The 72089-nt window shown below is 37.5% G+C and overlaps 2 protein-coding genes across 2 annotated transcripts in view; both read right to left on the reverse strand.

Annotated features, from left to right (window-relative positions):
- Positions 1 to 36132: 36132 nt before the first annotated feature.
- On the reverse strand, positions 36133 to 37726 carry LOC111905400 (uncharacterized). The gene is made up of 2 exons (XM_023901103.3): positions 36967 to 37726; positions 36133 to 36470 (listed from the first exon to the last, which is right to left on the reverse strand). The coding sequence occupies exons 1-2, from the start codon at positions 37135 to 37137 to the stop codon at positions 36300 to 36302; spliced, it is 342 nt and encodes a 113-aa protein (XP_023756871.1). The 5' UTR covers positions 37138 to 37726; the 3' UTR covers positions 36133 to 36299.
- Positions 37727 to 70208: 32482 nt separating this feature from the next.
- Positions 70209 to 72089, reverse strand: part of LOC111905430 (uncharacterized) — a 2277-nt gene continuing 396 nt past the window's right edge. Inside the window, exon 1 of the mRNA XM_023901126.3 lies at positions 70209 to 72089. This exon is cut by the window's right edge and continues 396 nt beyond it. Within this exon, the coding sequence (XP_023756894.1) occupies positions 70209 to 72089 (1881 nt within the window).

A 72089-nucleotide genomic window follows, 5' to 3' on the forward strand; every position in this document is an offset into this window, starting at 1 on the left:
TTGGGTTGTTACATGTTGGTATCAGAGTCTTGGTTTGAGGGATTCGGGTACACTCTCGAGTGTATCAGAACTCAAACCGAGGAAATCATAATATTTTCAGAAGAAAAGGAAATTGAATTTTTGAAAAAGATTCTTTTGAAGTAAAAAGGGGAGTGCAATGTGTGCAATCAGTCGAGCTTAAGTAAGTGTTTCGCAAGTTACCTATACTTATGTATTGTGATTAGTATGCTTGATATGTGAACTGCATGCTAGATTAGGGTTAACGATACCTTTAGGAACCATGTGATAGAATTGCCTGATTTGTATGATGCCTTATAGCTCAATAGAATTTAATGTCATGTATTACTTGGAATTGATATCGTCTCATTTATTTTCAAGTGTATGCTTTCATAGTTGTATATGAATAGGATTTTATAGCCCTAGAATGATCGACTTAGCCTCAATTTCTGTTCCTTGTTTGGTTGTGGACTTAGGGTAGAATCTTCATTCAACAATCTATGTGATACTTTTTGTGATAGTTGCGAGTTCCTGGAAGAGTCTAGGATATGTATGTTGTGTAACATAGGCTTTGTTTATGGTTGTAGTATGGTAACATAGATGAATCAGGTTTGACTGTGAGGAAGTTATGGGTTGGTGTGGAAGGTAGTATTGGGTCTATACTACTGGAAGCACAAGACCTGTATCTAAGACAAGACATACTTAGGGACTCTATGGGTACCTTTGTGTTGTGAGTTTCCCTCGAGTGTTTTCTGATTGTTTATATCTTTGTGTTTTAGTTTAAGGATGGTAGTCCCTCGTTTGGGATTGGGTGGTACTAGTTCTGACACTGGTTTGGGTTTAGGTTTTGGCTTTGGCTCAGAACCAATCGATGAGAGGCTGCTTGAGCTTATTAAAGCCAAGGTTACTTGCAACATTCTTGATGCTACCCCCCATGATTTTCGGTACCGTCAAGGAGGGGATTTAGGAGCTCATAGAGGAGCGGCTCACGTCTTTTCGATCTGAGATTGTTGTGGGTCAGATTGGGGCGTGAACTCCCTCATTTTGAGAGTTCAAGGTTTGTGGAACACCTAATTTCTTTGGGGTTAAGTACCCCATCGCTAGCCATCACTAGATCGCTGACACGGAGAATGCTCAGATGATGATTGTTTGCCCTGAGGGGGAAAATGTGGGATCTACATCCTGCCTATTGAGGGACATATATCGGGACTGGTGGGAAGAAGTTACTCGAGCTGTAGGGATGGAAGTTGTGGTTGTGATGACATGGGATGAATTTTTTCAAAGGTTTTAGAGGGATTTTACACCAGCTATCGAGGTGCAGCAGCTGGCGAGGGAGTTCTAGAACCTTCACCAAACTATAGAGACTGTGGTGAAGATTATCGTGAAATTTAGGGAGAGAGCATTGGTGGTACCGCAGTATGCGGTGGATGAGGAAATGAGGAAGAACAAGTTATCATGATATGTTGAGGGATGATACCAGAGAGTTCGTGAGCTTCTTGGGGTGCAAATCCCAGAATCATATGATCGATAAGGCCCGCGTGCGGGAGATTGAGTTGGAGCTCAGGACAAAGCGGAAGCCAGAGTAGGTTCATATAGTTGTGGGTCAGAGTAAGAGACTCAAGATCTCCGATACCCACTCCAGAGGCAAACAAGGTCGGGGCTGTTGAGCCAAATGTGGCAAGCCCATGGTGGAGCTTTCCGATCAGCAGGTTCAAGATGTTTTAGTAGTCGCCAGTCGGGTCATGTGGGCAGGGATTGCCCCAAGAGGGCTATAATTTGCTTTCATTGCAATCAGACCATGCATAAAAGGCCGATTTATCAAGATTGTGTGGGGGAGCAGTGGTGGCGCCTGTGCCAACCACCTTAAGGATTACCGACGGATGCAGGGCAAGGCGGAGGCTCTTGTGGTGAAGAGCAGGGCTTTTCAGCTGACCACAAATACTGGTATGTGTCTTAACCCAATCCTTTATTGCTTTATTATGTATGGTTATGTTTATTATGATCTTGCATATCGACTTTTTTGGTTAATGGTAGGTCTGCTCGTGTTCTGTTCAATTCTGGAGCTACCCGATCCTTCGTTTCTCTTGCGCTCAACAAGAAGTTTTGAGATGCTCCGAGGACCTTGGATTCCCCTCTAGAGGTTGAGATATTGGGTAACCGTACCGTGAGTGCTTCGACAGGTTTCCATGGTTACGCCCTGTACATGTTTAGCGAGAGGTTCTCTAATTATTTGGTACCAATTCCCTTGAGAGGATCAAAGGTTATCATCAGATGGATTGGCTGGGTCCCAATAGGGATGTGATTGATTGCGAGCAGCAACTGGTAAGAGTTCAAACCCCAAGTGGGGGAGAACTGGTTATTACCAGTGAGAGAGCTTCACATGGGCCAACTCTTTGTTCAGTTGTAAAGGCCAAGCGATATCTGCAGTAGGGTTGTTCTTGGTTTTTAGCTTACATTTCTAACACGTGGGTTAAGGGCATGACGGAGTTGAGCAGGGTACTCATTGTGCGTGATTTTCTTGATCTTTTCCATGAGGATTTTCCTGTAGTGCCTTCTGAGAGGCAGGTTGAGTTTTGGATTGATTTGGTATCTGGTGCAACTCTGATAGCCAAGGTGTCATATCGCTTGGAACCACATGAGATGCAGGAGTTGTCTACATAGTTGCAGCAGCTGCTAGACAAGGGTTTTATTCATCTGAGCAGTTCTCCGTGGAGAGTATCGATTCTATGTCTGAAGAAGGAAGATGATTTGTACAGAATGTGCATTGACTATCGGGAGTTGAATTAGGTAACGATGAAGAACCGTTACCCATTTCCTCGGATTGACGATTTAATTGACTAGCTTTAGGGTGCATCCTAGTTTTCCAAGATTGATTTGCGGTCAGGATACTACCAAATGAGCGTTAGGGATGAGGATGTGTAGAATACAGCCTTCAGGACTCGTGATGGTTATTACGAGTTTGTGGTGATGCCTTTTGGGCTCACTAATGCACTAGCAGCGTTCATGGATCTCCTGAATTGGGTCTGCATGTCGATGCTGGATCGGTTTGTGATTGTTTTCATCGATGACATTCTGGTATACTCCAAGACCAAGGAGTAGCACGAGTAACATTTGCGAGAGGTGCTGGAGAACCTGGGGAGGGAAAAGCTTTAGGTAAAATTCTCCAAATATAAGTTTTTTTTGCGCGAGGTAGAGTTTTTGGGGCACATTGTCAACCAGAAAGGAATCTTGGTTGACCCGGCCAAGATTGAGGTTGTGATTCATTTGGAGGTCCCGAGGACCACATCAGAGATTAGAGTTTCATAGGCCTTGCGACGTATTATTGAAGATTTATCCAGGATTTCTCCAAGATTGTTGTGCCTTTGACCCTTTTGACAAAGAAGAATGTGACATTTTGATCGGGGCTTGATCAACAGTTGGCTTTTGAGACTCTGAGGAAGAAATTATGTGAGATCCCAATTCTTGCGCTCCCTAGGGGTTTGGATGATTTTGTGGTTGACTGTGACGCCTCTACTTCGGGTTTGGGAGATGTTCTTAAGCATAGGGGTCACGTGATTGCTTATGCTTCGAAGCAGTTGAAGCCTCATGAACCGAGCTACCCAGCACATGATTTGGAGTTAATGGCCATGGTTTTTTCCCTCAAAATCAGGAGGCACTCTCTATATGGGGTCTGGTGTACTATCTACACCGACCACAAGAATATGAGGTATTTTATGGACTAGCCGAATTTAAATATGCGGCATTGCAGATGGCTGGATGTGGTAAAGGATTACAATTGCAAGATCCTATATCACCTTGGGAAGGCCAATATGGTGGCCGGTGCTTTGAGTTGCAAGGCAGCATGTAATCCTATTAGAGATGTTTGCTTGAGGATGGTTGCCACCTCTCATCTGTTAGATTTGATCAAGGAAGCTCAGGTGGAAGGTTTGAAAAAGGAGAATTGGAAAGTTGAGCAGATCAGGGGATAGATTCCATTGTTTGTCAGGGACAGCCGGGGATTTTTGACTCAATATGGTGGAGTTTAGGTTCCGACATCTAGAGGGTTGAGACAGACAATACTAGAGGAGGCACATAAGTCAAAGTTTTCTATCCATCCCGGGGCCACAAAGATGTAAAAGGTGTTGAGGTTGAGTTATTGGTGGCCTTATCTGAAGAGGGAGATAACTTGGTTTTTAGAGCAATGCCTGACTTGCAGGAAATTCAATGCCGAACATCAGAGTCCCCATGGCAAGATGTAGCCTTTACCCATTCCCATGTGGAAGTGGGATGAGATCACTATGGATTTTATCACAAAGTTGCCATGGATGAAACGTGGTGTTGATTGTATCTAGGTTAGTGTGGATAGATTGACCAAGAGTGCGCATTTCAATTTGATTGCTGAGAGCATATTCGCAGTGAAGCTAGCTGATATTTATGTTCGAGAAGTGGTAGTTCAGCACGAGGTGCCAGTTTTGGTGGTCTCGGACGGGGATGTTCATTTCACCTCCTGGTTTGGAGGAAGTTTCATGATGAGTTTGGTACTCAGTTCCATTTTATTACATCATAGCAGCCTCATACCGATAGCCAGAGTGAGCGAACGATCCAGAAGCTCAAGGATATGCTTCAGACTTGTGTGACGAATTTTGCAGGGAGTTGGGATACTAACCTTCCACCGAACGAGTTCTCCTACAGCAACATTTATCATTCTAGTATTGATCGACCACAATTTGAGATGTAGTATGGGAGGAGGTGCAAGACCCCGGTTTGTTGGGGCGAAGTGTGTTATCGGGTCATGGGAAGCACCGAGGTGGTTCTTAAGACCATAGAGTTGATTCAGCAGGTGCGTGACACATTGTGGGTCACGCAGAGTTGGCAGGAGAGTTATGTTGATTGACGACATTCTGACTTTGAGTTTTAGCTGGCGGACTTAGTGTTGTTGAAGGTGTCAGCTTGGAAATGTGTCATCTAGTTCTGGAAGCGGGGCAAGTTGGTCCCCGATTTATTCGTCCTTTCAGGATTATGGCCCGAGTGGGAAGGGTTGCATACCAGATGGATTTGCCTGATAAGCTCAGTCAGATCCATAACACCTTCCATGTGTCTCAGTCGCGGAAGTGTGTAGGCAAGATTCAACAATGATTTTGTTGGATAATATTCAAGTAAATAAGGGCCTGAATTACATGGAGAGGACAATTATGAATTTTAACAGGAAAAAGAAGACTCTGCACAATAAGGTAGTGAATCTGGTGAAGGTGCAATGACAACACCGAAAGGGCTCTGAGTGGATGTGGGAGTCGGAGGACAAAAATGACGAAGCATCACCCAGACTTGTTTGCACCAGCAGACTTCAAGGACAAAGTCTAATTCAAGTGGGGGAGATTTGTAACATTTGATTCCAAGTACTTCTTCTTTGGTCCGTTAAGTTTTATGAAGTTTGCAAGCATACGTTTGGTACGCTTAGCGTACATGCACGTTCTAGGGTCAGGGCATTTAACCACATATGTTGGGTGTACATGGTGTACGTAGGGCGTATGTCTACTTGGGTCAAACCCTAATTTTTAGGGTCTATTTAAACATCATTATGGCCTTTAGACCTCTACCCTCATCAGCCTCCACTGTTCATTACGTCCCATTGAAACCCTAGTTCATCCTTTGATTGATTTTAAGCATTGGAAGTAGTTTTGTGGCATTTTTATGTGTATTCAAGAAGAAGGAACTTGAGGAAAAGCATTTGTTGAGGTTGAGATTTTAGATCCAGAGCCGTCATCAATTTTGTGAGCTAGAGAAGGTATAAAGTTCTTACCTTGATGATTCATTATGGTAGTTTGAGTTTAGGGTTGTTTATGAGCTTTATTTGGTCCCATGGGTTCTCCTCGTGAGTTTGAGCAACTCCAGGAGTTATATATGTTAGATCCCAGTCTATTTGTTTCTCTTAATGCATAAAAATGTCATCTTAATTGTTGATTTGAGTCCATGCATGAATTTGATTCCTTAATATGAGCTTTGATGGATAAAAATGGATGTTGGGTTCCATTAAGAGATGTTAAGGGTTAAAGTTGCTAGCTTTATGTATTAGAACCCTAAAATGGACTAGATCTGGAAGTTGGACCTTATGGTTGAATGGATTAAGCACCAAATGGATTAAGGTGGCAAGCAACCTAGTGCGTTGAGCGTACCAGGGGTACAAAAACATATTGGCAAGTGGTCATGTATGCCGAGCGTACGTCTCGCTGTGGCTCTTCATGGGCTTTTGGAATTCGGTTGGGCGTTAGACTTTTAGACCTTGGCCTACTTAGAGTAGGTGGGTCTCAGGATTCTATTAGTGGGCCTTGAGTCGTATGAGTTGGGCCTTAATAGGCCTATGGGGGTCATTATGGGGTTATTGGGCCAAGTTTGGTTAGGCCCATTATGGGAAGGGTAAAATGGCCTTTTATCCTAGGAGCGTGTTTTGGGATTTTAGACCCACGGTTATGGTTTATGACCTAATTTTGATTAGGTTTATTTGTTTGTGTTAGTGTGGGATCTTCCAGTTCTACAGCCGAACATCTAGTTGTTTATCAGCGGGCTGAGGTAAGTTTTCTCACTATAGTAATGGGTCGAAGGAACCAAGGCCGACCCATTATTTGTGATATAGGATGCTACCTATATTTGTGATATGAGTATGAAAGACCAGGATTTGGCCCCGATAATTGTATGAAATACCAGGATGTGGTCCCTACATCTATCTGAAAGAACATGATTTGGCCTCCGGCACCTGTATGGAAGACCACGATTTGGCCCTTGGCAGGATATTACTTATAAGACTATGATTTGGCCCATAGCACTAACTTATTTATGTTTGGTATGTGGTACTTAGGGGAAAATCACTAGGATTTTGCTTACAGTTTGTATTTATGGTTTCAAGTACTTCCGGTACCAAAGGAAAGGGTCCGATGTTATGGGACAACATTCTCCCCTCACTATTTTCCGCACTTATTAATACTGCTACTCTGATGATTTGACATTATTACTATGTAATGGTTTTTGGAACAATTTAATGACTATAACTCTTGTTTTAAAATGAAAAATTTTATCATGGTTTTTGGGCTGTTACATTTGGCGCATTCTGTTATGGGTTAATGATCTTAATAAAACTGAAAAACTTGATCTTGGACTGCTCGGGTTCGCTATTATGTATAATATTCAAACATTTAGGTTTTTCCTAAAATACTTTCAAGATAAAGCCCAGGGAAAGTCACTTAGTTTTAAATACATCTTGTCATAATGTTGGGTGGAGAAAAAAAATTTCAATAGAAAATCTCTTTAGGACGACGAATTTTTGCCCCTGAATGAATTATTAAAGGCAGGTATCATTTGATTTCCAATATTCGTAATCCTTCTTCATATGTACTGATTTTAATACGTTAAATAGTCACTGATTTTGAAGATTTTTTCTACTAATATTAAACATAGCGGGAATTTTTTTCAAGTGTGTAGAGTTGATAATCCTCACCTAAAATATATGTATGGTTCTATTTTAACATTCTCAATTATATGCTTAATGGTTGGTTTTTTTATTATAGGCTAGCAAGCTTATATTGAAGAGTACGATGACATCAAATGGGACATTAAAGCTTTGAAGAAACAAATGGAGTTGAGATTGATGGAGAAGGAGCAAGATTTAAAGAAAAAAGATGAAGAATTGTTAATGAAGGTTTGAGAGCTTTCTGCCAATAATGATAAGTAGAAGAAGGCGGTAAATAAGTGTGGGGAGATGGAAGATATAACTAAAGATATTACCACTACATCCAAGAGTTTTACTACTAATACTGTGTTGGAAGAAAGGTTTGAGATGTTTAAAGATGTCAAGGAGAGAAATGTAGCTACTTTGGATCAGGATGCATGAAAGAGGTCACTGAATAAGCTTATTGGAGATGGAAATATGAGTGAAGTTAGTTCGAAGGTTGAGAAGGTATGAGAGAATAAGAATATTGATGAGAAGAATGTTTAGTTTCTCTTAACTTGAAATCTAATGATGCCATGTGGGTTTTGTAATGGTTCTTTTTCAATATGAATGATTTTTCTTTATGTTTATTTATTATTAATTTATTATCTTTGAAGGTATTAAAAATAGGATTTGAAAAAAAAACCTTTGATTTGTGGTTAAAGTTTAAGAAATCTTGAAAAAGTTTTTATATAAGGCTTAAGGCTTCAAATCTTTTTAAGTAATGATTAAATATTACACTTGAAAGATTTAACCGAGAAAAAGCATCTGATGGTATGTCTAAGGATAAAAAAATATAGAGAAAGATTATTTTAAAGTATATTTAGAAGTAATTTTTATTAAGACTTAAATAAGAGTAAAACATGGAAGGTTGTCTATCTTAAAAGAAATCTTATACATCTTAAGTATAATCTTTAAATCTCTATAGTTTATATAGAATCATCGATTCACATGATATCTATGGATCTAGTTAAAATTTCTGTAAGATTATTGTGTTGAGAATTTCTTGGCCTTGATGGATATAGTTTTGTTGGGTGTCCAAGACATTGGATACTTGTGTATTTGTGAACATGATTATGTTCACCGTTTGATTAATATGTATGTATCTTGACCTTGAGATATTCTACGAATTTGGAACTCATAACTTTTTGAATATGATGATGTTCAATCATAGGTCAACATGTGAAGAATTCTTAGGTTATTCCATTGTATCTTAGCTAATATGTTAATGTTATATGTATGGGTGTAATTTCCAGTGTATGGAATGTCCATACCACTTCATTGATTTTAACTTATGATCTTAAATTTAGCTAGTAATGATAGGTCTCCATTTATTCAAGTATAAAATGATCCCTTATCCTTTTACTATAGCTATAAATTGTGTGTTCAAGTGAGGTGTTTAAACCTAATCTTGTAGAAATATGTTAGTTTTTAAACATTAGAAGATATCATGGTACCTTAGAACTTAGGAGGGATGATCAAACCTTAATATCTTGGTCGAGATCTCCCCTTTCTAAAAAACAAAGATCTTTGGTGAAAAGTGGGTGTTAGACTAGCTAACACACCTCCGATGCTTAAGTTAGTATTAGGATTGAAGATATAAACTGGAAAATAAAACCTATATTTTTGTATATTGTCTCAAGATCTTGGGCCTAGATAAAGTAAGTTTTAAGATATGTGGCATTCCACGATTGTGGGAATAGTTCACCATCCAAATTTGATAGACAATATTCCTTTTACCAGCTTTTGAGACTATAAGGTAAGTAGCATCCCGTTTTGGAGCAAGTTTACATACACTATGTTCTGTGGTTTTGTGGAACCCTTTTCTATTAACAAGATGTCCTATCGAGAATCTCCTTATTTTGATATTCTTGTTGTATGATTTTTCAATCCTTTATTGATATTCTAGCATCCTTATCTTGTAAATATCCCTTAGTTCATACTTTATGTCAAGATCTTGGCTCATGATCTTGTCATTCACTTCAAGGTTGTAGAATCTTGTCTTGGATGTGAGGATCATAACTTTCAGAGGAATCACAACTTTTGTTCCAAATACCAAAAAATATGGGTTCCAACATGTGGAAACTTTTGATGTGGTGCTATCTACTAAAAGAACTAAGGATAATTCTTCAATCCATCCTCATATTCTTTCTATGAGTCTTTTCTTTAATTTTTTTAATGATGATCTTCTTATTGACTCAACTTGGCCATCAACTTAAGGATAGACTGATGTGGAAGTGATCCTCTTGATTCCCCACCTTGTTTAAAAGTTTTTAGTCCTCTTGCCTATGAATAAAGATGTGGTCACAAAAAATATTTGATGGGATGTCAAATTTTGTCTTGATATTGCGCTTGATGAAGGAAAGTATGTCCTTCTCTCTAACTTGAACAAAAGCTTTGGCTTCTATCAACCATTACTAACATGAAGACTCTTCCTACTGGTGTTGTTGGAAGTTTAGCAACAATATACATGTCCCATTTCATGAATTTGTATGGATATATGATTGGGTGTGGAGGCTCATCTTTTTAGGCAATATGTTGTTGTATCTTTGGCATGTATCATATTTTTGGTCATGTTTATCAACACCTTTCTTCATTGTTGGCTAATAGTAACAAGTTCTTAGGATCTTGGAGAAGGTGCCCTGCCCCTGTTACCCTGTATGGTTGCCGAATTCTCCTTCTTGGATTTCTTCGAGCACTATCTTTTATTTCATTATCTTCAAGACACCTAAAGGAACAAGATTCCGTCAATTATGTTGAATCTTGAGGCTTTTATTCTCAAAGTTCATGGGTATTTTTCAGTTTTAGGAATGGATCCATCTTTGAGATATTGAAAGATGTGTAAGGTCCAAGATTTGGTTGAAGATTTTGATCCTTTGAGTTCAAGATCTTTATATATAATATCATCGGATTAGAGATCTTCAGGTCTAAGATCTTCAACGGCACCACTTCATCCTTGATTTCTTCTATCACATGCTTGATGATGTAAGAAATTGGTATCCCCGTGTCTTGGTGAATCTTGAAAGCAGAACCACAATTGGCTAATGTATATGCTTCTGTATTGTTTTCTCGAGGTACCTATTTTATGTCAAAATCTTGGGATTTGGAGGCTAAGACCCTTACTATATAAAATTATGAAGCAAGGCTTTCACGTTTAATAGTGTAGGATCCATTGAATTGGTTGGTGATTAACAAGGAATTGAAACGTACCAAAAGATTTGCAACTCCATGATATTGGGCAATCTGTAAGCCCAAGATTAATAGTTCATATTCTACTTCGTTATTAGTTTTTTTAAATTCACAACTTGCTACTTGGGGTATAATATTTCCTTGTGGTGATTTTAGTACAACTCCAACACCTGTTCCTTTGGAATTAGAAGCCGTATTTTTAAAAGGGACCATTTCTAAGGCTATTATGTATCTTGGAGCCATTGTACTTCTTTTTCTACTTCACGTTGAAGATCCATAATGAAATCAGTTAATGCTTTTGATTTGATTATAGATCTTGGCTCATATCTTAGGATGTATGTACTTAATTGTATAGACCACTTGGCTATTCTTCCCGACATCTCTGGCTTTCTCATCATATTCTTAATTAGATAGTCAGTTCTTACACAAATAGGGTTAGTTTAAAAATAATGTCGTCATTTAGTTGAAGTGCAAAGAAGGGACACAATTAAGTTTTTCCAAATCCAATTACTTGGTCTCAACATCCAAGGAAGTTTACTTACATAGTAGACACGATGTTTAGCACCATTTGGTTTCAATATCCAGGATGCATTGCACCTATTACAAGGAGTAGGGAATACAAGATCATGCTTAATAATGGTGTTTCTTGTAGTTTTCAGAATGTTTGTTACTTGCCTCATATAACTCAAAACATGATTTCATTTTACACATAATGTAAGGATAGATTCCGTTTTTCAATTGATGATGATAATGGTTCTTTTAGTTTCAAAGCTGGTCCTTATGATGGTACATAAGAAAAGTGTTGCTTGTGTGGGTAGCTCTAACAATCTAGTGTTAAAGGTTGTTTCTTCTAATGCTATATTGGATAAATCCTTTGACCTATTTTTGAATGATGTATGGTAATCTTGTTTACTTGGCAAGATGACAAATTCGTCTTTCATAAGAAACTATGAAAGTGACAAGGATCTATTAGACATAATCTGAACTGATGTATGTGGACCGTTAAGTTCCGACACAAGTCAAGGTGAATGATAATTCATGAGTTTTACTGATGATTTAGTAGATATTTGTATATTTATTTAATGAAGCATAAGTCAAAAACCTTTGAAGCTTTCAAATAATTTCAAATAGAAGTTGAAACCCAACTAGGAAAAAAGTTCAAAATTCCCCGATCTGATAGGGTGGAGAATGCTCAAGCCTTGAATTTATTGATCATCTAAAAGATTATGGGATTGTCTCACAAGTTTCTCCTCCCAGAAGACCACAACTTAATGGTGTTGAAAAATAAATCAAACTCTGTGGGATATGGTTCGATCTCTGATGAATTAACTATGCTTCCAATATGTTTTGAAGGTTATGCCTTAAAAAATCAACCAATATATTAAACCTCCTACCAACTGATCAGGTCAGTAATAGACCATACAAAATATGGAATGGGAAACCTCCCAGTCTTTCTCATTTGAAAGTATGGGGTTACAAAGTTTTCGTTCATCATGAGGTGAACGATAAACTAGCACCTCAAATGGAAAAATGCTATGTTGTGGGCTATCCTCAAAATTACTTTATATATATATATATATATATATATATATATATATATATATATATATATATATATATATATATATATATATATTGTATAATGATTCTAAGAACAAAGTGTTTGTGTCTCGAAGGGTCTTCTTCTTTGAGAGGGAGCTTGTAACTCCCATATTCAAGTATGAGCTCTAATTATTATTTTGAGATTTATGGGTGGCCACGACATGGTGAAGGGATCACCACAACGCGATAGTATCTTCTGGTGCATGCTGATCATTAAAGTCACCACGGCCTGGTCAAGAATTAGCCATGACGTGGTGACATCTTTTTTAGAAACTCAAATTTCCGGCACTTGGAACCTATTTAAGGGAATTGATTGTTGAGATTTTGTCTTTCCTCAGCCTCCATCACTCTCCAAACTCGTAAACCTAAAAGGTAGCCTACCATTGAAGTTCATGACTCATTTTGGTGTTTTTACGGTCTTAGAATTGAGAAGAAGGAACTCTTATACGTAGATCATGCAAGCTACTCATCTTTACTCCTTATATGCATCTACTAGACCATTTGTGAGTTCTTAAGTTGTCATTTTGGTGATGTCTTCCTTACAAATCTAGGTAATTTGGTATGTTTTGGTATATAGTTAAGTTTTGAATGGTTGAAAGGGATAAAGTTTGCAACTTTATGGCTCTCCTTGGTCCCGTGGCCATTATGTCTTCTGCATCCAGGAGTTGGTATAGTTTTGGTAGCCATGCTTGAGTTTTAGGTTAGTTTTTTCATATTTTGACCTAGTTTTGGGAAGGACATGCATAGGTCATGCATATCCATACAGTTTGGATTTTTATGCACCTTTGGGGTCCTAAGAAGCTCACTTCTAATTTTGATCAAGGAGCTTTTCAGATTAAGGAATTAACTCCTTGAACTATCCAAATGCGGTAGCCACGATGTGGCTGGATAGATGCCAAAACGGTGCGAAGGAAAATCTCACGACCATTTTGTCAGGATAATGACATGGGATGGTGGCATGTCTGCAACAATGTGGTGGTTGTTTTTTTTATCATGACTAAGTTGTATGGCCATGGCGTGGCCATGGGTTGGCTACGACATGGTGGTCACCTGAGTGGACTTTGATCGTTAACTTTTGACCTGATTTACTTTTGGTCATAACATTAGCTTTAGAAAGTAGACTAAGATTTTACCTTGGATCTTTCTATAGTTGCGTTGTAGCACCAATTTCTCATCTCTACGAGCTATGGTATTCAATATCGTGTGTGAGGTGAGTCTTCTCACTATACTATGTAGGTTGCTAGATTGTCTTTGTGGCTCTTGTATGAAAGACGGTAGTTAGATTAGAACACTTGTATGAAAGACTGTGGTTGGATCACAACACTTATATGAGATACTGTGGTTGCATTACATCACTTGTTTGTCTTTGTAACTTACATGGAAGACCATGGTTGGATCATGGTTGGAAAGACTACAGTTGGGCTATAGCAACGAAAGTGATCGTAAGACAATGGTTGGACCATAACATTTACATGGGTTGAAATATACCCCTAGGACTAGGCCCAATAATATGCGTGGTATATGGTACTTTGGGGAAATCACTAAGCTTTGTGCTTATGGTTTTATGTTTAAATGTTTTAGGTACGTCTAGTTCCAAAGGGAAGGGCCCAACATGATTGCATTGCATCCAGTAGCGTCCCCACACTTATGATTTTGTTAATACTCATATTCTATAGTAAAACACATTTGACACTCTGATTTTCCCTTGAAAGTAATGAATGAATGTTTTGGTTGATCCAAAATTTTAAATTTTACTTGATATTTTTGGGAGGCTATAAGTTGGTACTAGAGCCTTGACTTGAAGGATTCGGGCACACTTTCAGGTGTATCTAAACACAAACTGAGGAATTAATAAAAAAATTTAAAAAAAGATGACGATTATTCTAAAAATGGATTAAAAAAGAATGGGGTGCGATGCATGCAATCAGCCGAGCTCAAGCAAGTAATTCCTAAAAAACCCATACATGCATGTTATGCTTTAGTAGGTTATCGTGTGAATTGCATGTTAGAATAGGATTAAGAATTTGCTAAGAATTGCATGATGGAATGCTTCTTTGAAGAGGTGCCTTTGTATGCCTTATCTTTATGATTCCCTATTGTCAGTCGTTTTTGCTCCTCGAATGATGCTTGATTTGTGCTATGTGAGGCCTATATTGATTTTGATTAACTATTAAGCAAATATGTTAGGTTGCATGCCATAAGGACTAAATAGTTCTAGAATGTAGGATTTGGCTTTATTGCGCAACTCTTGTTTGAGTCCAATCATTGTTGTGCAGGATCTACCAGTCGAAATTTATTTAATTCTTGTTGCATGTGATTGTACTCATAAGATAGTTGGTGGAAATTGGTATAATTTTCCTTGCGGCTGAGATCAGGGTGAGTTAGGGTTCCTCGAGGAGTAGGAACAGCGGTAGAAGGTGTTTATGGGAAGTTGAATCCTAGGAGACCCTAGGAAGTATCTTAGTATGTTTAGTACATAGTTTAGAATAAGGACCTATAAGAGGCTATGGTTCTGGTTCAGGCTCAGGTGATTAGCTGATTGAGAAGAGGCTATGCAAGTTTATCGCTTCCGAGATTATGCAAGGTATCCTTCCGGCAACCCCTATCATCTTCGATTCGACCAAGGAGGGGATCCTTAAGCTAATAAAGGAGAGATTAGGGGTCTTTCATCCGGAGCTTATGGCCAGCTAGTTCGGGAGTTGTACTCCAATTTTTCAATATTTTCGTACTTATAGGGTTCGTGAGTTGCTCAAAATGAAAGACTTTATTGCGATCGAACAATGGATTGTGGTTATCGAGATTGCTCAGTTGACCAGCTCCTTCCCTAATGGAGCATAGGTGAAGTTTGCAACATGTCTCTTGATGAATTGAGCTTGCGATTAGTGGGAGGAGGTTAGCCATTCACTGGGAGCACCCGCCAGCAAGGCTATGAATTAGCTTGATTTTTCTTCTAGATTCAGATGGGAGTTTACACCTGCTATTGTGCTGAAATAGATAGCGAGGGAGTTTCAGGACCTACATCAGATGACAAAGACCGTGGTAGAGATTACCACCAAATTCATAGAGAGGGTGTTGTCGGTTGTGTAGTATGTGGCGAACGATGAGATGTAGAAGACGAGGTAACATGATATGCTGAAGGATGACCTCATAGAGCTTTTTTATCCTCATGGGATGTAGGAAATTGGAGGATATGATAGATAAAGCTTGGGAGCGGGAGATTGAGTTGGAGCTTCGGACGAAGCGGAAGCTAGCTCTAGTGCAAATAATAGAGCACTCATTGATGAGGTGCAAGACTTTTGATTTGCAATCTAGAGGCCAGGAGTACCTGGGCCGTTATGGCTAGAGTGTGAAACCATACGATGGAGCATGTCGAGCTAGCGGTTCAGGCTACTTTAAGTTTATACAAGACAATTTGGTAGGGACCGCTCTCGTGAGGCACTGATTTGTGTTTATTTTAATTAGATGTGCCAAAAGACTGACGATTATCCAAGATTGACAAGGGGAACGGTGGGGGCAACCACTCCAACTACCTTGACGATCACAGATGGAAACCAGTGCTAGGTGGAGGATCCTATGGTAAGGACATGAGCATCTCATTTGATGAACAAGGAGGCCCGAGTAGCACCAGATGTGGTGGCTAGGATGTTTTTAGTGAATGGTCTACATGCTCTTCTTCTTTTCGATTCGGGTGCTACTCGATCATTTATGTCTGTTTCATTTAGCGAGGGTACTTAGCATAGGCCGGTTATTTTTTCAGTTGTGAGGGCTAGGAGGTATCTTCACCAGGGGTGTTTTGCACTTCTAGATTATGTGGCAGATACTCATGTTAGGGAGAAGAAGATCATGGATGATGTTCCCATTGTTTTTTAGTTCCCCGTTGTGTTTCCCAAGGATTTCTAGGAGTTCCTCTCAAGAGACATGTTGAATTTCAAAATTGATCTGGTTCCAGGTGGGGCTCCGATAGCCGCGGCACCATGTCGTTTAGCGCCTCCAGAGATGCATGAGTTGTCTACATAACTATAGAAGCTATTAGACAAAGGTTAATCAGGCCGAATGCTAATCGAGGAGAGCATCGATCTTATTTGTGAAGAAGAGGGACGGTTCTTATATGATGTGTATTGATTATAGAGTTGAACAAGTTGATAGTGAAGAACTGTTATCCACTTCCTAGGATTGAAAATTTATTTGATCGGCTTTAGGATGCACCTTGGTTTTCCAAGATTGATTTAAGATCGGGTTATCATCAGATGAGGGTATGTCACACCCCCAAATCGGAACGTCGGAAATACTCGAGGGTGGGTGATGTCATGTATAGTATCACAACAATTGCACAATAGTAATCAAAGCAACACAACCATTATATGGAAAATATATAAGTTACATTATGTTCAAAACATTGATTGTTTAACATCAAAACTATAGAAAAAGATAAGACGTGACGCTACAAATGCTCCGTCTTCTGAAAACCTGTGTGTGTACCTATCTTACTGATGTCCTGAGAATACAAATAGTTTTGAAAAAGTGTCAACATTAAAGTTGGTCAGTTCATAAGCATTTTTGTTATAGAAAGTATATTCTTTGTTCTTTGAAAATGTTCGTGTATTCCTCTAGAAAATCCTATATTTTCTTAGTAAGAAATGTGACCATACTAATTCCTTCTATAATCACTTAGTTTATACTAGCTATATATATAAACTAATATCGAACGGAAAGTTGAATGTGTGGTTTTGCCCTAAGCCCACAACCAAACAAGGAACACGAAGTAAGGTGGAAATCACACATTCCACTGCCTATCGGACATTATTTATATATAACTCTTATGTATAAGCTAATTAACCATAGAATTAACAATTAAGGGTCCTTTATATTACACTAGTTTGTAAATATGTGTTCAACCTTTTACAAATATGTTTCTAGTTCCACCCGCTTTATTGTAAAGTATTGTTTTCAGTAAGTAGTCGTATTTGTTTCCAAAAAGTTGAATTGTAAAATGTTTGTTTGTAAAAAATTATGTTTATCCTAGAAAATCATATATTTTCCATAAAACCAAATTGTAGTATTAAACGTTCCAAGACCTAAAAGTACAAGTATAATTGTCATACGTAGTTTGATGATACCTAGTTTTATTTATAAGTAAAACTAGTTGAAGATGTGTTTCTTCTATAAACTAGATGTGATGTTAATACCCACCTATGATCACTTAGTACATACGAGTTGTATCTAATCGAGATCGAACAGACAGTTGAATTGGTGAATCTGCCCTGAGCCCACAACCAAACAAGGAACAGGAAGTAAGGCGGAAATCACACATTCCACTGTCTACCAGACATTAATTTTATATAACCCTGATGTATATGCTAAGTAATCACATATTTAATACCTTTTAAGACTATTTAAAAATTATATTACTATGTAAATGTGTCGTTGTTTTCTCCATGTGAGTTCTTATAACCATATTGTAACCTAAGATGGCCTGATTGCGACGTTCTTCATGTGTCGGAATGTTAAAAAAAATTATCACCCCAGGCTTGTTGGCCTAACTATAGCTAACAGTCAAGGTGTGGGATTGTTAGTCCTAAATAGATCTATACATAAATATCTTACTCTCCCTACAAGAGACTCTGGTTATAAGTCAGGACTTGGTTGGTACTTAGATAAGTACGCGAAGACGTCTCACAAATTGCTTCAACGAATTCACTAGTAATAAAGTGAAAAACCTTTTAGTAAATAACATGTAACTTTGTAAAAATAGCCCGTTTGCTCTATAAACTATACCTATTATAGTTTATAAGTTTGTTTCCGTTGATGTAAAAACCTTTGTGTCTTAACATGTTTTGTAATTGTTTGTAAATTTAATAGTAACGATGTTGGGCGTATTTAATAAATTTCACGTTTAAATACATATTAATGGTAAGAAAACATTATAAGTAAATTATATTTTTAAACACAAGATTTCTTGTGTTTTACTTGTATCCTCCCCTAAAAATATTGAAAAAGCTTGGAATAATATGGGGGTATGAACTCACCTCGAGCGTGATTGTGGTTTAGATAACGGGATAGAAACGGTGACTTTGAGCTAGAATACAGGAAGGATGTCATATCCTAATAGATTTAAACACATTACGATATGTGTGAAGTTTGATAAAACTAGAACTTATGTGCTGTATAAACACTAAAGAAATGAATAATACTTACAAAAGCTTATAACTTATTTGGAAGAAGAATGGTCTCCTGGAGCTTCAATTAAAAGAATGAAGGAAATGGGTTTGATATTTCAGAGAGAAATGAGAATGTTTTCGTTTACTGGATGTGTAAATGGAATGTGATATTAATGTTATATCTTAAATAGGAAGAGAAGATAGGAGGTGATGTGAAGTTTACATTGGTAACTGTATCATATCACATTGGGAAACTGAATAAGGATAAGATAAGAAGATATTTAAGGGGTTTACTATCAATTTGCAAGTCTTTTTGGCCAAAAGAAAGAGTTTATTGCCAACCATGACCGAAATCTAACATATATACTCACAAAAGAGAGATTTCGGTCTTAATAGACCTTAAGGATGGGATTTCGGTCCAATAAGTTTAGGTTTTTGGCCATGATGGGCTTTGACAAATAGATTTCGGTCTTCACTTCCTTAAGGAAGTGATTTTGGTCATCCAAAATCGAAAACAACTTTGCTCTTTACTTCCCAAACTGAAAACTACATGGTATTAAACTCCTAGGCCAAAAACTCAAATATGGTGAGTTATTTTATGATTTAAACTTTAACCTTTTGACTTATAGTGACATATATTAGCTTAAATCAACTTAGGTTTCAAACTACACTTAGTTATTAGCTCTCTAACCAAGTCCTCAAGGCTATAGGTGATACAGTGAAACAAGGTTGCAATGTGGTTTCACTTGTACTTGGTTAGGGTTTAGACCTTGCTTGATCTAAAATTTTCTAGTTGTGACAGAGTAAGGGATAAGGATGCATAGAATACGACCTTTAAGACTCGTTATGGCCATCACGATTTCGTGTGATGCCTTTTGCGCTCACTGATGTACCGAAAATGCTTATGGATCTCAAGAACCGACTGTGCAGGATGATGATGGATCGGTCAGTGATTGTGTTTTTTTGATGATATCTTGGTCTACTTCAAGACCAAGGAACAGCATGAGAAGCACTTGTAAGAGATTCTATATATTTTGAGGAGGCAGAGGCTTTATGCCAAGTTCTCCAAGTGCAAATTGTGGTTGTATATGGTACATTTTCTTGGGAAAATGGTCAACCATAAGAGTATATTGGTCGAACTGACCAAGATTGGGGTTGTGATGTAGTAGGAGGTTCTGAGGTCTCCGTCTGAGATTTGGAGTATCCTTGGATTATCAGGATATTATCACAGGTTCATTCAAGATTTCTCCAGGATTGTTGTTCCTTTGACCCGCTTGACGAAGAGAATATCACTTTCCGTTGGGGGCCTGAGCAGCAGGTGATGTTTGAGACTTTGAGACAGAGGTTATGCGAGGCTCCAATAGTAACTCTATGTCACACCCCCAAACCAGACGGCGGAAACGTCCGGGGTCTTAGGTGACTTCATTCTTGTAGTATCATCACATCATATATAATTGAAACAAAACATCATCATCATCCCACATACAATATTACAACTATCATTGTTTACATCAAGTTTTGTAATTCAAATTACATGCCAAAATATTCATAGTATGGTGATAACAAAACACAACAAAGTTTCCAGGTATTCTTGCTGACCAACCTGCTCAATAATTTCCTGAGAATACAAATTAATTTGAAAACGTCAACACATATAATGTTGGTGAGTTCATAAGCATGTTCGAGTAAAATGTTTTGTATTACATTGTAAACACCAAAAAATCCGATATTTTCTGAAAAACGGTTTGAAATGTTTGTGCCTGATCTCGTATTAATGAATGTGTGGTAATGTTTGAAATTGTATAAAATGAATGATCCCTGACAATCTGATATTGTCTGTTTATAAAACGTTGTGGTCTTAACACCCTAAGACTGAGTACCAGTGCATGTATGTTACCGTGTTACCAAACTGTAAATGTATTCCGTACATTTTATAATGGATTTAATTCCTCTAAGCGAGTCATTATAATCATACTTGATAATGACTAATCTGCCTTTCATGACGTTTTTCAGATGCCGACTTGTTTAAGGTAAGGTTTGTCACCCTAGACTGGCCTAGTCTAACTGTAGCGAACAGCTCGGGTGTGGGGTGTCACCCCCATATAGATCTATACACAAACTCCTACTCTCCCTCCAGGAGACTCTGGTTATAACTACAGGCTACCGTTGTACACTCGATAGGTGTCAAACGAAGTGTCTCACAAGATCCTTAACTGAATTTATGCGAATATGAAAATACATCTTTCACTTCGAGGTTCAAGCTTGTCGCCAGTCTCTCATCTTACGAATGCCTTGTAACCCCAAACCTTGATCTGTGCCAACGAGGGAACCTTCCCTGTCCACATATCGTTAGGTGTTTTGGCAACCTTCTTAGTTGGGACTAGATTAAGGATATGAGTGGTAGTCTCTAAGGCATACCTGAAAAATGAGATAGGTAACGAAGCTCAACTCATCATGGAATGAACCATGTCCAACATGGTTCCATTGTGCCTCTCAGCCAAACCATTCAACTACGGCGTCCTAGGCGGCGTCAATTGCGAAACAATTCCACATATCTTAAGATAGTCGTGGAACTCGATACTAAGATACTCACTACCTTGATTGGATCAGAGCATCTTTATCTTCCTGCCCAACTGATTCTCCACTTCTTGCTTAAACTCTTTGAACTTTTCAAAGGTTTCTGACTTATGCTTGATTAAATAGATATACCCATATCTACTATAATCATCGGTAAAAGTCACATAGAAGCGGTTCACATCCCTTGTGGTGGATCTAAAGGGCCCACATACATCCGTATGTATGAGATCCAATAAACCCTCACCCCCTTTCACAAGTACCAGTGAATGGTGACTTGGTCATCTTTCTAAGCAAACAAGATTCGCACGTGTCATCGGACCTTAGGTCAAATGACTCCAAGACTCCATCCTTTTGGAGTTGGGCTATGGGTTTCTTGTTGACATGTCCAAGACGACAATGCCACAAACATGCTTTATCCAAACCATTGGATGAATCGATTTGCAACACATTATTTCCTAAGTTGTCTACAACCATCACACTTTGATATATACCATTACAAGGAAATGCTTCAAATAGAAAGTACCATTCAAGAAAGCATTAATAGAACCAATTTCATTATTAAATGAAAATCTAAAACCTTATTTATAGAAACCATGAAAAGAAATAACATTTCTCGTCATATCAAACGAGTAGCAAAAATTATTCAAGTCTAAACCTAACCCACTACTAAGCACTAAAGAATAAACTTCAATCTTAGTGACAGACGACGCTTTCTTATTCCTCATGATCAGGTTCATCGTCCCATGTGCACATCCATACTCCTTCTTAGACCCTGCAAATAAGAACAAATGTGAAAACCACATCCTGTATCAAGGACCCAAGAAATAAAATGTGATTTAAAGCTATAACGTTTGAACAGTTTGGAAAAATACTTAAATTGTTAATTTAAATATAAAATTCTAGTGTCAATTTATATGTAAATTTCAGTTCCACTTAAAAAACCCAATAAATATTTTGTGAATAGTTAAAAGTGATAAATTGTAGTGCCAAATGCAAAAACTAAATTATAATCTTAATTTAACTAAAATATTTCCTAAATATATTTGTATAATCGTTAAAAGTTTTCAAATAAGTAGCTTCAAATAACTTACAATAACAATAGTTAAAAATAACTTTATATAAATGATTATATTATTACCTTTAAAATAAAAAAAAAAACAATGTTTGATGTTTTAAATAATTATAATGATAGAAATTAAAACGTTAAGCAAATAAATTTTAAAAAATTAATTAACAATAACAATAACTATTAATAACATTAAACCATATATTATATTTAATTTTTTTCATAAGTAACTCGCGGGTAGAAGTCATTCAAATGGTTAAGATTTTGTAGTTATAATAGATGTATATATTACAAAGTTCTAAAAAGCTCGTCATGGCGTCGCCATGGCTCCAAGGCTTGTAGTTGCCGCCGAGTTTTGACAAATTGCCGCCTTAGGTCATATATGTATATAAAAATGAATAATAATAGAAAATAAGTATAAAATTATTAATTATATACAAAATTGCCGCTTTAATCTACGCCTTACAAACGACGTGGCTCATCACGGCTTGAAAAAGCTTGAGGCTTGGCATTGCCTCCAAGTCATGCCTTACGTTATTTATAACATTGCTATATTATCATATAATTTAAAATAATCAATATATTATATCAATTTAGTATACGAATTATTATATCAAATTTAACAACGTTATTGTTATATTTAAAAAAACATATACTTGTAAAGATTTCAATTATATAGGTGTTTATGCGCAACGTGTGGGCATTGACCTAGTATAGTTATAAAACATGTATTTTTTAGTTGCACCACATGCATTTGAAACCTCCATAACTTTTCAATTTCTTTGTAATAATTATTATAAATTGGTTAATAATGTTAAATTATTGCAAAAACTAAATTATAATCATAAATTAACTGAACTACAATATTAAAATATCATAATTTATTTCTGTTTATAAATTATGACTTTATCTTTTATAGTTAACTTCTTAGTTTAGATATATTGTCGTATGTGAGCAAGTGTCATTTTAAAGTTACAATGTTTATATCATTTGTGATTCTATGCAAAATAGTTAAATTATTAATTTAAATATAATGTTAAACGGTTAACTTAAATCAAAATTTCAGTTAAACTTGAAAACTATCGAGTGACTATTTTATAAATAGTTAAAAGTTATAAACTATAGTGTTAAACCTAAATTGTAATTCTAAATTAACAAAACGAACCGTAAAACTATTTTTTATAATCATTAAAAATTTTCAAATAAGCAGCTTAAAAATAACTTACAATAAGAATAGTTAAAATTAATATTATATAAAAAAAATTATAATGTTATCTTAAAAAATAAAAACAATGTTTGTTGTTTTAAATAATTATAATAAAGAAACTTATCAAATAAATTTTAAATAACTTAAAATTCTGAAACCAAATTAAAGTAATTAAGAGTTTCTAAATAAGTTATTTTAAATAATTTACAACAACAATAACTAAAAGTAACATTATATACAAAAATTATATTGTTGCTTTTAAAAAAATGTTTGATGTTTTAAATAATTAAATGATATAAATTACAATCTTTAAAAAAATAAATGTTTTATAATTAATTAATCATAATAACAACTATAAATATCATTAAGCCATACATTATATTTAATTTATTCATGAGTAATCCACAGATAGACAGGCATTGAAAAAATTAAGTTTATAGAATTTTAAAAGATGTCTACATTATCATATAATTTAAAATAGATAATGTTTATACCAACTTATTATAAGATTTACTACATAAGAGCTAACAACATTGATATATATATATATATATATATATATATATATATATATATATATATATATATATATATATATATATATATATATATAAAGATTTCAAATATACTGTTATATTCTGCGCAACACACATGTATTTGCCTAGTAATTTATATTAGTTGTTACATTAGGAATAATTTAGCACTAATTATTTAATAAGTAAAAAGACACTGTAGCCCTACGATGTTTCACATTTGCTCATTCAGTCCTAAATATTTTCCGTGTCTTTTAAAGGGACAAAGTTATTATTGACCTATCTTTTTAAGCCATATACCTTTATTAGCTAGTTGCATGTTACAGTTGACTTTTAGTTGATTAAAAAAAATCAAATCCACCTCTCTCTCTCTCTCTCTCTCTCTCTCACTCTTTCTAAAAAAATACACACACTCAAACACACTTCAAATCTAAACACATAACACACCAACTAAACCTATAACTGAAGGACAATCACCTCACACACACATTGGAAGCATCATCGACTACGAATGCTATATAGAGCTGAAATTTGACACGTACAACTTGTAATGTTTCTCTCTAAGAAGTGAAACAGGAGGTGATGATGAAGATGATTTCTTTTTTTCTTTTGCAAACTCGAACTGAATAATCCCAACTATTAATTCCTAAATATATGAAATGTCATAATATAATTGATTATTGAGATAATTTTTGCTAGAAATTAAGTGGAAATGCATACCCTCTGTTTTTCGTATCTTTTTTCCTCGTTATTATTTTTTTTTTTTTGAAACGACAAATCTAATCTACTCATAAACTACTCCTAAATCTATCAATGTCCCTAACAAAACTTGAACCCTCGACCTCAAAGAATGAAGGCAAGATCGGATACTGTTGGCCTAGAAGCCCCTTTGTTCCTCATTATTATCAGTCACCATATAAACAATTAAGATTTCTATGAAACCTTAAAATTTCTTACTTTTAGCTTCAAATTTTGCAACTTTCATAAACAAACCATATTTGATAATAAAAAGAGTGGTGAACTAATACATAAATGAACCTTGACATTTTCTACAGTCCCACATTCACTAAAAAGTTTCTTGAGGTTATCAATAACGAAAAACCATGAGAGATTAAGAACAAAAAGCCTTTTTTATACGATTTCTTTCTAGTGTTCCTTCGATTTCTTGTTTTCTACGACTGACACCTCTTGAATTGTTGTTGATGATGATTTGAATACTTGAAAGTTTTTTGAAATGGTAAGAAGATATATATGAGAAAGGGTTGTGTCGCCGCCATGAAACACTCAGGAGCTCGTGTGATAGTGACAAAAATCGGCCCAATATGTGCCCTTCAAGCTCTAATGGAAAGTCTCCAAGTCCTAACTCTCGAAGAAGTCCTCACAAAAGCCGACATCTTCGTCGCCACCACAGTCAACAACTACATCATCATGGTTGACCACATGAAGAAGATGAAGAACATCACCATCGCCTGTAATATAGGATGTCGAAGAACATAGGAGTACACCAAATTAGTTCCACAATGTTAAGGGAAAATATCAGTCAATGTCTATGTGGCAAAAGGGTAATTGAGTTACCCCTTCATTTTGTCAAAAGTGACCAAATTGACCCGATAAAAACAACTTTAATGATCTACAAAGCATGAAAAATGGTTTAGAGAGTGAATAGACAAATATGAAATACTTTGTTGGGCTCTAATATCATTTTCTTTAATTAATATGTATGGCAATTTCATATAGACATTTGATTTATACTAAAAAAATAAATAAGTTATACCCTTATAAAAAGATATATTTCGGTTACCCACAGTTTTATCATAAATAGTCAACTTTTACATTAAAAACAAATATAATAATAACAATCAATTAAATATGCAATTAGATAACAGATTATAATTATGGATGAATTATTTAAAAACATATGTATAGAATAATAGAAAGATGTTTGGAGATACATTGTACTTTCTCCTAGAGTCGCTGTCCCTTTTCGTCGGCGTTAAAGGAGCTGCACGGTCCCGCTTGCCTTTTGTTTTTCTTAACAATCCCCGTGTCACGTAAACAGTGGGTTACGCCGTTCCGGTTTGCGTTAGTAGTATTTTTCTCGAATCAAACTTGTGTGCTGTTTGGTTGTCTAATATACAATCAGATTCATTAAGTTAAAACCTGATTCAAAACCAAATGATCTAAATTTGATTTCATACATAATTTTTTGACCATACCCACTAAAAATATATGAAACAGCCCACGAAATGTCATACAAAAAGCGATATATAAAAAATTATCATATATACTCATTTTACTCTTTTACTATACAAAACATTTTATTTTAGTTTGTTTAATAAAACATCTAAGTTTTCTTTTCTATATCTTTTATTTTGATCTTCAATAACACGTTAAAATGCTTAAAATATAAAAATTGAATTACTTTTGTGAAATATTTTGTTCTAAACTTTAACACCGAATAAATTTTTTATTAAAGCTTCTAAAGTTTGATAATATCTAATATGACAACTTTAACATTCTATAGAAAGTCAAAATGCTTGATATAATTTTTTATTCAAACTTCGATATCATTCATAAAGTATTTTGATTCAAATAACGAGCTTCTAATGCTTGTAGAAGTGTTAACGTTTAGTTTTATAACAATCTCGATTTAACGTAGAAAAACTTCATTGATTGTGGATACGAGCTTAAAACATATATTCTTAACAAAACATTTTTTGTTCATAAGTTACTTCTAGTAGTTTTTAAAAGTTTAGTAGACAAAATTTCACAAATGGTATTTGTGCTCATTTAGCCACTTAAGTCACGATCAAACTTAATCGGCCATTGAAATCAATATTTTTGTTCGATTTGCTCCTTATTACCTATCCGGTTAGCACGTTTTAAACTTTTAATGTGGATTTGGAGCCTATTCATGTGTATTCTTGTGTACACAATTCCTAACAATCTTTATTAACATGACACTATATATATATATATATATATATATATATATATATATATATATATATATATATATATATATATAGGGTTAGGTTATTTTGTTTTCGCTATCTATTGTGTGCATGTATGATTGATTCTGGAGCAATTATTTTAGTTATTTTAAGAAAGTAATTAATGCATATTACATATTGAAGATATAATGGGTATTAATTACATCTTCAACATTTAATATGCATTAATTACTTTCTTAAAATAACTAAAATGATTGGTCCAGAATCAATCATACATGCACACAATAGATAGTGAAAACATTTGAACCTAACTCTCTCTCTCTCTCTCTATACACAGATGGTGCGATTTGACTTTTTTTTTATTAATCTCAGTCTTATATATATATATATATATATATATATATATATATATATATATATATATATATATATATATATCTATATCAAAATAAGGATAAGCATCATGAATCAAAATTCAATCTAGTGGAGGTTTCTCAGATGATGTTAAAGAACGATAATTTGATCATAAGAATCAAAATATAAACAATTCTACGTAAAATATTTACCAACAGAGAACAAAAAACACATTGTACTTTTTAAGATATTGAATTTATATCATAAAATCTTTCAATAGCTCCACAAAGGTCAATCATTCATATCATTCTCAACGTTCTCTCTCAATTCTTGAAAACCATCCGTAAACCACCATAATAAACCTCCACTGATCGTTAACTACCGATGGAATCATACACAATCATGGGGCTCCACTTGGTCGTTCCTCTTCACCTGATCATATCTGCCTACACCTTTCTTGCCCTACCTCCTAATCTACTTCATCTACTATAACGTCGTGATTTTACATAAAAAAAATCTTTTAATTTTTAGTACACTTTTAACAGAAAATGCAACGAAAGTTATAATTATTAAATATTTCCAAAATAACCACCAATGTTACCTTAGTTCAAAATATCACCCATCAAAACAGTTTAAGTTTTACGAAAACCAAATGAAACTAGAGTAATAACTGAAACATGTTCAAGATGGTATCACCTACTGAAAAGGAAAACATCAAAGACATAACTAACCAAGTATCCCAAACTTACAAGGAATCTTCTAAAGCACCCGAACCAATGCATGGAAAACACAACAAACAAAGCGCAAATGTCAGCAACTGCTACATGAACTAATCATAAGTACAATGTAAAAATTAAAACATACATATCCCATAATGGACCAATTATTCAAATTATTATCACATAACATATTTTCTACTTCACACATTGCATTTCATCACATCTAAACATAAATCATCACTATAATATATTATTATAGGATATATTAATCTTCACTTTGTTCATCGTTATAATTACTTTACAAGCATTGTTCATCACTTTAATCGACATTGTAATTACCCTCTTTTATTCTTCGCTTACATCGTTAATCATCGTTATTATGGGTCTTTTCTCATCACTAACTAAAAAGGAATTACCCCATTCACTACTAACATTACCAGCCCGAAGCAATGCACTAAGTGAGGAGTGACTATCACTCATAACATTGCCCTAATATGTTGCATTCGCTACTCCAACGTTGGATGTACAAGTATAATGTGTTGTTGTTCGAGATTGGTACAGTTGGTAATTTCCTTCGCTAATACCTCAAATGTGATTTTTGAATTTGATTCCTCACATAGATAACATCACTTCAATCCTCACATCATAGGACCATTTATTGAAATGGTCGTCTAGAAAAACACTCGACTTCGCTTTAGCATAAGCTCTTTTCCTATAGGTTCTCTTTCAACCTATTAGGCCATCACTATATCCAGACTGGATACATACCTAATTTTAGGTTACTACCCTTGCAACTTTAATTGAACTCCCTACATTTTATTAATTCATTATTAATTGGACACAAGGGCCATACATCATTCATTACTATTCTTCACTATAGGATCATGCATAAATTATCAAACACCATATTAAAGTATATCTTATCACTCGAATGAAAATGTCCTAACATCATAGACAAATCAATTTCCATAAACATAAAATGCATAATCATCACATATTACAATCAATCCATAGTCTTTACACTAGCATGAAGCTATCAACACAATTTGTCGATATGTATTCTACTTATTTTAAGTATTTTAATTTTAGAGTTTTGTGATGGGACATGATGCGTCCACGATTAGGCGTGGTGCACTTAGAATGTGTCAGGCATGGAGTACCTCGAGTTATGTGTTGTATGCTTGAGTTGACGAGCCAAGCTCTAGGCCTCAGGATTCAGGCCATGTTTAATGGCACAAACCCATAGGATTTTGTCACTCTCTCAGCTTCCATCATTAGAGAACTTTCTCTTGAAACCCTAGCCTTTATCTCTCACTTTTATTATGATTTTTGAGTGTTTGAATCTTATTCTTAAGGAGGTCCATATCTGAAAACAGAGCCTCTAACTTAAGGGATTAAGGACTTAGTAGAAACATGCTATTAATCAACTAGGTGCGACACACCTATTAAGGTGCATGACGTACTTATTAGGGTTTCACGACTGTTTTGTCGTGTAGTGGGCGTGTAGTGCCCCGTCCGAATCATGACGTGCCTACTATAAATTGTTGGAAAATTGGCGTAAACCAATTTATAAAAATGGGTTTTCCCCATTTTCTAACACGTCCAAAATGGAGTTAATATTAATCTTTAAAGTAAGGGTGTTGGAAGAAGTAAATAAAAGAGTTTAATGGTTGGGAGAAAGAAAAAAAAGTTTAGGGACCTTTTCTTGCAAACATTTCTTTCTTTTGTAACTGAAATTGTAATTAGTATTACAATTTAATTACATATTAACAAACATTAATTTTGTGATTAATAGAGTTGTTATAGAATGTGTAGTATAAATACTACTACTATACAACCATTTTAGGACACCAAAAAGATTGCAAGAATACTCTCTTCTTCCCCACTTCATCTTCATCTTTTTCTAGCTATATTGAGGATATAATCCAGGCCTATTAAAGGTTCAGGTGGTCTAGAAGAACCACTTCAAACTGTTGTATCCTGGGAAACAAACACCAGGTAGCGGTCGAATTTGTTTTATGGACAACGTGTTAAACACATGCCTCAGTTTTTTCTATTTTCTTGTTTGTTTTCGTACATTACCGAAATATTATTCCTACAATCTTAAAACAAATTCGTTAGTACGAATCGAACTAGAAATCGGAAACAATTTTACTTACATTATTTTGATATTGTATGATTTTCATAAAAAAAAAAAAAGGATTTTTTTTGTGATTTTGAAGCACCTTTGGTCTTTAAGTCATTAAGACATGTATTTGGTTTTAAGTATCATATTTTCTAGCTTCGATATTGATTCTATTAACTACCTAATGGGTTAAGAAGCTACCTTAACTCAAAAACACAATTTACGTGTTGCTGTGAAATGCTCTAATCTGTTCCAATATTTGAAAAATCATAACTTAATTATGGATGCTCATTTTTGGTTGAAACTAATTCTCAAAATTTGGTGTATAAGTCTAATTCGTTTCATTAGTTTTGGCTGAAAGCTATATACAAATCTAACTAGGGTGAAAAATACAATTTTCACTGACTGGTTAGATTTCAACCACTATGATACACAGTTTTGTAAAATTCATAATAAATTGTAGAAAAATTGTATGAACTTGTGAAAGTAGTCCGTGGAAAGCTTAGAGACAGGACTATTGGATTTTAAACTTAGTTTTCACTTTTGACTAGTTTAATTGGAGCTAAAGCAGTCTTGAAAAGACTGCATTGTTTTGTGAAAAACAAAAAGGCTTTGTTTAGTAAAAAATGACTTCAATTTTATGTAAAATAGCTTTGGAAATCAAAAAACAGTTTGGTTTTACTTAAAAACATCACACTTTAAATATTTTTGTTGAAAGAAAACATCAGATTTTTTGATATCATAATTTATGCATCAGTTTTCTGCATGAGAAATCAAATTTTAGAATTTCTGCATCAAAAATCAAGTTTCATATTTGTTCAAATATAGATTTTTAATTATGTTGAGTTAAGCAAGAGGCAAACATATTTTCTGGAAATTAGAATTCTAGACATTTCTATTTAGGGTATAAATGATTTCAGAAATATCACTATCCAAATTGGAAAGATTTCTGAAGTAAACTCTATGGATGCTAACTCCAATGAGTGATGGATTGATATGGGTGTTACACGCCATGCGTGCTCAAAGAGGGAGTGACACAAGAATTATAAGGTTGTCCAAGTTGAGGCAAAAAAATATTCTTGAAATTGTGATTCTAAACACTTCAATTTGGTGTTTAAAACATTCCAGAAATGGTATAACATAGAAAAGAGCTAACATTTAATGATGTGTTGTATGTTCCATAGAAGAACTTAGTGTTTGGATGGGTTTTGAACAAACATGGATTTTTTGGTGTTTTGAGTCCAATAAGTTTGTACTAACCTAAAAAAAAGTGTGTTTATAGGCAAGGTCTATAAGGATGGTGGAATGTTTAATATATTGGCTAATGATCCTAATACCAATGAGTTGGATAACTCTTCCGCTTACTTGCTTAAATTTCTAATGTGTGACATGCTAGATTTGGACATGTTAATATTGACAAATTAAGAAGGTTAATAAAACTTGAACACATACCTCACTTTCATATAAGTCAGAATATGAATGTAACACTTGTATTGAGTCAAAGTTAACACACCAATCATTCAAGTTCGTGGAAAGGACAACTAAACCCCTTGGATTAATTCACACAAATGTGTGTGATATGAAGTTGAATCCATATAATAGTGATATAAGTACTTTATCATTTTTATTGACGATTGCATTCAACTTTGATATGTTAATTTACTTAAAAGTAATGATGTACAAATTTAAATTGTACAAAAGTGAGGCTGAGAATCTTCTCAACAAAAAGTGTGAATGTGGAGGTGAATATGCATCACCATTTGAGGAATTTTTTTTCAAGTCATGGTATTAAACATGAGCTTACGGCACCATATTCACCATAACAAATGACATCACCAAAAGGAAACATCATATCGTTATGAGGAATGGGACTAAACCCATAGACTAATAAGTTATTGCGAAGGAAAACCCAACCTAGTTGATTGGAGATCCCAAGATCTAGGTTCAATGGGACAACCTACTTGCATATAAAATTTGTGAATCACTGTGGGGGTTAACCCCAACTCATTCCTAAAACAAACAGTGATGCAGGTTAAGCTTATAGTCATGGATGATAAATTGGAAATCATCACGAATTAACTTTTAATGATTATTATACAATCACCTATGTGAGAGAGAAGTAGGTTCGCTTCAAAAGGAATTGTATGGGTACATTCCTAAGAGCTCTTACAGAACCAGGCAGGTGTCCATGAGCATAACAGACACATCAATAAGAACCTAACTAGGTCAGGGAGAATCATGTGTGACACATATTGATTATTTACACAAACGACATAACAGTTCAAGGACAACGAGTCTACTGGTCCGCTAGTAAAATAAATATGTATCTTAAGGGAAGGTTCAAAGGGTAACACCTACCTATCCTATGCATGATTCAATTGTTGGATTTTATCTAGGTAGCTTGAATATGTTTGATCAATTTTCATTCATGTGGCGAATTGTTGGAAAATTGGTGCTAACCAATTTATAAAAATGGGTTTTCCCCATTTTTTAACACGTCCAAAATGGATTTAATATGAATGATAAATTAATCTTTAAAGTAAGGGTGTTGGAAGAAGTAAATAAAAGAGTTTAATGGTTGGGAGAAAGAAAAAAAAAAGTTCAGTGACCTTTCTTGCAAACATTTCTTTCTTTTGTAACTGAATTTGTAATTAATATTACAATTTAATTACATATTAACACACATTAATTTTTTGATTAATAGAGGTGTTATAGAATGTGTAGTATAAATACTACTACTATACAACCATTTTAGGACACCAAAAAGATTGCAAGAATACTCTCTTCTTCCCCACTTCATCTTCATCTTTTTCTAGCTATATTGAGGATATAATCCAGGCCTATTGAAGGTTCAGGTGGTCTAGAAGAACCACTTCAAACTGTTGTATCCTGGGAAACAAACACCAGGTAGCGGTCGAATTTGTTTTATGGACAACGTGTTAAACACATGCCTTAGTTTTTTCTATTTGCTTGTTTGTTTTCGTACATTACTGGAATATTATTCCTACATAAACTTTGACCGTTGTCTTTTTGACCGGTTTAACTTTTGGTCAAACTTAGTAGGTTTAATCTATAGACTAAGGTTTGACCTATGTTAGACTATAGGTGGTTTGACCTATGAAAGACTATGGTTGGATCATAGCAGGAAAGACTGTGGTTGGACTGCCGCAATAGAAGTGAGTATAAGACTATGGTTGGATCATAGCATTGACATGGTTATGTGGTATTTAGGGAACTCACTAAGCTTTGTGTTTACTCTTTTAAATGTAAATGTTTTCAAGTTGTCTAGGAAGCAATGGGAAGACCACTGTTTGATTGCATCACATCCATGTATATGTTTTGAGTTTTGGAGTCTTCTGTTGATTTGATTTTTACAATCTTTATTATTACTTATGTTTTTGTTATCATGGTTTGACATAATTGAACAATTAGTTGTCTTACTATAAATGACATTTGAATGATTACTCTTATTTAAAAATGAAAATTTTGGTTGAAAATTGCGAATGTTACACAATAAATCCTAAATAATTATTCCATAGTATGTTATCGACACCTCTAGCACATATAACATACATAAACACGGAAACACATCACAACATATCAAATTTGGATCAATCGATTCATTCTTAATATATGCAAATTCGTGACAATATACTAGATGTTGCAAAAACCAAACTCCATTTATATTATTTACATTATGTTCAAGCAGGGCTTGTTCCAAACATATTTTGGGTCCGAAGCGAGAAGAAAAAAGGCCTTGAAAACCCCAAATGTAATAAATATTTGAGAAAATTAGCCAATTTACAAAAATCATTAATAATATTATCAAAAACATAAATATAGCCACATCATTTACAAAAGTCATTAATAATCTTATCAAAAACATAAATATAGCCACATTATTTACATTATGTCAGGGAGAGGTTGGTCAAAACATAGTTTGAGTCTGGGGCGAGAAGAAAGAAAAGGCCCTGAAAATCCCAAATGCAATAAATATTTGAGAAAATAAACCAATTTAATAAAATCATTAATAATACTATCAAAAACATAAATATAGCCACATCATTTATAAAGGAAAAAAACAAAAAACAAAAAACAAAAAACAAAAAAAAAAACAAAACAAAACAAAACCAATTTAATAAAATCATTAATAATATTATCAAAAACATAAATATAGCCACATCATTTACAAAAAGAAAAAAAAACAAAAAACAAAAAAACAAAAACAACTAATTAAGATCATCAATAACACTATTAACATCAATTATATTTAACATATATTTCTTTATGCACAATATTTCCAAACCATTTAACCTTTAACATTGATGACCCTAAGAAAAGTTTTACAAACAATGATTCAAATACATACAAACATATTAACTAATTCAATGAAAAATCCGAGACATGGAAATTTGAGTTTCATTGTTTCAGTCCGACTTGAAGAATCTAACTTCAAAAAATCTGACTCCAAAACAAATAGTAATAAGAAATTAAGAGCTTCGACAAATAAAAATAAGAAAAGATAAACATATACAAACCTAAAGAAACCAAAAAAAAAATGAAAAAACATACATAAGAATCAAAAATCAAAACAAAAGGTCTAATGTTGATTAAACCTTATATGCTATCTTCTAATCACTTCAGAAATCAGAGTTCCACAAAATGGGAGGACAAAACACATAAGAATCTGGCATGAAAAATCAGATTTAAAACAAACAAAGAACGAGAAATTATAAGCTTTGACAAACAAAAATTAGAAAGAAAAACAAATACAAAAAGATGAGAAACAAAAAATCAGAAACCAAAAAGCATAAATAAAATTCAGAAATTAAATAAAAAGATTTGATGTTGATCAAAGCTTATCTAGTATCTTCTAATCAATCCAGAAATTAGAGTTCAACACAAATGAGAAGACAAAATCATCAGTTAAACACATAAGAAAACACATAAAAGGGGCAAAATCAACTGTTCAACATGACAACACAGAAGGAGTTAGCAAGATTGTAATGTTTCAATAAATACTCAGTGAGAAGTAGATTACGATGGACTGCAACTCGATAAGAACAATAGAGAATCGTTTAAACAATTGAAAAAAGAAAAATAAGAATATTGATCTCAAGATTATGTATGCCAGAAGGACAAACGATGTTACAGATGTGCTGATGTCGAGATTTACGAGGCAACAAAATAAAGATTCACAAAGAGTCGATTCCGTTGCCTGATGACGCCCTAATTCCATTGTTTTGAAAACCGGACCGGACCGGCCGGTTCGACCGGTTCAACCGGGAACCGGCCACGTTACTGGTTTTTTAGACCCCAAAAACCGCTAGGGGACCAAACCGTTTAAAACCGGCGGTTTTCTATGAACCGTGGTCAAACTGCTCTGGTCTAACCGGACTGAAAACCGGTTTTATAAATTTTAACTCTGGGCTAACACATTCAACAGCAACCCAAACGGTTGGATAATGCTTCGATGTTTGACATATCATTATATAGAGCATTAAGATGGCAAAAGTTTCTTGTCCCAGCCGATGTGGGATTCCACCAAACTCAGATTTGAAAGGATATGAGCATAACCTTCTTTTTGTAGAAGATGAAATTCATACAAGTTTTATCATGCCAACGATGTGGGATAGTAAGAATTGCTGGCAAAATAGTATAGCACTTGTCAAAGACAAGATTCGAACTTTGAATAATGGAAATAAAATGCAAAGCAACTTAACCATCTTTACAAAAAGCTGCTTGAGATACATCACGCATAAATTTATTTATGATACCTTAATATAAGAATCAACGATATATCAACATCAATATTTTATTGTTTACACTATTATATATATATATATATATATATATATATATATATATGGCCGGTTCTACCGGTTTTTAGAGACGGTTCGACCGGTCGAACCACTTGAACCATCGAACCGGTAAGACGACTGGTTCGGAGTCCAGTCCGGTTTTCAAAACATTGCCTAATTCCCATTGTTTTCTTTGTTCTAGATGCATGTACACGCATTTATCGTTCCACCCTCCACTCCATATTTTTTGGACTGATTTAAAATTGGGTTAACGTGGGTCTCCAAGTAAAATGTACATAAACTAAATTTTATATACGTACATACTATATAGCCCATAAACTTTTGGTCCCTTAGAGGCATGGGCCTAGACGATCGTTTGGGTTGCCCACAGTTAGGGTCGGGCCTATGTTCAAGATATTATTTAGCATGTAAAAACTTATTTCAAAGTTTTCAACCACACATATAATATCAACATAAAACATCTAGGATATGTAAAAGTGGATAAACCAAGTCATTTAACTAGTGACAACTCTTATGAACTAACACAAGAATTGTCAACTAATTCTTAAGGGACAAATCATTAAATCTTCGAATGATGTCTTCAAGCTCCCACTTGTCAAAACAACCATTGCTTGCAAAAGCTTCAAGACTCCATGTTGTGCTAGAAAACCCCATGAAAACCGTAGGGTGGTTGTTTCTTTCCACCAAAACCGAGAGCACCAAAAGCTTCTTCAAAAATGGTTACTATCTTCAATATTGTTATATTTTACACAAACTAAACTAGTCCATCTATAATCTATTGCATATAAAAATTAACAAATTGAAAGAACGACTATTAACTGTTATATATATATATATATATATATATATATATATATATATATATATATATATATATATATATATTATTAAATAAATAAAATTACAACCAAATTGATGTGGTTTATTTATGCACAATAATTAAATAAGATCTTATTTAACCATCTTTAAATATGGCCCATAACTTATTTAACCCACTTTAAATATGGCCCACTTTAAATTTGGCCCATGCTCCAGCACTCCATGTGCGAGTTGGCCCGATGGTCAATCTGTCACTCATCGCTTAGGTCGGTCCCTTATACAGACACCTAGTATCTAGAAGATGATTCCGCTATTCCTGTTTTAAACCGCGTTTTCTATAACAGTAAAAAAAAAGCCTTGATATAATATGAGCATAATGACTTACTTTACTTAATAACTTGTTCGACTTTCTTGTCACTTGATTGCCACCACTAGATTCAAGAGCTTCAACAGTTACCAGATGGCGTTCAACCTTATTAGTATACGGCTCAGATCTGCAAAACAGGTTCAGTGAACCCATATGCCATGAATTGGGATACATATATAGCCTTAGCATCTCTATTTTGCATTATTGCAATGATGGCAGATTTAGTACATGATTTCAGGATAAAAAATTATAGTTTCCATGTCAATACTTCAATATGAATATATGCTGCTTTGCTTCCTGTAATAGCTGTTGCAATGAAGCTACCAGTGGATCTAAATAATCCAATGCCAGGTGATGTCAACCAAGCTACAAAACTTGGAAGTATAAACTCTATATGCGCCATGGTGTCTAATTTTTTGCCTGATCTATCAACCACATGGACAACAAAGAACTTATCATAATTAAATCTATAATGTTCGAGACAAGTTCTTTATTGTCCATGGTAGATGGAGAAGGCAATAGATTAGCCGCCATGGTGCACATAAAGGTCAGGCTTCCAAGCTTGCAGCGTGGTATACATAACCTGACATTAGAGTAGTTAGATCCATGGTACTTTATTGCAACACCTATCATAGGGAGAGAAGCAACATTAGAAAGAAATATTTACACAGAAACCATAGTTTTTGGTTCCAAAAACCATGTAATAATCAGCCACCATTGCAATGACGCAGCACAGAGATGCTAATGCGATATAGACCCCAGTCCACAGCAATGTTCACTGAACCTGTTTTGCTGATGTGACTGGTATAGTGAAATCCACAGGTGATATAAGGTATTGTGTTGTAATATTGGGGTATAAAGTTTTAAGATTCCTTAACTGGTAAGTGAAAGGAAATGGTGATGGGATAAAGTTCAATTTAGGTGTAAGAAGATGCAAAGAGAAAGATGTGTCTTCGGAAAGTGTTAAATGTGAGGGAAAAGTCTCCTTGGAATGATATATATAAACGAGTTAAAGAAGATACATTAAATTACAAATTTGGTCCATATTCTATAATGGTTGTTTTGGATAAGATCCAAAAACAAATTTTGTTGGTATTTTGATCCCTGTGTTATCCTTTTCTGTTGGATTTACTTTTTACCCCACATGGCTTCAACCATTTGCCATTTATTTTGTATATTATTCATAATAATTAGTATTATTATCGTGTCAATTAACCTTATGTCAATATATTAGCAGTTGAAGAAACTTGTTGTCAAATGTTCAGAGGTAAGTTTTTTTTTATTAGTTTTACTTTTACTTGTCTATTTTAGGGATATAATTTTTGACACAACATCAAATTTGACACGAACCCCACATGTAAATAAATATGTTTTTGGAAAGGGATTTCAACATATTTAAATAAATGGATTGAAACGATATTAAGCGGAAACTATGACCCAAGTTAAGGTCCAAACATTCAAATCGATAATGTGAATTACGGGTTTATTTTATTCACCTAATCAAAAAGAAATTTTGAGTTGAATTGTTTTGTAACGTTGACAACACTAACTAGCTTCTATAAGTGGAGATTTATTTTCACTTTTTTATTAATATGTGTCATACTACACATTCACACCCACTACCACATTACTCCTGTAAACTTATTGTAAATTTTACCTATTGGACTCCCAAATTATTACTGCTAGTTTTCATTTTTTTTTTCTTTCCAGCTTCTTAACATCTACTCTTTCAAACTTATTAAGTATTTCAGTCTAGTACGAAACCACATTTACGATGTCTATAATATTCTTAGCACGCCAACCCCACATTAACTCAGACCTAGTGAGTTTTAGTTGCTCTAAAAATGAACCTTCCAACTTTATTACCGGAAAATACTAAAAAATCCTGTTGTCAAACTACGCTGTGAAAGAGAAATTTAACCAATTTACTGTACACCTCTATAATGTAATCACTTCCCATTTGAATAGCATTTTCCTTAGAAAACAAAAAGAAAAAATTAAAACATATTCCGAGTTTGAAAGGAAATATATTCAATATTTTAAAGGAAAACAAATGCGTCAAAATATATGTGCAACAATAACAATCAAGAAACAAGTTATATTATAAGGTGATACTTTATCAACCAGACTAATTAATAGTCGATATTAACTTTTATTTATAAAATGGTCAAATTTAATCAATTTATTCTTAATTTTATTGCATAAAATTCGTATTAACGAGCTCGATTCTTTTGAATTTTCAAATAAATTGGGTTTTATCGAATAATTTTTTTATGTAAATAAAGTATATATATAAATATTTATCAAAAGCATTCAAATTCTTATTAGTCTGCATGTATAATATAAAAACTATAAAACGTAAGTGAAAGCGTGAAGATAAAGCACTGAACCCGCACATTCATTAATACGAATTTCAACAATGAACATGCATCAAAGAAGTTAACCACATAATGGAATTCCAACAATGAACATGCATCAAAGCAGTTAACCACATCATGGAGAACATGCATCAAAGAAGTTTAACACATTATGAAACGTCCAACAATGAACATATGCATCAAAGAAGTTAACCACACATGATGGAATTCCAACAATGAACATGCATCAAAGAAGTTAACCACATGATGGAATTCCATCAATGAACATGTATCAAAGATGTTAACTACATGACGGAGCATTGACTTTTAAACAAAGATGCACATTGGCGGTCCGGGACCGGTATTGGGTCGGTCTAGAAATGGTCCGGTCTTTTTAGGTTCGGTCACCGGTCCAGTTTTTTTGGGACCGATCCTTTCGGTCTACTTTTTTTTTTTGGACTTGGTCTTTTTCGCTCTGGTCTCGTACCTTTTGTGGTTCATGTTCTGGGTTTTTTCGGTTTCGAGTTTTTACATTAATGATATTGCCATATTTTTACATATTTTTAGGCAATATTTAATTATATTTTTATTAATATTTTGGTTATTTGCATAGATAAATGTTACTTATAAGATTAAATTACATTTTGCAGCCAAAAGAAGACATCTTAAAGAATAAGGACCGAAAGTGACAAAGATTGAAACTTTGGAGGTTAAAAGCTTAAAAGATAAAAATTTCAGCTAAAAAAACGTACTCACGACGTTAGCATGGTGATTCTAGAATATAAGCATTCGGAAGCAAGAATTCGTGTTGGATACGGATTGCTATCGAACTCACGACATGAGTAGGGTTACTTCGGAAAAATATATATATCCTTGATACTCACAATTTTAGGGGGTTGGCTGGATTGGAGAGAGTTTCCAGAAGACGATTTTCAGAAGTTTAGAGGCTAGAAACTTGGTAATACACCAAGGTGGAAGAACAAGAACATACTTTACTTTTTGATTTGGTATATTACTATGCTTTTGATTATGAAGTATAATTGTTTGTTTGTTAGTATGAGTAGATAAATCTAGCTGCTCCTGTTAGCTAGATGAAGCTGGAACTCATGAACTAGTAATTTGATTATGGATTCTTTTAGTTGGTTATTCGTTTGTGTTAGATTGTTTATACCTAGCATGTTAGAACTTGATACTTAGGATTGCTTAAACTCATGTTCTATGTGGTAAGTTGTAACACCCAGAATCCAGAAGACCTGGAAAGGAAAGAAAACCCTAAGTCAAAGGGGTCAACTTGTCGAGTCTAAGGAGGAAACTCGACGAGTTAGAGCGGGTTTTGTGTCGCGAATTAAGTGACCAACTCGGCGAGTCGGCAACGGACTCGACGAGTCTGGTTTGGGTTTGCAAACCCTAATTTCGGGACTTGGTGCCCTATTTAAGCATCCTATTCTCCTTCCTAGGGTTTCATTTGTGGCCTCTCTAGTCCAAAACTTGAAACCCTAGCCACCCAACTCCATTGTTGAGCTAGTTCTTACCTTGAGAGTGAATTGAAGCTTGGAGAAGGAAAAAGGACCTTGGAGGTGCAAGAAGAAGCTATAGATCCAGAGTTGGGGTAGCATTGCAGATCATTTGGAAGTATAAAGCTTATACATTGGCTGTTAATCATCTAGATCCCCTTTCTAGCTTGTATTTTCCCCCTTTTGGGTCATTTCTATGGCTAATTAGAGTATTGAGCCTTTGAGGATGAAAAGGACTTCAGATCTGGGCATTTCTGAGCTTGAGGAGCTCTGAGTGGGTAGCTTTATCCAGCTATGACTCCATTTCATGTCCTAGAGCTTCATTTTAGCTTGGATTAAGAGTTTTAGCTCCATAGCACCTTGCATGCACGTAAAGTTAGCAACTTTATGTGCAATGCTAGCATTAGAAGTCTAGATCTATGGCTTGAAGGTGATGGAATGGACTGTAATCGACAGAATAGAGATGTCACAAGGTGGACTCGCGAGTCAGTTCATGGACTCGGTGAGTCGGGTCGCAAACCCAAACCCTTTTGTTTGTGATTCGGATCAGTGAGTGGAGTTAGTAAAGGATTTAACCAGTTTGGGTCTGTAATGGACCTGAAGATCATAATACTCGACGAGTTGAAGAGGAAATCGGCGAGTCCAAGGCAATCTTCTTAGTTATAAAGATGAACTCGACGAATTCAAGGATGAACTCGGCGAGTCGGTTGAAGATAGTCCCGAAGTATTAGATGAAGGAGAACTCGTGAGTTCTCGCTAGACTCGACGAGTGGAGTCGGGGTTATTGTGGGACTTGAGGAGCATGGACTCGGCGAGTTAGTAGAACAACTCGACGAGTCAAGTCAACTGAAAGGCTGACTTTGACTAGGACTTTGACCAAAGCTGACTTAGTTGGATTCTTGAGGACAGTTAGGCTAAGTGTTTCTATTTTTGGTATTGGTAGCTCAGGGAGCTAGAGGAGCAGCAGTTCGGAGAGTTGTTGGATAGCAGCCAGAGGGTTATCAGCAATTTTAGCAGTTCAAGGTGAGGCTCCTCACTGTGTGCATGGGTGTATGGCCACAATGTCGGCCCATTATGTTCATGCTCATGTTTATGCTTATGTATACAAGGAAGACCTAGCGGTTTGCCCTAGGCACTTATTGGTATATGTTTCGGGTTACGACCTGATGTCGGGCGAAGCCCGAGGAATGTTAGGATACTAGAGGTCTTTGTGTTTCTTGCATGTGTCGGTATGATAGGATCCGGACCGAGGGTCCGATGTCAGGGTAAGCCCGAAGTACGTTAGATAATAGTATGCTTCCGAGCCGGGGGCCCGATGCCGGGGTATTCCCGAGGAAGATTCCTATGTAGTGTGTTAGCTTATACTAGTTGTCTTCATGGTGCTTGTATGTGCCTGGTAAGGAGGTGAGTGTAGGTCATCACTAGCTGAGTATAGATGGGGTTCCATATCTCGATATTAGCAGAGCAAGGGCAAGGCCCGTGATAAGAAGGACGTGAGTGTGGGCGAGGGCCCGTATCTCACTACTAGTAGGGATGTGGACAAGGCTCCACTACTTCAGTAGCAGACCAAGGGCAGGGCCCAAGTTAGGCGAGGACTTAGAGAAGGGTATGGTTAGGGAATGTTTATGTATGTTTTAGTATGCGACTTAATCGTATGTATGTGTATGGCGGGCGAGGCCCAGAGTCAGGCAGGGCCTAAAGGAAACAAATTTGTATATCGGGCGGGGCTCGATGCCAGGTGGGACGTGATGCCAGGTGGGGCCAGATGACAGACAGTGTCTAATGGCGGGCAAGGCCCAATGCAGCGGGCGGGGGCCCAGTATGTGATTATGTGCTAATAGTTGTATATGGCATGTTTGGATCAGTAGATTTGTATGGTATGTGGTAGGTTGGGGAAATCACTAAGCTTCGTGCTTATGATTTTTAGTTTTGGTTTCAAGTACTTCCGATAGCGGAAAGAAGAGCTCGGGATAATCACATGGTACACACCAAAAAGTTTAGCTTGGGATGTTTACTCTGATAAAATGAATTGGTGTTTTGGGAAAAATAATTTTATTTGTTATATAACCCTTTTTAGTATGTTTGAAATGATTTAAGCTAGGGTTTAGTAGTGTTTTTAAATGAAATTTTTGGTCATAATTTTTGGAATGTTTCAAGTTGGTATTAGAGCCTTGGTTTGAGGGATTCGGGCACACTTTCGGGTGTGTCTAAACTCAAACTAAGGAAGTGGTATAAAATTTTCAAAAGAAAAACATTGTTTATAAAAGGATTTTGAGGAAAGAAAAGGGTTTTAGAAAAAGCAAAAAGAACTTTGAAAAGAGAAAAGGGTGTGGTGCATGCAGTCAGCCGAGCTCAAGTAAGTTCTCCCAAATTACCCATACAAGTTTATGTTGTAATATGAATATGTGATCAGCATGCTAGATTTAGGGCCAAGGATCTAGGAGGATGCCTTATATGCCTGTTATATGGTTTGTGAACTGCATGCTAGTGTCGGTTAGACAGCGGTAGGATAGCCTGTTTAGGTTATGCCTGATTATATGAGCTTAGCATCGCATGCTAGTACATATTCTTATTGTGTGGGTAGAATTGCTTGATTATGTTCTGGTTAGATTTCCCTTTTTGTCTGAATGCTACTTGCTTTGTGCTTTGTGGGACTCTGAGTGATGAGAGTTAGCCATTAGGTGAATACGTCAAGTCACATGTGATCAGGGTTGAATAATCTCAGATTATTGGATTTAGCCTTATTTCGCAGCTCTCGTTTGAGTCTAACCGTTGTAGGGACGAGTCCTTTACTCGAAGGATTATCTGAGCCTCGTCACATGTGATGGTATTCAGGTAGTGGCTAATTGGAATTAAAGATGCCTTCAGTAGCTGAGGACTGGGTGCGGGTTGGAGGTTACTCTAGGGCAAGCCAAGGATGAGAGTAGTGATGTGAGTAGTGTTAGTAGTAGTAAAAGGGACTTGGTGGAGTCGACGCAATTCTCGAGGAAAGTACGGATAGATGTGGAAGGTAGTATAGGCCCGTATTATTGAAAGCAGAGGATCCGTACTTGATTCGAGAAGGGTTAACATAAAACCGGGAAACTTGTAGTGAGGGTGCAATCCCTCAATAGCGAGGAGTATTTTAATGATTGTTATGGCATGTTTTCAGTATGGCGACATCACAAGATGGACCAGTGGATGGGTCAGGTGCCAGGGAGGGATCAGGCTCGGGTTCAGGGACCGAGCAGCTCGAGGAGAGGATGAGGGAGTTTGTATCTGCGGAGGTTATGCGTAGTATTGTAGACCAGACTCCTGTGATCTTTGGTACGGTCAAGGAGGGTATATTGGAGATTTTGGATGAGAAGGTGGGAGCCTTTCGTGCTGAGATGGTGGCCATGACAGGGGCTCCTCTAGAGCCCAATGATTATTGATCTATGGGATCCCTCGGAAGGGAGGATCCTGTTATGAGCTCTTGTTATCAGGGATCGGAGGTGGGTTATGCACCTTGTCTCCTGGATAGTTCACTTTAGGGCTGGATCGTTGTGGAGGTTACGTGAGCCGTACGCGAGGAGTTACCAAACAACATTGAGCGTGTTACTGATAGGGTAACCGCTAGGTTTTGGGGTCAGACTGCGACTGTTCAGACCGATGATGGGGTAGTTAGAGTAACTCGGGAGCAAGAGATTGGGTTAGATGTGCAGTTAGGGAAGAGGAAGCGAATTTCTAGTCAGGATCAACTAGTGGAGCAGCCGGACACCGCTATAGCCGACGACAGAGACCTGAGTGGTAGTAGTGGATGTGTGAGGGGTGAAAGGACACATGAGAATGTTCGCATTAGGTATAAGTCTGTCAGGTGCGGGTGGAAAGGTCACAATCGTCGGGAATGCACATTGGAAGTAGAGTTGTGCGATCGTTGTCATCAGCCCGGACATATCAAGGCAAGCTGCCCCCGTATAATGGTTAAGGCAGCTCAAGATTCATCGCAGATGTTTCAACAGAGAGGGGGAGTTCAGGTTCCGACGCCCATGATTCTGTAGGAAGTCACGATCGAGCCGCAATAGATCGTTGGTATGTATTTCAATTCAGCTTATGTTATGATTTTATTGTTATGGTTTTGCATCGGTAATGATAATGATATTTCAGAATATTGTGGCCTGCTTGTGATTGAGTTATATGCCATCTACATACCCTAGATTTTAAAATGGTAGGTAAAGGTCATTCCTTTTAGAGTAGGTTACTTTGAATAAAGTATCTGTAGCATGCATGTGTGGGGCTCGGTAGTGTGTCGCTAGTTCGGGAAGGTGTCGTTAGGGGATAGATCAATTAGATGTGCAGCTGTGGTGAGCTCGGGTTTTCAGCAGAAGTGGACAGAGGATGGTAGGAAGAATTGGTAATTCTCTCAAGCTGTGAGCTGTGAGGAGCTAGACGAATCGAAGTGGGGGAGAGCCACTTGTGTGGGCCAGAAACAGAAGCAAGTGCAAGACTGAGGTGGTTCCACAAGTTTTAGTTAGGAAGGAAGCAGCTCAATTGGTTGTTTGGATTGAGGAGTAGTTAGGTTGGAAGTTGGGGAAAACTTCCCAACCTTCAGTCCGCGTCTTCGCGAATAGTTGATGGCTGGTTCGGAGAAACCAGGTCGGAGAACCTTCGGCAAGTGCGAGTTTAGTCGGGATATAAGGCTGCGGTATTGTCGCAGCAGCGAGTCAGTGAGGGAAGTAATGTAAGACTACGGGTAAGTCGTAGCATTCATTAGCCGCTTAGCTAGCGGAGTGTGGGCGGGGGCCCGTATCTCCTAGTTTGCGGAGTGTGGGAGGGGGCCCGTATCTCCGAGTTAGCATGATAAGAACTAGGAAAGTTTAGCTAGTTGAGATCAGAAGAGGAGTGGGTCTGCATAACCCTGGATAGGTGAGACCTGTGGGAGAGGCCGCTCCGAAGTATAGATGGGTGGGACCCGTGGGAGAGGCCCGTGTTCTTTTAGCAACATGTGGGACCTGGTAGAGACCTTAGGGTAAGGTAGGGGATCGGGGAACCTAGATCTTCTAGAGCCAGAGTGGCTGGGTTGGTAGAGCAGTTCAGGTAGTCGCGATATCTTCATGAGTTTTTGGGAGCGACTGAGGGAATGTTATCTCTTTTGGTAACCAGTGGGGAATCGGTATTTTGGGTAACGGTGGATTGGTTGGGACCTGGGTGGTCTCAGTTCATCTGGAAGGCAGATGGGAGTCGGTAGGACTTCAGGCAGGAATGATGATAAGGTGTTTGGTGCAGAAGGCAGTGAGCTGATCGGGTAATGCTAAGTTGCTCGCTGCGGAATCAGATAGTCACGGAGGATGGTCGGAATTCACATGCTGGGTGGAGATTTCAGTATTGGAGCATCGTATGAGGGGATATTTCATGATTGCTGGTATGATGGTCGGCGCTGAGAGTGGCCAGGATTGCGGTTTCATCAGAAGATTTGTTCTTGATGGAGATCGGAAAGATCGTTGCTTATAGGAAGCTACCTTGGAAATGCCAGTAACAGTGCAAGGAAAAGGGGGGGGGACCCCTTGTGTATCAGTGTAAGTGCACTAGGAGTATTGGTAAGGATACTATTTGAGTAAAGGGTTGTACTCGAAGGTAGTAATGATTGAGTTATCCTGAGGATGATGTATCCATGAATGGACCAATTGGGTGAAGTGCGTTAAGCTGTAAGCGGATTTTAAGATAGTTAACCGTGGCAGACTTCGAGGACAAAGTCTAGTTTAACTAGGGGAGAGTTGTAACACCCAGAATCCAGAAGACCCGAAAAGGAAAGAAAACCCTAAGTCAAAGGGTTCAACTCGTCGAGTCTAAGGAGGAAACTCGACGAGTCAGAGCGGGCTCCGTGTCGCGGATTAAGGGACCAACTCGGTGAGTCGGTAGCGGACTCGACGAGTTTGGTCTACGTTTGGAAACCCTAATTTCGGGACCTGGTGTCCTATTTAAGCATCCTATTCTCCTCCCTAGGGTTTCATTTGCGGCCTCTCTAGTCCAGAACTCGAAACCCTAGCCACCCAACTCCATTGTTGAGCTAGTTCTTGCCTTGAGAGTGAATTGAAGATTGGAGAAGGAAGAAGGACCTTGGTGGTGCAAGAAGAAACTATAGATCCAGAGTTGGGGTAGCATTGCAGATAATTTGGAGGTATAAAGCTTATACCTTGGCTGTTAATGATCTAGATTCCCTTTCTAGCTTGTATTTCCCCTTTTGGGTCATTTCCAAGGCCAATCTAAGTATTGAGCCTTTGAGGATGAAAAGGACTTCAGATTCGGGCATTTTTGAGCTTGAGGAGCTTTGAGTGGGTAGCTTTATCTAGCTATGGCTTCATTTCATGTCCTAGACCTTCATTTTAGCTTGGATTAAGAGTTTTAGCTCCATAGCACCTTGCATGAACGTAAAGTTAGCAACTTTACGTGCAATGCTAGCATTAGAAGTCCAAATCTATGGGTTGAAGGTGTTAGAATGGACTGTAATTGGCAGAATAGAGATGTCACAAGGTGGACTCGGCGAGTCAGTTCATGGACTCGGCGAGTCGGGTCGCAAAACCAAACCTTTCTGTTTGTGATTCGGATCAATGAGTGGAGTTAGTAAAGGATTCAACCAGTTTGGGTCCGTAATGGACCTGAAGATCATAGTACTCGATGAGTTGAAGAGGAACTCGGCGAGTCCAAGGCAATCTTCTTAGTTATGAAGATGAACTCGACGAGTTTAAGGATGAACTCGACGAGTTCAAGGATGAACTCGGCGAGTCGGTTTAAGATAGTCCTAAAGTGTTAGATGAAGGAGAACTCGTCGAGTTCTCGCTAGGCTCGATGAGTGGAGTCGGGGTTATTGTGGGACTTGAGGAGCATGGACTCGGTGAGTTGGCAGAACAATTCGACGAGTCGAGTTAACTGGAAGGTTGACTTTGACCAAAGCTAACTTAGTTGGGGTCTTGAGGACAATTAGGCTAAGTCATGCTATTTTTGGTATTGGTAGCTCGGGGAGCTAGAGGAGCAGTAGTTCGGAGAGTTGTTGGATAGCAGCCATAGGGTTATCAACGATTTCAGCAGTTCAAGGTGAGTCTCCTCACTGTGTGTATGGGTCTACGACCACAATGTCGGCCCATTATGGTTATGCTCATGTTTATGTTTATGTATAGAAGGAAGACCCAGGGGTTAGCCCTAGGCACTTATTGGTATATGTTTCGGGTTACGACCTGATCCCGAGCGAGGCCCGAGGAATGTTAGGATGCTAGAGGTCTTTGTGATTCTTGCATGTGTCGGTATAATAGGATCCGGACCGAGGGTCCGATGTCGGGGTAAGCCCGAAGTACGTTAGATAATAGTATGATTCTGGGCCGAGGGACCAATGCCAGCGTATTCCCGAGCAAGATTCTTATGTAGTGCGTTAGCTTATACTAGTTGTCTTCATGATGCTTGTATGTGCCTGGTAAGGAGGTGAGTGTGGGCGAGGTCCCGTATCTCATCACTAGCTGAGTATGGATTGGGTTCCATATCTCGATATTAGCATAGTAGGGGCGAGGCCCGTGATAGGAAGGACGTGAGTGTGCGCGAGGGACCGTATCTCACTACTAGTAGGGATGTGAACGAGGCTCCACTGCTTCAGTAGCAGACCAGGGGCAGGGCCCAATTTAGGCGAGGCCTTAGAGCACAGTATGGTTAGGGAATGTTTATGTATGTTTCAGTATGCGACTTAATCGTATGTATGTGTATGGTGGGCGAAGCTAAGAGTCAGGCGGGGCCTAAAGGAAACAAATATGAATACCGGGTGGGGCTCGATGCTAGGTGGACCTGATGCCAGGCGGGGCCTGATGACGAACAGGGTCCGATGGCGGGCGAGGCCCAATGCAGCGGGCGGGGGCCCAATATGTGATTATGTGCTCACAGTTGTATATGACATGTTTGGATTAGTAGCTATGTATGGTATGTGGTAGGTTGGGGAACTCACTAAGCTTCGTGCTTACGGTTTTAAAGTTTTGGTTTCAGGTACTTTCGATAGCGGAAAGAAGATCTCGGGATGATCGCATGGTACATACCTAGAAGTTTAGCCTGGGATGTTTACTCTGATAAAATGAATAAGTGTTTTGGGAAAAATACTCTGATTTGTCATATAACCCTTTTTAGTATGTTTGAAATGATTTAATGTTATGGTTTAGTAATGTTTTTAAAAGAAATTTTTTGTCATAATTTTTTGGGATGTTACATTAGTGATTACTGAATTGCTTGAACTTGACACCTAGTAATTTAGTAACCATTGAATTGTTAGAGTTAGGATCAACCCAATCTTAGTTAAGTAATCAAGGTATTAGATTTGGTTGTGCTAGAGAACATATATTTTGATTATAATATCGTGTTTACCTAATCAATCTTACATAGCTCCAATCCATTTAATAATTGATTATGTGTTAAATTATGTGTGACTATGCATAGATCTACAATAATTAATTCAACATTAGTAAATTTGGACTTGAATTGCTACTAAAATATTAATTGGTAACCAATGAGACTTATCCTTAATTAATAGCTAAATAATGAGGGAAATTGGATTCGAACTAACAGGAGTGCTTTTCATAATTGATTGAATTAGTTGTTGATAATTTAAGTTTATCTACACTTGCAAAATTAGATATTAACCAATGTACGTTGCTATAATTTTAGGTTAATTTAATAGTGAGTAGGTTAATTAATTAAAACCGTTTCCTGAGTTCGATACCCGACTTTTGGGCTATATTATTTGCAAAGGGGTACACTGCCCAGGGTCGAATAGCTAGTAGATTAGGAGGTAAAATTAGGTGTATCTGTTTCAGACGCATAAATTAACAAATATATGATTAACACTAAAATGATAGATTAAAATTTATTAAAATTATACTATTACATTTAATAAAAGAAAAAAAATTAATGTGTGATTAAGAATTGTTTAATCAACACAAAAATGATATGTTTATAAATTTTGGTTACCGGCACTAGTACATAAGTCATTTAATAGTACGATCCATTTTTATTTATTGGCGCAGTCCCTTCTACAAACCGTATTATTAGATATCTATCGCATAGAAAATTAGAAAATTGCACCTGATCATAATAGATTTGTTGATACGGTTTCTATATAAATGTATTAAAAAAACATTAATTGATGCGTTTAGATCTGGCCGCACCATTAGTTATGGAGTTCACTCCTAACATTTTAGTTCCGGGGCGATGCTCCTTGCAAATTTTCTTTCCCTACGCGATGCTTTTGTCCTCTACTATATATTTTTTAACCTAATTTCATATGGCCGCACTAACCCTACATCGTCAATTCCTTTTGTCGTCACCACTATCGTTGAGTCCTATCATCGCCAATTCTGACTACCACCACCTCCATCATCTCCGATTGTGGCCGACCCCACCCCTATCATTGTCGATTCATGACTTCAAGTTAACAACATGATGAATCTGATTTCTCTTTAAGGCATCGACCTCCAGTTTTATCTTCTTTATTGTCCATCATTATAAACCCAACATCAAGACTCTCATGGTCGGATACTTATCAATTTTGATTCATAAAATTTCTTAATTTATGTGTTTTATACTCTGATTTCTTAAGTTAGGGTTTCAACATATTACTTTTTTTTTATTAATCTTCATTTAGATTGGTCCTTATGAAACCACAAGTGCAAAAGATGTCTAGGCCACAGTTAAATTGCAATTTGCAGCTTAACGTCCATCTAGGTATTGAAATAGAATTTGCATCAGTAAGTGTTATTTGTTGCATGATTTGCTCAAATGTCGTTGAAAATATCATAATATTGTTTTCTTTTGTGTTTATTGCCAGATTTGCTCAAATGTCGTTGAAAATATCATAATATTGTTTTCTTTTGTGTTTATTGCTAGATTTGCTCAAATGTCGTTGAAAATATCATAATATCATTTTGTTTTGTGTTTGTTGCCTCAGTTTTTAGAAGTTATGATGCTAGTGGCTAACTATTACAAAGAATATTGATGTTGATCATAGATTGATGTTGATCATAAAACTACTGGTTCTATCATGTTAACTACAAACCATGTAAGTTGAACTTTTAAAAAGCTTTTTTTTGGTGAAGCATTTTAAATGTATAACCTAGATAAGCCATGGAAAACCATTGTTTCACTATGCAGGCCGTGGAAACATGAAGGGATTGGGCAAAGAAGCGGAAGCTTGTAGTATATGAGAATTATGATATACTTATAAAGATATATGAGCTATATGAAGCTCAAAAGAGAACACAAAGTTTTGCATAGGAAGATATAAAGGTGGAGAAAACGAAATAAAAAACAAAAGCCGTTTTTTAGGTGCGGTTCTAGCATTTATTGGTGCGGTTGTCATCTTCTTTTTTTAAAGCCATTTGTTTTTTTTTTGGAGGCGGTTCTAAGTATTTTTTTTGGTGCGGTTTTCTAACCGCACTATTAAATAACTATATTTTTTGATGCTATATTTGTTTGTGCGGTTCAATATCCGCACCAATAAATCTTTTTAGCCTCACTATTAACTTTTGTACTAGTGCAACCTTTATTTAGACCGGTCGCGGGTCGCTCTCAGAACGCTATTTTGTTGGTCTCGAAATGGTCCGGTCTTGGTTTTGTGTTGGTCATGAAATGGTCCGGTCTTTTTTGAGACTGGTCTCAGAACGATGTTGTTTCATTTTAGAGGAGACATGGACGATCTCCGACTGGTTTATTGTTGGTCTAGTGTTTTTTAGGACCGTTCTTGTTTAGATAGGTTTTATCTCAGTTTTTTTTCGAGTCCGGTCAAGACTCGTCTTTTTGTGCATGTATATTTTTTAACACAAAATTGTATAGGGATATGTTAATAATATGAGCGACAAATTGAAATTAACCTCTCAAATAATTCAATCACGCTAATGTGGGACTAACCTACTTACTAGAGGCTTTGTTGTGGGGTTTTTATACATAAATTAGTTTCAACAACATAAGATTTAGCAACGGAAGAATTTAAAATTTGAATAAACATAAACCAAGTTTATACCCACCATGATCTTCTTGCAAAGTTTGGAAAGAAAACAAGCACGAAAGAGGAAGAAGTGTTTAACAACCTTTGTAGAATTTTAATCCTCAAGGGAGGCTTAGAAGTTGATGGAGAATGTAGAACTTTAGAGACACCAACAATGAATCAACTTGATGTAGAATGCTAGTTCTTTTGTAAAAAACTCTTAAGACTCTTAAGCTTTATGTTCTTATCAAAATAAGAACATAAAGAGAGCATAAGCAAGAGTGTGATCTTCAAGTCTTCAACTAAAACTAGAGATAAACACACATACATACACAATTAAGATATTTTGCATGAGTGGTGAAACAGGTATGAAAGCGTCACTCTATATATAAAAACCATCACTCCTTATTTTAATCATATTCTCCATGTTTGTCTTATTAGAGGAGTATTCTTGTCATTAAACAAATGAAAAGCCCATAGTCTCTTTTATCCAACTAATATTCGAAATTATAAAGGCAAAACAAGACAAAAACATTTTATATTTTATAAAGAAAGTTTATAAAATATAAACTTTAACTTTTTGGTAAAAGAAATAAGAATTTATCTAGTCCAAAATGTTGTGCATGACTTTTTAATTCATAGCATATGAATTATATATAATGTTATTTGCGAATGAAAATTATATTTCCTACAAATAAATAATTTCCAATTTATTTATCCGAGTTTATTGAGTATTTATTAAGACTAATTTCCAATAGATAATCAATTGTATCAAGTTGTTGTTAGTGTGACCCATTAGTATCATATGTTATTTTGCAATATCACTTTCATATGATTCTTAAGCATACTAGATCCTTCAATCTCCTACTTGCGTAAGATTCATAATAGACTGATATAGACAATGGTGAATGTCTAGCAACATCTCACTTCACCCATCAAAATACGACTTTGTGCCATTCTATTAACGCCCAATTCCCAAAAACCTCAAAGCTACAATTGGTGTAGAAGGTAAGTTTATCAGCTATCCCTCTGTCACAGACATCATGTTGAACATGATATACAGATCGCAATCAATCTCATTTGGTGTTCAACTTTTAGTAAGGTGCCTTAGATGTCTAACTCTCAACACATAAGAGGAACAAATCCCATCTTGACTACATAAGCCTCTTGCATAGTTCATACCATACCTGAAAATAACTTTTGTAATTGCCCGGTTAAGGTCCAACGTTTGACCATATCTAAGCACGGTATTCTCTACACTTAAGTCCCACTATGTATCTTAGGTGTTAATGATACAAAGATAGTACCTTTTAATTAAGTATCATTCACGATAACGATCCATGAGTTGATCTTGATGCAGGTTAGTTTAGTACCAGTTCCCTGAAAAGTACCCATGAAACTTGGTTACAACCCATTGCCTACCTTGATCGGGTGAAATTCAACCAATCCAATTCATATTAGTCTTACTTCATAATTGCTCCCATAATTATAACCGGCTATGAACTTTTAGAATAATAAGATTATTCATGGATTAAACATGTTAATATAGAACACAAAAAGTATTGATGTTATGATCATATCCCAGTATATCAAAACATTATATAATACTTGTTGTTACAATGTTTCAATATCTAAATACTAAATCCAAATAAAAATTCCATTTTTAGAATAATGAAGTGTCACTGCTGAAGTGTGGCCATTCATACTTAGCTCAAAAGAAGAACTTTATTAATGGGTTCGAGTAAACTTAATTTCTATGAATTATGTGAATACTATCATCTCCATATTTTACTTTACTCTAGGTATAGTTAAATATCTTGGACTATGTGATTGGTGTTCTATTTTGATATAGAGTCTCTTAGCTCGATTAAGTATCCTCTTAATGTCAAAAAGATTTCTATGTGATGCTTGAATGGAAGAGATCAACATAGTTTTTCAATAACTCATTCATCCAATCATATTAGATTTAAACTTCTTAATGTCACAAAGATTTATATGTGATTGGTGTTCTTTTTTGATATAGAGTCCCGAGGGTTTTGATCGAGCAGAAACTCGGCGAGTTGAGTCGAACTTTTGAGTATTTCTGTGAATGGCGAGCACACTCGTCGAGTCCCATAAGTACACTTGAGGAGTAGGGTTAACATGGACTGTTGACTCGAGTTCGACTTCTGTTGACTTAGGGTTTGGTCAACCTTGTCTTTAGGAAACCGTGGAGGGGTAAAATGGTCTTTTTCCCACTTAAAGAGAGAGAGAGAGAGAGAGAGAGAGGGAGATAACTTAGTAAATGTGTGAATTAAAGAGTTAATTAGATAAAATTAACTTATGTGATTAGGCAGAGGCTAGATTGGTGATTCGTGTGTGAGAAGTATTCATTCACTTAGCTTACTTACAAGGTGAGTCTTCTCACTATACTTACCTAGAGTGGTATCCTTATGTGATTGAGATGTCTTATGTGCTTATCTGTGCATTGTAGTATTCTACATTATGTCTTTGTGATTTATGCTGAATATTGTTGTTATGAGTTACTAAGTTGGAACCGGAGGTTCCCACTGAGACACATCGAACGGATGGTCTTACTGAGTTATGGCCTAGAGTGGGTAATGAGCTATGTGTGGTATTTTAGGGAACTCACTAAGATTTGTGCTTACCGTGTTATGTGTTATGTGTTTTAGGTACTTCTCAGGATCACGGGAAGGAGCCGACGTGATTTTACACACTTGTTCATGATTATGTTGAGGATTCTGGGATTTGACTTTCATTGGAATTTATGTTGACATTGAGACACTAATGGTTTTATGAAATATAATGTATAAGTTTTGTGTGTTTTAAAATGAAAATTTTGGTTTAAAAATTTACGGGGTTACAAGTTGGTATCAAAGCCTTGGTTTGAGGGATTCGGATGCACCTCCAGGTGTGTTTGGACTCAAACTGAGGATTTGAGAAGAATTTTCAAAAGAAAAGAAAATTTTCCAAAACGAGAAAGAGTTTTAAGAGAAAACAAATGGAAGCGGTGTATACAATAAGCCAGAGCCCGAACGGTGATTTCCCAAAATACCGTTACATTTGTGTTGTAAGATAATTATGAGATATTTTGTTAAGATTGCATGCTAGATGGTAGGCTAGGTATTCCATATTCTAGGGCTAGAGTTGCCTGATTTGTGATACCTTAGTCTAGGAGATGCTTTGATCAGTGTTATCTGTTATTTGCTTGAGTATGAGCTGAGTTTTCAGTCGGGAGATGATCTAGGAAGAGATACTTAAATAAACTTAAGAAAGGGGTCTACTGAGTTTTGAACCTTTTATATGTTTAATAAAACTTCCTTGTATTCCTTATATATATGGAGTTTGTATAAGTTATAAAAATCATCATTTTAAAACTTATATTTGAGTATTTCAAAATTTGACGTTATTAACGTTTTTATAAAGCCGGATTTTATTTTAAACCAATAATTGTTACATCTTATGTCTACGTTATAAATTTTGAAAACCAAACTCCATGTGATGTTTATTTTGTCCAAAATTATTTTAGTATGTGAAAAACTAATTTATCAACCACATATAATAATTGCATAAAATAAATAACACAACATGCATAAAACTATAGGTGCATAAACATAGTGAACTAATGACATTGTTGTAAGCCAACAAAAAAATGTCAAGTCCATTCATAAAGGGACATTTTAAGGGACCAAAAATATTTTTTTAATGTTGTTGTAGAAGCTATCACTTGAGAAAACACTCATTGCTTGCAAAAGATTGAAAAAAGCTTCTTGAAACCAATATTTCAGCAACTGTCGCTAAACGTCCAACAACCCTTAAGAAACAGCATTAGTGACACTTCTCAGAAACCTTCACTAGCTTTCAACATGTTTCTTAATCACGAAAATTAATATTTGGTTTTCAAAAAATTGCTCCAACTTCATTTCTTGTTACATTTTTGTACAAATAAATTAATTCTAAAAATTAATCAATTACTTACAAAAATAAACCAAGAAAACTAATCTATTTAATTTATTACATATCATATGAATAAAAAAATTATTACAACCATTTTTATAAACAACTAACACAACAACACAACAAACACAATGATACTTAATTGGCTAGTTTATGCGCATCATACATATCAACATACACATTAAACAGCCTTTGTTTTTCTAATACAACTTTAAATGACATAAGATACATGAAAACTTTTGTCACATTAAACTAATGCTCTGATACCAACTGTGACATCCCCATTTTCACGGCCAGAAAAGACCGATTTGTTTATGCTTTGTTTTATAAAATCAGAGTAATCTTTTAAAGAAAACAGTTGCGGAATTTGTTCCCAAAACAAAATATGATAAAAATTATCAAAGCCTTTCAAAGAAATGTATTTTCATTAAATAATAAAACCTCGGTATGTCATGTTCGATACAGACCAAAAGCATAAACAATATAAAATAAACCTTACAACAGTTATTCATAACTATTGGCCTATAATCCAAAATCTCTCGTCAAGTCCACCAACTTATACTCTTGTGCCATTACCTGTAATACAAAGAAAACTGAGTGGGTCAGACTTGGGGGCCTGGTGAGCATATAGGGTTTTCAACCCACAATTATATAATTATTATATTCAACCATCAAACAATCAACTCAATTACCCATCCCTATTATCTTCTTTATTTCTTAGGATTTTACTCTAGGAATTCAACTACTCGTCATTCATTCATTCCTAAGGATTGACCTAAGGAATTAGCACAAACATCCATTGCTACATAAGGCGCATCTGCCAACATTATCCTTTAAGCGCCTCTGCCAGGATTACGTCATACACTATGAGGCGCGACTGCCAGGTTTATGACATTCTCTTTTAGACGCATCTGCCGACATTATCCTATAAGCGCATCTGCCAAGATTATCCTATAAGCGCATCTGCCAGGATTACGACATTCACTACTTGGTGCATCTACCGATATTATTCTTAAGCGCATCTGCTAGTATTATGATATTCTCTAATTGGTGCATCTGCCAATATCATTCTTAATCATCTTTCATACCTCATCGTTTTATCACATACCAACTATCTCATCTACCCATGTTCTACCCAACATATTTGTGGATATAAAATACATATACAGTTTAACTCATTTAAAAACTATATAAAACATCCATTCCACACTCATCTCAAATAAACAACAATATATAAACACATAGCACATATTTTATAACAAATACTTCATATTTATGTGTTAGAAGAAAGTAACCACACACTCACCCAAACATATACTTAATACATTCAAACAATACTTGTATTATACCCGTGTTTATGAAAGGGACTATACACCCACACATATAAACAACTTTATATTATACACATAGCACGTATTTTATAGCAAATACTTAATATTTATGTGTTAGAAGAATGTAACTACACACTCACTTGATCAGAAGATGATCGGACAGCACTACGATTTGTAGAAGTAGTATTCTTCGGCAGATCTGGAAGATCTTCACAAAAACCGGATTCCTCGCGGGCAGAGCTTCGGCTCGGGAATTGCACTTCTCGGGATCTTTGGGGCTTCGGGATTTGCTTCGGGGCTCGGGAATGATACCGGGGCTTCGGGATAATTCTTGCACGAAAAACGATGCAAAAACGCGAGAAAAAGGGAAGAAATGAGCAAAGAAGTCGGTTGCCCTCGACACCCTTTTATAGGGGCTGGAAGTTCGAATTACGCTGGGCGTAATATGAAATTACGCTGGGCGAAATGACGATAGGGTCGCTGACTCCCCCATGGATAATATCAGTTAATATATATTTAAATTAAATATCAAAAGTATTTAATAAACTTCAAAAATTCATATCTTCCTCATACGAACTCCGTTTTCGACGTTCTTTATATCCACGCGTAGGTGAGACTACGATCTGCAACTTTCGTGTAGACTCCGTCGGCTAATTTTGACTTTAGTTTTATTATTTATTTTTAGTAGGCCGGGACAGGAAAACTCCGTTATAAATTGATAACTTCTTCATCCGACGTCCGTTTCCGCCTATCTTTTATCGTTTTACTACTATTAACGAGACCTTCGATTCTCATTTAGATTGTTTTGGCTAAAAACCGCTTGATCTCAAATCGAGTATTCGGGCTGCATACTGCTAAGTCGAAACTTCAAAAAATCATAACTTCCTCATACGAAGTCAGATTTGGACGTTCTTTTTATACACACTCATGGTTTAACGAACTTTATGAATTTCGTTTAGATTGCTAAGGCTAAATATCACTCTAACGTAAATTCACTTTTTACGTCATTCAGCGTCGTGTCGGTTCTGCCGCGAAACTTCGACAGGTCATAACTTCTTCGTTATAACTCGGATTTCGGCGTTCTTTATATGCACAGAAACCTTGTAACATATACTATAACTTAGTTAAGATGATTCATTCTAAATAATTTTTCATCAAAAATTCATTTTTGACGCCTATCGTCTCTAAATTGACTAGCCCGGATCTACGGGCGTTACACATTCCAATGTTTGGCAAATTATGTAGCTTTAAGATTTTCAAGCCCTTTATTGGCAATGGATCAAAATTTAGTTTCAAGAATGAAACAATACAGTAAAATCAATGGTGGAAAGTATATTTGCGTATATCTATGCTTTCAGGACGTCTGTACTCTTTATCTTTTTATATAAGTTCATTATTTATAGAATAATTTATAAAAAAATAGTCCCTATGGTATATGTTTTTTAGCGGATTTAGTTCAAAACTTTTATCAATTTTCCTTTTCATAGCAAGGTTCTATATTGATTTGTTTACTGTGTTGTTAACTTCATCTTCTTTTTTGGTCCAATCACTAAACGGTGTTTTGGTCCTTTACCATAATTTTCACTTAAATTCTTTTTATAGATTTGCAAACTAAATAAAAAACAACAAATAAATAGAATTGAAATATTTTCCATTTGCTCTCAACTATTCCTTCGTGCTACTTTAAAATGAAATAATGATCTTGACCTGTATTTCTATGCATTTCCCCTTGCAGGAAAGCTACGAGTGCATGTGTAGTGTTGACCTTTTGCATATAAGAGACCATTACACATACATAAGTAAGTACACCATCTTTTTTGGGATGATGGAATCAAGGAAGGAACGAAATTGCATAAGTAGGGGTGATCGCGGTTCGGTTTGAAACCGTGAGACCGGCCAAACCGGTCAATGGTTTGGTTTTACGGTTTATATTTTTCTTTACGGTTTGGCTTGCGGTTTTGAAAATTTCAAACCGTAGTGAACGGTTTGGCTTACGGTTTTTAAGATTTCAAACCTATAAAAACCGGACCGGACCGGACCGGACCGTAGAGTGTGTGTGTGTATATATATATATATATATATATATATATATATATATATATATATATATATATATATATATATATATATATATATATATATATATAGGAGTAGGATCAAATGAGAACACCAAAAAGGTTGAGAACGCGGGAACAAAATATATTCATTTGTGATTCCATGTATTCAGTTGTGGAGAAATGATAAATTTTCACGCCTTTAATTTCAATTGAAGAGAAAAAACATATTCATTTTGATTGTGCGTTAAAAATTATTATTTCTCCACAAATGAATAATGAAATCACAAATGAATATACTTGTTCTCGCGTTCTCAACCTTTTAGGCGTTCTCATTTGATCCTTTCCCTATATATATATATATATATAGATCCTGTAAGAAATTTTTTTGGTAGGAAGGTAAGAAGTTTTTTTCAACATATTTTTCTGACGAACAAAAGAAATGAATCACAAGATGAATAAAAAATAACATGATTCGCCAAAAAAAAATCTCAAAAACACACACTGATGGTTCATTTATACAATGATTTCATTGTTATTCACCAAAATTGTCATAAAAGTGAATTTTTTCTTAATTTACGCAAAAATGAATCATGAAGATATTGTTTTTGGGAATTTTTTCTTGTGAATTATTTTACATTTGAATCATCTAATTATTTATTTTGTATATTCGCTAAAAAAATATGTAGAAAAAAACTTCTTACTTTCCTACCAAAATTTTCCTTCTTATTTGATCTTGACTCTCTCTCTCTCTCTATATATATATATATATATATATATATATATATATATATATATATATATTATTTTTTTATATAAAATTGTATTTTGTTGTATTAAATACTAATTTTTATATATAGATAATAAAATTATAACCCATAATATTTAATAACTCCAGAGTCTAACCCATAATATGTGTTTAGATTGTGATCCATACTCAATATTATGGTTGTGTATGAAATGGTTAACAACTTAACATCACATATTCACAATTTTTGAGAATTATTAATTCGTTTTTGTTGATTAAAATGGTTGACATAGATTTTCGTTGCAGTTCTTTTTTGGAAAGTGAGTTTGTGGAAGAAAAATATTTGTTGTTTAGTATGTATTAGTTTAATGTATGATGTAAAGGAAAAATATTTGCCGTTTTTATTAACTGTTTTGGATGATTTTTTTGGTTCCATGAAACGATACAAATGCTTGATCTAATATTACAATGTTTATTGTTTTCATTTACTGCTTTTTATTTACTATTTTGTCAGTTTTGATGTAACATCCCAAAAATACGAGCCAAAAATTTCGTTTTTGAAAACACATAATTAGCAAACATTCGAATAAAAACGTTTTCTGATCATAACATTTTAATAAGATATCGCATGTCTGGAAAAACATTTCTATAACATAAAAATATCAGAGTACAAATCCTGAGGAAGGTCTCATGATGCGGAATACGAAGCATGGGTGTGTGTGATGTACCGCTACCGAGCCAGCTCCTTCCCTTACGATGAAGAGGTACCTGAAACCAAAACTGAAAATTGTAAGCACGAAGCTTAGTGAGTTCCCCCATAATACCTCATACCAAACAAACATACAACATACAGCTAGGAGATACGGGCCTTGCCCACACTCATGAAGATATGGGCCTTGCCCACACTCCGCTAGCCGAGGGATACGGCCCTCGCCCACCTTAGACTATCTGGGAGGTACGGGTCACGCCCACACTCCACTTTCGGAGAGATACAGGCCTTGCCCACACTCAACCACTGACCCATAATATACAAGTATCACACAGACAACAAGTATAGACAACTCTATCATACAAGCATATATCATAATCAACTCAATCAAGAGATACGGGCTCGGCCCACACTCTAGTACCAACATCTTATCTACACGGGCCGGACTTGGTGCCTTAGACCCGTTCCTACCGAAAGGAAACTCACCTCAAACTAACTGTCGATCTGCGTGGGAACTGACTGTCTGCCGCTCTGGAGACCTTCCGGCTATAATTCCCACAAAACCCTTAGTCAAATACTGCTAACCGATTTCAGGATAAATTGACCATTTACCCTTACAAATCAAGAGTCAAGTCACAGTCAACTGCCAGTTGACCAGACTTGCCGAGTTGGCTAGCCAACTCGCCGAGTCCCTTTCCCTTAGCTTGACCATAAGTCCGTCTCTACTCGTCGAGTTAAGCGTAGACTCGACGAGTTTTCCTTCTATACCCAAGGCCAATAGTCTTTCATCCTACTCGCCGAGTTGTATGAACAACTCGCCGATTTCATCTTCATCCGAAGAACACTCTAAGCTGTGACTTGCCGAGTTGTATGAACAACTCGCCGAGTTGTTCTTGAGACAAGAAGATTGTCGTCAACTCGCCGAGTCATGGCATTGACTCGCCGAGTGACTTCATGACTGAGTCTGGCTTCCGACCCACTAAGTCATACCCTATGACTCACCACTTCAACTCGCAACACGAAAAGGGAACAACCCGGGGACTCGCGACCCGAATCGCCGAGTCAGATGAACGACTCGCCGAGTCTGCCTCATGCAAAAACTATACATGCGATTTTGCTTGAATCCAGTCCATGACATTCATAGATCTGGGTTCCTAGGGCCTGGTTTACACGTAAAATTTCCAACTTTACGTGTAGATAATCACCAATGAAGGTTTTAGGGCTCAAAGTGCACCAAAAGGGGTAGATCTAGGACTTTCATGCAATAAGACTCCATAAAGGCAGTAGATCCAAGCTCCAAGGACTAAATCATGCCTAGATCTAAAGGCTAACAACTTATTACAACCCACCAAGCACAAACAAGCTTGAAGAATGGCTCAAAAAGGACTTCATGAAGCTATTAGGGACTACAAGCTTGAAAACAGGGGGAAACGAGCCATACCTCAAGGAAAACGTTGAGATGTCACAGAATTGCTTGGCCTCCTTCTCTTCTTCTTGATCTACTCTTCTTTCTCCTCAAAAACTTCAAGAACACACCCAAAACACTTCAATCTCATAAGGAAAGGGCAAGGACGATGTTGGGAGCTCTGAGGGTGAATGGGGGCGAGGTTGGGGTGGAAATGAGTGTTTAAATAGGGTACAAACCCTTGAAATTTAGGGTTTCAACAGACAGCGGTGACTCGCCGAGTCGCCAACTTAAACGTGCCCCCGGACCGCGTCCCTACTCGGCGAGTCGGACCTACAACTCGCCGAGTCCAAGGCTAAAATGACAATTACTAAGATAAATTTTATGTACCAGGAACCAGGTGCTACAAATCTCCCCCACTTATTTTAGACTTCGTCCTCGTAGTCTGCCGCTCGATCCTGAAACAGCTCGGGGTAATGCTCCATCATTTCTTCCACCGGCTCCCAAGTGCATTCCGAACCCTTGCGGTGCTGGCATTGCACTTTCACTAGTTCCACCCTCTTGTTCCTTAAATCCTTCGACTTCCGGTCGAGGATTGCGACTGGGCGCTCAATGTAATTCAGGCTGTCATCAACCTGAATATCCTCTAATGGCACTACCGCTGAATCATCCACGAGGCACTTCCGTAGCTGGGAGACATGGAAGGTGCTGTGGATTTGGCTGAGCTCGGCTGGCAGATCCAGCCTGTATGCTACCTTGCCCACCCGGGCTACAACCCTGAACAGACCAATGAATCTCGGGCCCAATTTGCCCCGCGTCCTGAATCGGATGACGCCTTTCCAAGGCGACACCTTCAGGAGAACCATATCCCCGACCTGGAACTCCAGGTCTGATCGACGCTTGTCGGCATAAATTTTCTACCGACTCTGCGCAATCTGAAGCCTGCTCCGAACCTGCTGGATCCTCTCGGTCGTCTTGAGCACCACCTCGGTGCTCCCCATGACCCTTTGGCCAACTTCACCCCAACATATCGGGGTCCTGCACCTCCGACCATACAACATCTCGAATGGGGGACGGTCAATACTCGCGTGGTAGCTGTTGTTGTACGAGAACTCAGCCAAGGGAAGATAGGTATCCCAGCTACCACCGAAATCTAACACGCATGCCCGGAATATATCCTCCAAGGTCTGGATGGTCCGCTCACTCTGACCATCCGTCTGCGGGTGAAAGGCGGTGCTAAAATGCAGACGAGTGCCCAACTCATCATGAAACCTCTTCCAAAACCTGGAAGTGAACCGCACATCTCGATCCGATATCACTGACACTGGCACCCCGTGCCGCACCACTATCTCCCTGATATAGATATCGGCCAACTTTTCGGCCGAGATACTCTCCGGAATCGGAATAAAATGGGCGCTCTTGGTCAATCGATCCACGATGACCCAAATCGAATCTACTCCTCGTGCCGTTCGTGGGAGCTTTGTGATAAAATCCATCGTAATATCCTCCCATTTCCATAACGGTATGTCCAACGACTGCATCTTGCCGTGCGGTCTCTGATGCTTGGCCTTGACCTTCCGGCAGGTCAAACACCGCTCGACGTACCACGCCACATCCCGCTTCATGCAGGGCCACCAATAGTCTAGGCGACGATCCCGATACATCTTCGTCACCCCTGGATGAATAGAAAATCGGGATTTGTGCGCCTCCTCCATCAAGATCTGGCGCACGCCTCCATGATACGGAACCCACACCCTACGGTGTAATGTCAATAACCCCCGGCTATCATAATCGAAGGAGGTGACCTGTCCCACTATACGCTCACTCTTCCGATGCTCCTCCTTCATAGCCTCCTGTTGAGCCTCCCGAATTTGCTCCAATAGGGGAGTCACCACAGTCATCCTCATGCAAACATCCCTGATCGGCGCCGCCTTGCGGCTAAGCGCATCGGCCACCACATTGGCCTTCCCCGGGTGGTAAAGGATCTCGCAATCATAATCCTTCACCACATCCAACCACCGACGCTGTCTCATGTTCAGATTCGGCTGATCCATGAGGTACCTCAAGCTCTAGTGGTCCGTGTAAATGGTACATCGAACCCCGTAGAGGTAATGCCGCCAAATCTTGAGAGCGAAAACCACCGCCCGCAACTCCAAATCTTGTGTCGGGTAGTTCGCCTCGTGAGGCTTCAGCTGCCTCGAGGCATAAGCAATGACATGCCCCCTCTGCATCAATACTGCACCTAGGCTTGAGATCGACGCATCACAATATACCACAAAATCCTCTACGCCCTCGGGCAGGGCTAAGATTGGCGCCTCGCACAATCTCTGCCTCAGAGTCTTGAACGTTGCCTGCTGCTCAAGCCCCCACCGAAAGACCACAGCTTTCCTAGTCAACCGTGTCAGGGGTACGACTATCTTGGAGAAATCCTGAATGAACCTGCGATAGTAGCCTGCCAATCCTAGGAAACTCCGAATCTCGGATGGAGACTTCGGAACCTCCCACCTCATCACGGCCTCTATCTTGGCCGGGTCTACTGAAATCCCGTTCTGATTGACGAGGTGCCCAAGAAACTGCACCTCGCGCAACCAAAACTCACATTTGGAGAACTTGGCGTACAAGCTCTCCCTCCTCAGGGTCTCCAATACCTTTCTCAGATGCTCCTCATGCTCCTCCTGAGTCTTGGAATAAACCAATATGTCATCAATGAAAACTATCACAGACCGATCCAACATCGGTCTACACATGCGGTTCATGAGGTCCATGAACGCGGCAGGAGCATTGGTGAGCCCAAACGGCATCACCACGAACTCATAATGGCCATAACGCGTCCGAAACGCGGTCTTCTGAATATCCTCCTCTCTAACCCTCATCTGATGATAGCCTGAACGCAAATCGATCTTCTGAATATCCTCCTCTCAGGACACAATCCCTGAATACTGATGACGCTCGCACCGATCGATCGTCGATGATCTCTACCTCTAAAGGGCAATCCAACATGCCTGAAGACTCAATAAACCTCTTGCTAAGCGCAAGGGAAACAAATGATCGGGTGGCACCCGAATCGAACAACACCTGGACAGGAATACCGTTCACATGGGACGATCCTAATGCATATACACAGAGCACATATCAATATCATAACATCATAAAATTAAATTAGAGGGAAGGAATCATACCCGTCACCACATCGGGTGCGGCGCGTGCCTCCTCTGCCGTCAGCTGGAATGCCCGACTCCTCACCACTGGAGCCTCTGTCTTGCCCTGCTGGCCATCTGTAATCCGCAGGGTAGCTGGAGCCAGCGCCTTAACCGACGCTGATGCTGTCAACTGAGGGCAATCGGCCTTCTTGTGGCCCCTCTGGTTGCAATGAAAACACAACAACTCCGATGTCTGAATAGCCGAAGCAGGAGCAGTACAATCCCTGCTAAAGTGCCCTGCCTTGCTGCACTTGTAGCAGCCTTCTGATCCCCTCCTACATGCTCCCTCGTGCGTCCTGCCGCACTTCCCGCAGCTGCCTGGCCCTCCTTGGCCTTTCGGCCTCCCATCTGATCCTCTGGGCTTCTTCCCCGAAGCCCCAACCACCTGTCCTGCTTCTGCTTTCCTCTTCCGAATGTGCTCCAAATCAATCTCCCTTGCCCTCGCCCTGAAAATCATGGAATCCAGGGTAGGGCAAGCTGAAAAGCTAACATGCTCCCGGATGACAGCCCGTAGCATGTCATGATAACGAGTCCTCCTCATATCCTCATCACCCACATACTGGGGCACCAACAGTGCCCTCTCCCGGAACTTGGCGGTGATCTCCGCCACAGTCTCCGTCGTCTGCCTCATGTCCAAGAACTCCCTGGCCAACTGCTGAAGCTCGACAGCTGGCGCGAACTCCGCCCTGAACCTGGTCACAAAGTCCAACCAAGTCATAGCCTCGACAGCTGAGGCTCCCAATGAGTCCCCCACGGACTCCCACCAATCCCTAGCTCGATCTCGTAAATACCCTGCTGCGAACCTCACCTTCGACCCATCAGGGCAGAAGCTAATCATCTGTGCAGACTCAATGTCGGCAATCCATCGTCTGGTAGCTATGGGGTCCTTCGCCCCGTGAAAATCCGGTGCACCACTACCCCGAAAGTCCTCGAAGGACAGCGTGCGAGATCCCGACTGGCCAGATGCCATGTCGCTCCTGAATGCCTGGAGGTGATCCTCCATCAACTCCAATATCCTTTCCTTGATCGACCCGAAGATGATGGGGGTCGACTCAAGGATGCCTCTGGTGATCTCAGACGCGATGAACTCGCGTAGCCCCTCATCCACTGGCTCGAAACCTGATCTCGAACCTGATCCCTCTCCTGCACTGCCAACGGCTGGCCTCGAACGTAGTACCGCCATTCTGACATACAAAGGAAATGACAACTGTTAGCGATACTGATACCTCTGGAGGGATCATAATTACTACAAATTCCCTGGTCTTATCTTGGCATTCCTCGATTCGGGTACAAATCCTCTGCTTTCAGTTGTACGGGCCCATACTACCTTCAACATCTATCCGTACCTTCTCCAAGGATTGCCTTGACTCCACCAGGTCCCTTTCACTACCGCTGATCTCAGCTACTCCTATCCTAGGCTTACCCTAGGAAACCTCTGACTTCACCCAACCTAGTCCTCAGCTGTTGAAGGCCTCTTGGTGATGCCAATTAGCCATTACCTGAATACAATCACATGTGATGAGGCTCGGATAATCTTTCGAGTAAAGGACTCATCCCTACCACGGTTAGGACTCAAACAAGAGCTACGCAATAGGGTCAAATCCAACACTCTGAGATTATTCAACCCTGATCACATGTGACTTTATCGTATTCACCTAACAGCTAACTCCCATCACTCCAAAGCCCACAGAGCACAAAGCAAACAACATTTGGACATAAAGGAAACAATCTCAAGCAACTCTATCCTCTTAGAGAGAAACTGAACTAGCATACAAGGCTAAACTCGCACTATCAGGCATAACCTAAACAGGTCATCCTAATACTGTCTACTCGATTCTAGCATGAAACTTTTCACACACTGAAGCACATAAAGCAGGTACATAAGGCATCACTCCTAGATCCTTAGTCCTATTCTAGCATGTTGTTCTATTGAAACATAAACGTGTATGGGTACTTTGGGGAATACTTACTTGAGCTTGGCCGGTCGCGCACATCACACACTTCGTTCTTTCTTAGAACCCTTTACTAGCTTTTAGAAAACATTTTCTTTTTCCAAAATCTTTTGATCCCTCGATTTGAGTTCAAACACCCCCGAAGGTGTGTTCGAATCCCTCAAACCAGGGCTCTGATACCAACTTGTAACGTCCCAAAAATACGAGCCAAAAATTTCATTTTTGAAAACACATAATTAGCAAACATTCGAATAAAAACGTTTTCTGATCATAACATTTTAATAAGATATCGTATGTCTGGAAAAACATTTCTATAACATAAAAATATCAGAGTAAAAATCCCCAGGAAGGTCTCATGATGCGGAATACGAAGCATGGGTGTGTGTGATGTACCGCTACCGCGCCAGCTCGTTCCCCTTCGACGAAGAGGTACCTGAAACCAAAACTGAAAACTGTAAGCACGAAACTTAGTGAGTTCCCCCATAATACCTCATACCATACAAACATACAACATACAGCTAGGAGATACGGGCCTTGCCCACACTCATGAAGATACGGGCCTTACCCACACTCTGCTAGCCGAGGGATACGGGTCTCGCCCACGCTACACTATCTGGGAGGTACGGGCCACACCCACACTCCACTCTCGAGAGATAAGGGCCTTGCCCACACTCAACCGCTGACCCATAATATACAAGTATCACACAGACAACAAGTATAGACAACTCTATCATACAAGGATATATCATAATCAACTCAATCAAGAGATAAGGGCTCGTCCCACACTCTAGTACCAACTTCTTGTCTACACGGGCCGGACTTGGTGCCTTAGACCCGTTCCTACCGAAAGGAAACGCACCTCAAAGTAACTGTCGATCTGCGTGAGAACTGACTGTCTGCCGCTACTGCCGCTCTGGAGACCTTCCGGCTATAATTCCCACAAAACCCTTAGTCAAATACTGCTAACCGATTTCAGGGTAAATTAACCATTTACCCTTACAAATCAAGAGTCAAGTCATAGTCAACTGCCAGTTGACCAGACTCGCCGAGTTGGCTAGCCAACTCGCCGAGTCCCTTTCCCTTAGCCTGACCATAAGTCCGTCTCTACTCGTCGATTTAAGCGTAGACTCGACGAGTTTTCCTTCTATACCCAAGGCCAATAGTCCTTCATCCTACTCGCCGAGTTGTATGAACAACTCGCCGAGTTCATCTTCATCCAAAGAACACTCTAAGCTGTGACTCGCCGAGTTGTTCTTGAGACAAGAAGATTGCCGTGAACTCGCCGAGTCATGGAATTGACTCGCCGAGTGACTTCATGACTGAGTCTGGCTTCCGACCCACTGAGTCATACCCTATGACTCACCACTCCAACTCGCAACACGAAAAGGGAACAACCCGGGGACTCGCGACTCGACTCACCGAGTCAGATGAACGACTCGCCGAGTCTGCCTCATGCAAAAACTATACACGCGATTTTGCTTGAATCCAGTCCATGCCATTCATAGATCTGGGTTCCTAGGGCCTGGTTTACACGTAAAGTTTCCAACTTTACGTGTCGATAATCACCAATGAAGGTTTTCGGGCTCAAAGTGCACCAAAAGGAGTAGATCTAGGACTTTCATGCAATAAGACTCCATAAAGGCAGTAGATCCAAGCTCCAGGGACTAAATCATGCCTAGATCTAAAGGCTAACAACTTATTACAACCCACCAAGCACAAACAAGCTTGAAGAATGGCTCAAAAAGGACTTCATGAAGCTATTAGGGAGTATAAGCTTGAAAACAGAGGGGAAACGAGCCGTACCTCAAGGAAAACGTTGAGATGTCACAAAATTGCTTGGCCTCTTTCTCTTCTTCTTGATCTACTCTTCTTTCTCCTCAAAAACTTCAAGAACACACCCAAAACACTTCAATCTCACAAGGAAAAGGGCAAGGACGATGTTGGGAGCTCTGAGGGTGAATGGGGGCGAGGTTTGGGCGGAAATGAGTGTTTAAATAAGGTGCAAACCCTTGAAATTTAGGGTTTCAATAGACAGCGGTGACTCGCCGAGTCCAGAATATGGACTCGCCGAGTCGCCAACTTAAACGTGCCCCCGGACCGCGTCCCTACTCGGCGATTTGGACCTACAACTCGCCGAGTCCAAGGCTAAAATGACAATTACTAAGATAAATTTTACGTACCAGGAACCAGGTGCTACATTTGACAACTTTAATATTGCAGTTTTTTTAACATTATTTGCTAGATTTTTTGTTGACAATTTTTTATATACTATTTTGACAACTTCGATATTGCAATTTTTTTAACAAGAATTGGCATATTTTTTGTTGTTGTAACAACATTGCAGCTTTTTTTAACAATCTAATGGGCTCGACTAAATTGGGCCTAAAGAGCCCAAACCGTGAAACCAAACCGGAACGAAACCGTTAGTAACAGTTTGGTTTTGTTGGGTTTTAATTTTTAAACGGTTCGACTTCGGTTTTTTCTTGAGAAAACCGTAACTAACTTTTTGGCTTTGGTTTGAGCTAAAAAATGAAAAAACCGGACGAAGAACACCCTTACCAAATGGAATGGAATGGACCATTTCATTCTTCATGTTTTGTTAATTTTTCATTGTTTACTGAGTAAATGTTTTTCTTTTTCTTTTTCATTGTTTTTTTTCTTTTTCATTCTATCATATGGAATGTAATGGATAATTGCGACGTAAACAAATTCTATTAATATAACTTTTAATGCCATTATCAAAATATTATTTCCAGCTTTTTGTTTCCTAACATTATTCAAACCAGCACAAACAACACAACCAAATTCCGCGCCAACGGCGCAACCAAATTCTTTCTAGTTATTGTTTCCTAACATTATTCAAACCAACACCAACAACACAACCAAATTCCGTGGCCAACAGCGCAACCAAATTCCTTCTAGTTAGAATAAATAATTATGGAAATCTTCAAAAGGAAGCAAATAAAATATGAGATGATATTCTAACATAGGAGAATAAATTATGTCTTTATCAACTTACTTGGTTACACGAAAAAATTTGTTATTTTTAAGTAAAAGGAGGCTTTAACTAAGCACCCAACTTGTCAACAATAAACACTAAGTCGTCTGGATTCAAGCTTGGAAGTTCACTATCTTGAATGGTGTTGAGTATTTGCATAGTCTCACCTAGAATTTGGGCTGCAGCATAGACACTTGCCTCCCTTTTCTCTATTTCACTCGAGTGGCATTTCATTGCAATGACTTGCGGTAAGTTCGTGAGACAAGCAACAAATATGTCCGCAATCATTGATGATAATTGCTCAAATAGTTCCTCTGGGCTAACCTTATCAACGTGAGCATGGTTGGAATGAAGGATCATTTCTGTGATACGATACATTGAACTCGCAGAAATAGACCAGAATTTGGAACTGTCGTTTTGGCCTTTAGTATCCCTACTTTCCACCCGAGTGACCATGTTCTTAGCTGTATCCCTCAACCACAGAAGAATCTGTCCAGCTGTATTCGCTAGAGGAACAGGTTTTCGCAGCTTGTTTCCTAACCATTTCTGGTAGATCTCAACTTCTAACCACAAAGTTTGAGCCGCCTTTTGAATGATTACATGGTCGTCAGTAGCATTGAGGCTGTCTTCCACAATTGTGACATATACCATACCTTCACTCACACCACTTAGCAGACAATCAACTCTGTCTTTTTTAATGTTAGGAAGAGAGATGGCCATGGTTGTCAGGGTTACCAACGGTAGGCTCCAGCAACTGGGAGACTCTTCTAGAAGCAAAGATAGAACATGATGGCTATCAAACTTTTCAGCTCTTCTAAAACCTCTATATCCCTCTACAAGTTTCATAAGATTGTAGGGTTGTTGTTTCTCGGCCTTCTTTATAATGCGTTCGAAAGAGTATGAAATCCTTTTCAGCGTTCTTTCAGCAAGCTCTGCATCCTCTTGAAGTTGCAAAACATAATGGCTAAGAATTTTATTTGTTTCGTGTTGCTCAGGCTCTTTTATTAACACGATACCGAATGCATTAAACATTGACTTCAACCACTTCCAACAACAAGAACAAATAAAGATACAGATAACTATGAAAATTGGGATGAGGCCTATCATCTTGCATGCTACCACTACTGTCTTCTGAAATCCTATACAAAAGCTGAGGACAATGACTTTGGTATTTTCGACAAAAATCTTGAATTTGCGGCTACAAGATAGGAATGGCATTGTACTCTCTTTCAAATCATATAACGTCTGAGTCCAGTAGCTCTCCACTTTAAAGACGTTCATATTGTTCCAAATCCATTTTATGGACAACTTAAAGCTTAAGGCTGCAAAACATCTAGAAAGTGGAGCCATAGTACCCACGATTGACCCGATAAACTGTGTTATGAGAATCACCAACGCTGACCACTTGTAATCAGACCTAAAGTCCCCTAGCGATCCAACAATGAAAAGTATAACAATAACATGGAGGACAGTGCTTATAGCAGATATTACCCCAGAAGCACAACTTGTAGCAGAGCAAGCTGTGAAGAACTGGGGATTGCCTGTTGATGCCATGATCCAGTAATTGCTCACAAGCTGCTTTATCTTATCAACACTTAATCTTCCAGGTTGTTGAAGCTCTTTGTCCTTCATAGCTGTTTCATGAGCTGCTTGGTATTTCATTTCAAGTATCTGTTTGGACTTTAGAATCGCTAAAGCTGAACATGCATGCATTATCAGCAACATCAGTAACATAGCAACATAAATGATTGCTATTGGCATAGTGTAATAACTTACAGAGTTTGAATAATAATCATCATCAAACAAGTACCAAACTTCAATACTGGAAACCACACCGGTTTTTATTTGAATGCAAACGTTTACAACTATGGTGACTACCAGAACACCCAGAGCTATGATGTTTGTGACAAGTTCCTTGCTATCCAAGATTGCTAGAGCAGGCAATAAATT

This window comes from Lactuca sativa, chromosome 6 (genome assembly GCF_002870075.4).
Source record: "Lactuca sativa cultivar Salinas chromosome 6, Lsat_Salinas_v11, whole genome shotgun sequence".
In the NCBI taxonomy this organism is placed as follows: Eukaryota; Viridiplantae; Streptophyta; class Magnoliopsida; order Asterales; family Asteraceae; genus Lactuca; species Lactuca sativa.

Coding starts and splice junctions, on each gene's coding strand:
- LOC111905400 (XM_023901103.3), bottom strand. CDS start 37,137: ATGCTAAGGCTATATATGTATCCCAATTCATGGCATATGGGTTCACTG. Junction 36,471..36,966: donor CGAACAAGTTATTAAGTAAA/GTAAGTCATTAT, acceptor CCATTTTTGAAG/AAGCTTTTGGTGCTCTCGGT.